This window comes from Rattus rattus, chromosome X (genome assembly GCF_011064425.1).
Source record: "Rattus rattus isolate New Zealand chromosome X, Rrattus_CSIRO_v1, whole genome shotgun sequence".
Classification (NCBI taxonomy): domain Eukaryota; kingdom Metazoa; phylum Chordata; class Mammalia; order Rodentia; family Muridae; genus Rattus; species Rattus rattus.
In genome coordinates, this window is record NC_046172.1 from 57,190,330 (window position 1) to 57,262,251 (window position 71,922).

Below are 71,922 nucleotides of genomic sequence, written 5' to 3' on the forward strand. Positions count from 1 at the left end.
TAGTCATTGTCCTATAGTCTGGGGCAACCACAGTAAACTAGACAGTCAACACGTTTGCCCTAATTACACATCCATTCTGGTGAGGACAATAGAGAAGAAACAAATACGCAAGAAGACAAGGAAGGACTAAGTGGATCACCGTTACAGAGACTAATAGGAGAAATGTATTTTACCTATGATGTTGAGTGAAGGCCTGTATAGGGAGACGATATTTAAACTAGGAGCTGTAAGCTAACCAAATGTCACCAAAGAGACGGAGTGAAGAAAACTGAAGAAAGCACCTTTGAAACAAAGAGAATAGCTACTGCAAAGGCCTTTGTGCTAAGGACTGAAATAGATGCCAGGACAGGAGAAGCATGGATGAAAGGGAATCATGGAACCCATATGGTCAGAAGGAAGTGGGTACCTCACATCTTGGAAAGAGGCTTGTCTAATTCAAAGCCCAGGAAGAACGCACAAGTTGGAAGTTACAGAGAAGGAGAGTCTGATAAACATTTTGAAAGCCACTCTGGTGATTGCTAGGAGATCAGATTGTAGCAGGGCATAGGAAATAGGGGCAGAGATAAGGAGGCCCACACAGTTGTTCCCACTGCACAAGCAAGGGAGGCATGGATGGATGACCTCTATGGAGGAATAGGACCTGCTGTTCATCTGAAGGTGGGGGAATGAGAAGAAGGAAAGAGTCTACAATAACCCTGAGGCCTTTGTTCCGGCACCTAAGTCCGTTGTGCTGTTTCCGAAGATGGGAAGCCGTGGGGGTCCACCAGGATTTAGGGTGAGACAACACATCTCTCCCTGAAGCATTGAAATCAAGGCATCAAAGTAAATGATTAGTTAATGAGCCTGGAGATCAAACAGGCTTGGGAGGGTAATGGACACTTGGGGATGCAAGATTCTCAGTGACATTCGAGATCCTGAGACTGCCCGAGCTCACTAAGGGAGAGAACCTAGCACACGTGTTTAAGGGGATGCCATAGGTGTTGCAGAGTAAGGAACTGAGTGGCTGGGAGGTTGGAGGAAAATAGTGCATTGTCACAGGAGTGCGGAAGGAATTGGACAACTTTGGGGAGGTTGGCTGGGAGGTGATGTGAGCTAGTTTGTAGCGTGTAGATGGAGCTAGCTCATATAGAGCACCGCCCCCTGATGGGAGCTGGAGTAGGAGCTAAAGGGCTTAACTTAGGTTAACTCCTTTAATCCTCACACCAATGCTACCAAGGTTAGTGCTATTATCAGGCCCACTTTACAGATTAGGACATGGAGTCTCAAAGATCTTAAGTGGCTTTCGAGGTTACCCAGTTGGTTCAGAGTAGGGTGAAAGGTCAGTCTTCTTTCGGAAGCCCTGCCCAGGCCACTCCCATGGCGAGCTTCTCACAGTAGCTGCTCTTAGAAAGGCCGGCTGCATTTAGCAGTCTGGCAGTTGTTGGAGCTCTGACAGGATCTGCTTTAGTTGAAGGGTGAAGAGCAAAGGCAGAATACAGTGGCTGATACATTAACAGGAGGCAAGAAGTGGAGACAGTGGAGACAGCTTTTCCTTATCAAGGAAAGTAAAGAAAATGGCTGTCGGTAGAGAGAAGCACACATCGAAAGAAAGACATGTCTGAGAAAGGGTCTTTTTGTGTAGCCTACACTGGCCTGGAGTTCGAAATCCTTCTGTCTCATTCTTCTAAATACTGGGATCATAAGCCTGTACCAATCCACCACTCTCTTCCCTTCTCTGTCCCCTACTCTTTCTCCTTATCCCCTCATTGTCCTGTCTCTTCTCTTCTCTTCTCTTCTCTTCTCTTCTCTTCTCTTCTCTTCTCTTCTCTTCTCTTCTCTTCTCTTCTCTTCTCTCCTCTCCTCTTTTTTGTTTTTGTTCTTTCCTCTTTTTTGCCCCTTTACTTATCTTCAAAGGGAAGATAACAAATGTTTTTTTTTTTAAATGGGACAAAGTCAACAAGGAAAAGGAACTATGGGAAACAGCCTGGACAAAACGCATGGGTTTTCTGTTCAGATCAAAGAGGATAACCACTGACCAAAGACCCACCCCAGCCAAAGTTCACCTTGACAAACCAATTTTATTGAAACTCCTTCCGAGGACATGGGCAACATATAGGCATAGCCTGCATCCCCAAAAGAGCATCCCCAAGCAATTGTTAACAGCTTTATGTCCTCAGAGAAGGGCTAGACCTCAAGTGGCTTGGTGAGCCCTCAGATGTTAGTGGGCCTGATCTTCTGAGGGGTGGCTGCTATATAATCACAGCTACTCTGATTTCAAGATGTGCATTATTGCCTTGTCATGCCTGGAGGGCAGCTCCATAACAGAGGGTGATATGGGTAGGCTGTGTAGTTGGAAGATCTCGCAGGAAACAGGAGAGAAGCCTAATCTTCCATCAGCTTAGGGTCAGGAAGAACTGGTGGGACAGAAGATAGTAGGGTTGCAGAGTTTGTGGGGATAATCAGAAGCATCCCAAGGTACTTGAGGTCTTTTGCTGAGACCAGATTAACAGCAGAGAGAGGCAGGGTCTGAGGAAGGACCAAATGGATGAGACTCACTTCCCTCCAATCGGCCATTGTGTGGCAGACTCCCTGAGGTTCACGTCCCTCCAACTGGTCCTTGTGTGGCAGGCACCACAGCCTTAACCATTCTTCCCTCATCTTCTTCTTGGCCTGGAGTAGTTTTTGCAGTCCACTTGAATGCCTCTAAGCCTTCTTTTGGGAATTCTGTCATATTTATCTTTGTTCCTCCTCCATGCCAATTTGTGCTGGCCATGCTGCCAAATTTCAAGTTTCTTCTCTTTTCTGCTCTCCAGTTTTCACATTTGAACCACACATTGGTGAGAGCTGATGGCTTCTAATGCTTCTTTCAGCCTTAGTGCTCATTAATGATCTGACCCTTCTCAGATGCTCTTGACATTAGCGCCTGTTGCCTGACCTTCAAAGCCTCAGGATAAAGTGTGTGGAGGGGGAGGGGGTGACTTTTAACCCATATGTCATCCTCTGCAGCCTTAGCCTCTTCAGCTGATGAGGATAGCCACATCTGTGGAGCCCTTTCGGGGATGTATCATGTGAATCTGGGCTCTGCAGATAAGGACACTGAGGCTTGGAGAGGCTGGGTACTCTGCCCAGTGCGTATAAGAGGTAGAGTTTGGATTCTAATATAGCTCTGCCCGGAAGTTCTATGCTAGGCTGCTCCTCACTAATGGTGCCACTAGCTGACCGTCCATGAGAATCACCAGTGGAAAATCTGACTCAATTGCTCTGGAGTATGGCTTTATCCTTACTCTAAAGTTGGGGGAGTGAGAGCGAGAGAGAGAGAGAGCATGGGGGATTGGGGGGAACAGGACCTAGGGCTTGTACCTGCTAGCTGAGCCCTCTACTGCTGCACTATGTCTCCAGCTCCTTGTGGTTTTTGTCAAGACACCTTTCTAGATTTTATGAGGCAGATAGGACGGGGGCCCACTGGCCTAGGGATGGAAAGCTCAGTTCTGAGGCAAATGCCGACCCGAGCAGTCTACTTCATTCTCACAGGCTTGGGGAGGGCATGGTAGTGAAGCTGAAACTGGGAAGGCATGGGGGAAAGCACCACAGGGGGGTGTTCAGCATTGTTTCTTTGTCCATAGGCATTGGTACCCTGGGGCTGGCAGGGATCACTCCACTTAGCTCGCGTTTACTTCTTTGCTACTGTTAGCTATAGATGGCCCAAATGGTTTGACTCATTATCAGGTAGGGAGTATGTCTTCCCTATGGGGTTGATGCTCAGTTCGAAGCCCCCAGACAGAGGCTTGCTGACTTTCTTCTTAGGTTAGTATGTGGAATAGCTATCCACACACAACTGCTTTGCTGTCGAATGAGTATGCATGCATTCATCTCTTTACTGAACTTGCCCCAACAAGGAGCCCAATCACCGACAGCATCTACACTTAGCTGGGCCAGCTTTTCTGCCCTGGAATCAGGTTCTGGCCCCAGTCTGGCTTCTTCTTTGCTTACCAGCCCTAGTATCTGAGGCCACAGCCTGCTTTGTACTCCAACCCCCAAATCATGATATGATAGAGTCAAGCAACCTTATCCAATTGGGGCATTCCTGTGCCCTTGAGCACTGGTTTCCACATGCCTGTGTACCAGGGTGGGTGCCTCTGAGGTGCTGAAGGCCAGGACCGGGAAGAAGGTTGCGCATTACTGGGTGGGCCAGGTGGTTGTGGAGGAAGTCTCTGTCCAGCTGCATATCATAATGCTTGATTGTTCCTGGCTAGGGAGTTGGGCATGCTGCTTGTGTACATATGTGCATGTACGCATGCACATAGAAGACGGGGATCCCTGGGCAGGCAGTGGGTTCTCTCTTTTTCCTTCTTCTCTAACTGCTGTGGGAGTGGGGGCGGCCATGAGCCTGGGGCTGTTAGGCTGCTCACAGCTGGTCCCGATTTGCGGACAATGGGAACTCGATTCAGCTCACAGTGCAGCCCAGCCCCAGCTCCGTCTGGGACTGCTTGAAGGCTTGCACAGGAATGTGGGGTGGAAAGGCTCTGAGGGCTCACTGCTGTAGAAGATGCTGCTGCAAGAAACAGCCTTGCCAGAGAAGAGAGTGAAGCGTGGGGGAGGCCTGCCTGCTGACCTCACCGAGCTGGGGAGGGTGGGGGTGGCTCAGCAGTGACCTTCAGTTTGTATCTTGGAGCCTATGTGGCCTTGCCACTGGGGGAGGGGTGTTGGCTGACATCCACACAGGGGCAAAGACTCAGTCAGTCAAGGCCCATGGAGTCTCTGGAAGATCTGGGACTGTTAGCCAACCCTTTCAACAGTAGGCCTTCTCCTTTCTATTCCTGTAGCACACTACTCTCTGACCTCAATTTCTGGGTTTGCCTGAATTCCTGTGATTCTAGACCACTGAAGACCCCCAAGGGGTCTTCCCTTGGAGGGGACCTTCCTCCAATTCCTCTTCCCTGGCAGGCACAGGAGCACCTGGATTGCCCAAGGGGCATTTGTGTATATATGAGGACCACACGAGGGAATGGTGATGGAAGATGTACAAATACTGTGAATTGAGCACCTTCTATACGCCATGCAGCACTAAGCACTTTACACAGTAACAGACACTCCATGGGGCAGCCAGTCACTCGCCCCGCTTTGTACAGCATGAAACTAAGGATTTGAAAGGAGAATTGGCTGGTCAAGGTCACATGACCAGTGAGTGATTCAGAGTCGAAATCTGAATCCAGAACAGTCTAGATCAGTAGTTCTCAACCTGTGGGTGATAATTCTTTCCGGAGTCAAATGATGCTTTCACTGGGGTCACCGAAGATGATCAGAAAAGATATGTACATTGTGATTCATAACAGTAAAAAAAAAAAAAACTACAGTTATGAAGTAGAACTGCAATAATGCTATGGTTGGGGTCACCACAACATGAGGAACTGTATTAAAAGGTCACAGCAGTAGAAGGTTGAGAACCACTGGTCTAGATGATGATTTCTGCAACAAAGCTTTCTTGGAGGTGCCTTGGGCTGGAGAGCTTGAGAAAAGGCTCTGAGATGAAGTTCCTGGATCCGCCTTCTATGCCTGAGCCCGAGTGTAAATGACAGCTACAAGGCCCAGCTTGGACTCCCATCTCAGGAGGAGCTGGAGGTCTTTCCGGGGATAGTGAGCCTGACCTGGGATAGTTAGGGAAAGTAAAGCTGGATTCTCTTTACAGACAAAGAGGGGTAGTGCAGGCATCCCATGTGTAGGTCTCCTCATCTACCCAGGGGCTGGCTGAGTGTTCTGAAAAGCGAGCTTGGCATTGAACTGGGCTCCATTGGAAGATGGGAGTTACTAAGAAACAAGAATTCGGAGAGAAAGAGAGCTGAGTTAGTTCATTAGGGCGACTGGGGACCTTTGTGGTGATGTAGAGGCTCCCTACCCCTGGGCAGCTTTGTCTGTTGCCCAAGCAATGGTCCATGAAAGCAGCCTAGGCTGGTGGTGGTGCAGGGCGGGAGGGTGGTGCAGGCCAACTGTGGCAGGAGGGGAGGGAGGCCAGCATCCCACCCCAGCTCTGAAAACTGCATAGAGGTGGCTGCCTAGCCAGGCTGGACCCCAGAGGGGCAGTATGCTAGGATGATGGCTGCTCTGAGCCTACTCTATTCTCTAGTCAGTTTTGTTAAGAGGAGCTGGAGATTCCCCGTGACAAATGTTAGAAACTGAGGTCCCGAGAGCTGATTAGCCAAGGCCTCGAACTCCTGAGTAGCCAGGCAGAATTTGAATCCTAGCTGAATTGGGTACCGGAAGAAAGCTCAGCTTCTGAGCGGATGTCTGGGGCCAAACTGGCGGGTCGGGGCTGACCGGGCAGAGTGGGTACAGGCTGCTGGGAGGGAGAGCTGTGTGTGTTTGTCTGTCTTTTGTAGGCGTGTGTGTGCCTGCGCGCTTCTGTGTGCGTCTCTCCCGGTGGCTGTTCTGCTTCCTCAGCAAGCCCTTCCCTCCCCCCTCCACTTCGTTTTTTCTTTCTTCTTCGCCTTATTCCTCATTGTCGTCTTCTTTTTAATGAGACTTAATTAGCATCGAGTTCCTCCTCCCGCTCCCTCTCCGCCCAGTCTCCGCCCCTGCCCTCCCCTCGTTCTCTGCCCTCCCCTCCCTCCTCTTCCCTCCTCCCGAGGTACAGGCCAAGCGATCTGACGAATGCACTTGAGAACAAAGCGCCAGGCTAATTCGGGGCCTGCTCAGGAAGCCGGGGCTGAGCTGAGATAATGGATCTGAAATAGCCCGGCACAATTATGTTTCCTCAGCCTGTGGCCAGGCGGGTGCAGGCTCAGGCACTAGGGCGGATGACAGGGCGCCTGGCGCAGGGCACCAGATGTGGTGATGAGGGCCACGCTTCAGCACCCAAAGCCATCCTTTGCTGGCTTTCTTTGGAGCTTCTCCCTTCTGGGAAGCCTCCAGTCTGTAGCAGGGAGACTCCAAGGGTCACTGAGGCTCACACACTCAACCACAGTCACCAGAGAAGTTAATGGAAAAGCTGAGACCAGAATCCCAGAAGCCAGGCTCACTGATCTCACTTCCTCTTGCTTGGCTTTGCTGTTCCATGGAAGGTATGGAACAGGGCTCAGTACGGCCTCTCTAGGAAAACAGAGCCTCCCAGGATGGCCAGAGAAGGGACAACTGGGGCTCTTCCGGCATGCCAATCATGACAGGACATTGGCACTGTGCCCCTCAGAGGGATGGTTTAGATGTCACTTAGGTATCCTCTGCATGTGTTTCCTGAATCCCATCCGGAGCGTGATGCCAGACGGAGGACAGATGAGTGAGAACCTGGCTTTGGAGGAAGAGGGATCCCGTGTCATAGGGATCTGCCCCCTCTCGCCTCTCTGTCCGGCCAGCCATCGTGCCTTCTTCTTGATGACAGACACGGCTTGGGGGCTGACGATGAGAAGAACCATGCACTTTTAATGCTCCAAGGTGACTGTCAAGGCCTCTTCCCAGACCCAGAACTGGAGGCTTATTTGTAAACATGTGCTCATTTTGCTTCATTTTGCATCTACCCAATAGCCAGGCTCAGTACAAGGCTCACTTGGAAAAACTGAGGGGTACATACATGTGGTGAACCTCTGTGGCGACAGTTAAGGCCAAGTAGCCCTGACGGGATGACGAGGATGAGAATCTAGGAAAGCTTCTTCGAGAAGGTCACATTTGAGTTAGCTGTGGAAGCAGCAAAGGGCTCTTCCAGCGAAAGAGGAACTAGAGAAGGCAGAGGGTGTAGTGAGAAAGCTCTAAGGTGATGCGCACTTTGTCTCCTGGGGCTAGAAGGAAGCAGTGGTGAAGGATCCACTGGGCAGGCAGGCCGGACTTGCACACAGACTTGTCTGGACGTGGGTGGGCAGTCAGCCCTGTAAGGGTCACCTCCTGATTCTTCCCTCTCAGCCCTCAGCTCTAACCATATGACACAACCTGAACCTCAGTCCTGGACTGCTGTTCTCCAAACAGAAGTCAGGGCTTTCTGCTGGCCTTTCTTTCCACTGTGAGCTTCATTTCTCCTCCTGTTGCTTAAGCCTGCTGCCCCCGGGTCTGACTCCTCTCTATGCGTATGTACTCAGATGAGCCTGTCACAGCGGCTTGCATTTCTTTAGTTCTTTCCTACCTCTGGGGCTGTTTGGGGCTTCATATACCATTCTTAATACCGTATCACCTTTCTTAAATCAGGATCTCAGATAAGAGCCATTCTGATCATGGATTCTGATGATTAATACATGTCTCCCAGAGCCACCGTGGGAACAGGTCTATGTTGTGAACTACAGAGGGATATCTGGCCAAGAATGTGAGTGGGGGCTGGTAGTCTAGCTAGCATTCTGCTTCTTAGCCTTGTGCAGGTATAGACTACCTCTGTCTACTGAGGGAGCCCTCTACTAATGGCACCATGGTGCTGAGTGGGTGAATGGGGTCCCTGCCCTTCCTCCTCCAGGGTCAGGAGGAAGGAACTTGAAATGACGAATCTCTACAAGGCCTTTCCAACTGAGAAACGTAGGTCTGTGAGCTGCAACACATATCTGGTGAGTGGAGCCAGCGCGGGGACAGAGGCTGTTCCGGGCTATGCAAAGGGACTGCATGTGAGGATTAGTGAGAGGAAATGAAAATTGGGGATGGCCCTCAGGGGAATTGACTACAGATGATGTCAGAGAGGAGGCTGCCTCCTGGAGAGTAAGGGACCCAAATAGCTGCTGGGGGAGGGAGGCTATCTGCATTGTCCTATGCAGACTAGTCAGCCCACCTGGCTCTTCGACCCCTAACCGCCTGCTTACTCTCTTTGCACCAGGGAGCGGAGGAGGCACATTCTGGGGTTTGCTAAGGGCCTTTCCATGGGAAGGCATAAGAAGGAAGCCCCAGGATGGGTTCTGACTCACAGCATCCTTCTGAGCTTGCAAAAACTCAGCTCAGGGGAAAAGGAGACAGACTCTGGAAGATAGAAGTTGACTAAGTCCACGTTTGAGCCTCATTCTCTTCATCTTTAAAGCCCAGGCCTCTCCAGGTCCAGTGAACTTGTAATCAGAAACAGGAGCTCAGGGCCAGGTAGGTGTGACTGGAAACGGCCCAACAACTCAAAGCCTTCTGTGTAGAATGATCACTTCTATTTCCAAGACTAAGAAAGGCAAAGCCACACACAGCTAATAAGTGGCAGAGTGGCCAATCATAGCCTTGGGAGTGTAGAAGGGATGGAGGATGTTGAGAGAAGAGGAAAATGTGAGCGTATACGCGAACGTACATGCACATGTGGGGAATGCATGGAGTGTCCGTGCCAGCTTGGTAAAGAAAAGGAGATTGGTAGTGGTGGAGGGGAGAGGGGAGCCAGAAGTAGTTGTGGGGTGAAGAGGGAGGATGACAAGTATGTGGTATGGCTCCAGATGGTGCTCCAGAGAAGGTGGTGCTCCAGAGAAGGTGGTGCTTCAGAGAAGGGCGGTCTCCATTTAGAAAGATTTTTCCCTTGAGTTAGAAAATAGCCCTTTCTTCTTTCACAGGGAGGCTGGGCTTTCTCTCCAAGGCTCTGTCTGCCCTTGCCTGCTCCACTATGGGGGCCCTGCCTTCTCATAGGTCCCCAGCTGGAGCCCCCAGCCCCACTCCCTAATTCCGGCGAAGCAGGCAGCGTGCCCGCATGCCCAATTGATTCTCTCAGCACACACAGGTAATTCATCTCAGCTTCCTTTCCAGGCCCCCACCCCAGATGTGCAGCCGTCTCAGCAGCCAGAGGCCAGCTCACCCCACCCAGATCGCTGGCCAGCTGCAGCCCCCTGTTTCCCAGGGAAGAGAACTAATAAAGGACAGTCTCTGAGCCACAGCCTCTCCAGTTCAATCTTGCCACAGCCGCCCCATAAAACTGAGGGGAGAGATATAAAGGAAACAAGTGTGAGTGAAGATGGAGTTTCCATCCGAGGAGGGGAGTGGAGATGTGGGGCCGGCAGACAGCATGCAAGAGTGATTGGCCTCTGGGGCCCAGACAAAGGCAGAATATCCCAATTTGCAACCACTTAGGTCTCTGTGGTAGCTTCTCTAGAAGGAACAGGATATAATAGGTGGGAAACAGGGTGGCTAATGTGGTGGTTAGGGAGCAAAGCACGAAGATTGTGAATTTAGGGCCAGCCTAGGCTACATCGACAGACCCCCCATTTTAGCAAAAACAAGGAGAGGAGGAGGAGTGAAGGGAGGAAGGGACGGAAGGAAGGAAGGCAGGGAAAAGAGGTAGGGAGGAAGGAGGGAGGAAGCAGCCAAGCTGGGGCTGAGTGTGGTGGTGTACACTTTAAATCCCAGCACTGGGGAAGCAGAGACAGAGTCTCAGTGAGTTTGAGCTTAATACATGGTGAGACACTGTCGAAAGAAAGAGAGAGAGAGAGAGAGAGAGAGAGAGAGAGAGAGAGAGAGAGAGAGAGAGAGAAAGAGGGAGAGAGGGAAGGAAACAAGCTGGGTATAATCGTTCATACCTGTAACCACAGAATTTAAAAGGCAAAAATAGGAAGATCACCACAAGTTCAAGGTCAGCCTAGACTACATACCAGGGCCAGGGCTATCTACCTAGCAAAATCTTGTTTCAAAAATAAAGCAAATCATAAAAAAAAAAACCCTAGATATGGTGGTTCACACCTGTAATCCCAGCACTTTGGAGGCAGGACTCATCCATCAGCTAGCCACAAGTTCAAGGCCAGCTTGGGCAGTGGAAGACTAGCCACAGGAACATACATCTTGTCTCATAAATAAAAATAGAGGTGTGGGCACTTGAGGTTGGGCGAGCTTGAGGGCATCCTTTCTGGCTTTCCTGTCCCTTTCCTGATTCCTCGAAAGCCAGAAGGTGAACACGAGTCTGGCATTGAGCCTAGCTCAGCTACCAGCCTGCTGAGTGGCCTTGCTTAAGCTCCCTACTCTTCTACTTATTTCCTCTGCTCTGCAATAGGCTCCAAGTAGGCTGGCCACCAGCCTGCTACTGTATGACCAGGGATCAGTGTGTGTTGCTGAGAGGACTCTATTGGGAAATACTTGGGAAGTGCTCTTGTTCATTACCCATTAGGCAGAATCCTCAGGAGAAGCTTGGGTTCCCCAAGGTAACTGCCTGGGGTGAACATGAAGTCTGAGTTCTTCTGGTGCGTGCTCTTGTCTATTCTGCCCAGGGAAAAAGTAAGTAACTATTAGGTCATAACATTTTTTTTCTTAGCCCTGGCGGATACAGCCCTGAGCAAAACACAGGCATGCCTGTCGTCCTGGTACTGACAAGTACCAGAGAAGAAAAGAGCTTCCCTGCCAGACATCAGGGCCTGGATGAGGGCAGGGAGGTGAGGCCTGTGGTTCTGGCCACACCAGTTGCTCTACTCCCAGGCACTGATCTCTGAGGGAGTGCCAAAGTCCTTCTTCTATGAAGCCCTGGGGCCAGCACTCGGGTGCTTAGAGTTGGGCCCAAAATTGAAGGGGAGGGTAGAATGACCAATCTCTACATCTGGGTCCTGAGGACAAACCTGTCCACACCCCGGCCTGCTCGCATGGAATATTCTGCTCTCTCCACATAGCCTGTGCTGGCCTTGATGCAGGTAACACAGCCTTGCCTCACACAGGCTGCCTGATCCGTGTGGGCCTCTTTTGCCAAAGGCATGTAGGAAGAAGGGGTGTGAATCAGGGGCTGGGTGTCCCAACCGAAACCTCCTGCCCGCCATGAGCTTCCTAGTGACATCAGTGGGCATGGCATCCGTCATATGCCTGGACTGCCTGGGAGAAAGTATTTTGGAGAAAGCCAAGCTGTCTGCACTTCCCACTCCTTGGTAGGTGTGAGACACTGAGTTCCTATACTAGGGTGCAGTCATGGCTGTGGAGGGGACAGTCCACAGCACTTGGCCTTGGCCTCCTTTTTTTAAAAAAAAGATTTTATTTATTTATTTATTATATGTACGTAGGTAAGGACACTATCACTGTCTTTAGACACACCAGAAGAGGGCATCAGATCCCATTACAGATGGTTGTGAGTCACCATGTGGTTGATGGGATTTGAACTCAGGACCTCTGGAAGATCAGTCAGTGCTCTTAACCGCTGAGCCGTCTCTCCAGCCCCCTGGCCTCCTTTGAGTCATCATTAATGCTCCCAGGACAATCAGGGAAAGAGAACTCAATGAAGGTACAAGATCCTGGGGTTGAGAGCCAGGAAGGCTCAGCCATGGAGGGAGCCAGAGTGTGAGAGCCACAAGGAGTGAGGAAGGACCTAGAATGGAAGGAGCAGGCCAGGCTATGCAGGCAGAACTCAGTGGGGTGGACCTCAGGCAGCTAGGAGGGGCAAGATGAACACTATTAAAGTTCTTGACTTCCTTAGCCAACAAGAGTCCTTGGGACGTTTCCTAGTCATGTGCTGTGTCAGAGATAGTGGCCTGAGAAAGTGAGCCCTCAGTAGCTTGTCTCCATCTAGGCAGACTGACTATGGAGTGACCAGGCAGATCTTGCCCAGGAGCCACACACATACAACTCCCCTCACCAGTTCCGTGATAGAACTAAGGGTCTGACCTATACAACGTTCCCATTTTCTAGGTTGAGAAACTGAGGCCACAAAAAGATGGTAGCCACATACTTTTCTTTTACATGGACAGGTAGAAGTCGTTCTGGTGGAGCTGAGGCTGGCAGGACACTGCATATCCTGCTGGTTCTTCCCCATTCAATCTCCCACTCCTTTGAAGGGCCAAAAGAAATCTCTCTCCGCTGGCTCTATCACAAAGACAAAGCCATGTGGATGCTGCAGCCATCTCTCAGATGAGGGATTTGCCACTCACAGGGTCCGGGAAGTGGGGGGCGGGGGGCTTGTCTCCAGCCATGAAGTAGATAGGAGGCACTGCAGATGGAATTTCTGTTGTTCTCCAAAGCTGCTACTTCTGGCTGGATTTCTCGCTCCTCTCTTCTCTTCTCCTCCTCAGATTTTGAGGGGAAGAAAGGAAATGATGAACATGATACTCTGTAGAAAATTAGAAAAGTATTACCAAGAAAATTGACCCTATCCTTCCGCAAGCAGGGGAATACTGGTAATGTTTTGTTAAATCTCTTCTCAGCTCCCCCTCATATCTCTCTCTCTCTCTCTCTCTCTCTCTCTCTCTCTCTCTCTCTCTCTCTTGCTCTCTCTCTCGCTCTCTCTCGCTCTCTCTCTCGCTCTCTCTCGCTCTCACTCTCCCTCTCTCATTCTCCCCCTCTCTTTGTCTCTCTGTCTTTGTTTCTCGATCCACACATACTCCTGTCTTAGACATGAGATCATAGTATTCATTCTGTTGTTTCAAACTGTGACAGAAAGAAAGAAAGAAAGAAAGAAAGAAAGGAAGAAAGAAAGAAAGAAAGAAAGAAAACACCTAGCATGGAATATATTTCTATAAGAACACTTAAGGTCTCTAGAATAATACTGCCAATTGTAGAATAGTGTGGCTCATCGTCTAGAAGTTCCCATCCTGTGTGGATGAAACTCTAGAGCCATTGCGCGGTAGTTCTTGCCTGCCCCCACCACACATTCTCCCGAATTTGCATTCAGTTCTCTGTTTCTATGCATCGGACTTCCTGCCACTTTGTATAACTGGGCCTGCAGATTTTGTCCTTAGACTGTCAGTTCACGTAGCATAATGAACTCAAGGTCCATTCATATTGTACCCTCTGACAGGCCCTCCTTCTCTTTCAAAACCAATATCCTCTTCACTCTGTGCACACACCTTTTCCTAACCACTGGTCCTTGTTTGGTACCCAGCTTTCAGCTGTCACGGTGGCGCACAGCGCACTTGGCTTTAGGTTTGTCTCACCAAGATCCCCACTGGAATTTCTTTGACTGCTTACCTAGAAGTAAGACGATAGGATTATCTGGTAGTGTTACGATCGGTTTTCTGAGGATCCTCCCTACTAATTGGTGGTGTTATTGACTTTGCCCCAACAGTGGAGCGGGCCTCTCTTTTCTTCATCTCTCCCACTTCTTGCTCTCCTCAGAGGTATGAGCCGACATCTCATAGTGGTTCTGACTCACCATCTGACTTGCTGAAGAGTGGCATTGGGCACCTTCTCCCGCATGTGTGAACCATCTGTCTGTCTTGTGCCCTGAATTTCCCATGTGTCATTGTGCTATAAGCACTCCTCCATGCCATTCAGTATGCTTCTCCCCACTTCACCCTGAGGACAAGCATCTGAACTGCGAAAGTCTTAAAGCCCTACGCGGTCCAGTTGGGGCTTAGCACAGTAGCAGCACACAAGCAGCAGGTGGAGGAGGGTGTGAAAAGCAACTTGTGGTGGACCCTGGATCAGAGAAGCTTACAGGAGAGACTTGGGTAGAAGATGGTCTTAGTTTTAAGTTGAGAAACTTTCAAGTAGTTTTTATATCCATGCTGCCGGGCATTGGGAGGTCCATTTAACTGTGAGCCTTGGCTTAGTTAGGCTTACTGTTGCTGTGATAAATACCATGACCAAAGCAGCTTGGGGAGAAAGGGGACTATTTGGCTTATATGTCTCCATCACAGTTTACCATCCAAAGCACTTAGAGCAGGAACTCAAACAAGGCAGGAACCTGGAGGCAGGAGCTGAAGCAGAATCCGTGGGGGATGCTGCTTACTCGCTTATTCCTAATGGTTTTCTCAGCCTGCTTTCTTCTAGAACCCTGGACCACCAGTGGCCTGGGCCCTCCAAAATCAATCACTAATTAAGAAAATGCCCCGAGGTCTTGCCTATGGCTGGATCTTATAGAGGCGTTTTCTCATTTGAGGCTCCCTCCTCTCTCATGACCCTAGCTCATTTCAAGTTAACATAAAACTAGGCAGCAGGCTCCCCTTCTAGAAGTGGAGATAATGGGGAATCTCTCTCACCAGTTCGCCCCTTTGTGTGGTCTCACTCAGCTAATTCATGCCAGGACTTGACCACACCTGTGAACGCCAGGGCATCTTACAGTGCTTTAAAGGGGCTATGAAGTCCTCCTCTGTCCCTGGTCTCAATCTCTTCAGAATTATAGAGTATTGGAGTGGATGGCACTTTTCCATTTGGATTTTCCCAGCTCTTAAGGAATAGAGGTTTTGGAAAGAAGGTGTGTGTGATGGACTGAACATTTTTATACACCTCCCAAAATCCCAGTGTAGAAACCTGAATTCCCAGTGTGACGGCCTTAGGAGGTGGGGCCTTTAGAAGGTACGAACTTGATTGACTTGAGAAGCACTTAGGGGGTCAGTAAAGCACATAATTAACTAAGGAGGGAAGGCCCACCCTGGATATTAGTGCTGCCATCCCTTGGGTGAAGGTCCAGGTGAAATACAAGGAGAAGGAGGAGAGTACTCCCGGCTCCGCCTTTGCTTTCTGTCTACAGTTACGTGGACTGTTCTGTTTTGTAATGCCCCTTTTACCACAATGAACGGAAACTTCTAGACCCCTGCGACAAAATAAATCCTATCCCCTTCCTAAATTGCTTCTTCTGGTGTTTTGTCACAGCAATAAAAAGTCTGACTAACTCAGAAAATTGGGAATGGTTTGTGGGAGGGATTTCGGGAAGTTAGGAGGCATAGAGAAGAGAAGAGCTAGAATGCTATCCGCAGAATCCAATGGGTGATTCTGGTAGGAGTTCAGAAGAGTGGAATGTTGATGAAACCTAGACTGTAAAGAGTGAGCAGGACTCTATCAGCAATTCAATTAGCAGCCGTGCAGCTTACATTTTGGTAAGGAGCTTGTGTACATTTTGTCCCTGTCCTGATTCCTTGCATAGTTTCAGTTTCAAGACCAGATTTCTTGCCATTTCCAGGCTGCCATTCTTTGAACAGCCCACTTAACTCTGAGACCTGCCTTCCTAGCTAGAAAGTGGAGACCACAGGGAAATCCTTGAATTTAAAGGTAACAAACTCATTAATATACTGCAGGAAATATTAATGCAGCCCAGCATCCAGACTGTGGTGTGCCAATCAATTGTTAGCTGCTTTTATCTGGGTTTAGTTATAATCAGAAGCAAAACAAACAAACAAACAAAAACAAAAAATATAAAGAAGAAAGATGGGGAAGTGTACAGTTTGGTCAGAAAAAAAAGCTAAGGAAAGTTTTGAGTGTTGAAGGAATTTTAGGAACTGGCCTGACCCACCCATCATAGGCTTAAGAGTATAAAAAGGTAAACACATTTAAATGACTTCTTAGGGAAGATAGTATAAGGCTCTCTGTTATCTCTGGGCCTCTTAGAAGTTTCCTGAGCTCAGCCATTCAGGTTCTCAGAGACCACTGCAGCTGTTGTCCTAAGGGGCCACCTACCTTTCATACTGGTTACCGACGCCGACATCATCCATATGTTGCTAGGTTTGCAGACATATGAAATGGAAGAGACACAGAGGTCATGGAGGCTTGCACCCAGATTTTAGGGAAAAGCTTGGAAAGCCGAGTAGTGCTTAATAGGGTCAGGATTTTTGCAGGCAGGTCCTGAGAAGGTGACGTGTGAAGCTGTTCCTGTGAAGCTGAAAATGCTATAGATAGCCCAGGCAGGGCGAGCTACACAGTGCTATGCAGCCTCTATTCCCATGGAGATGCTGGGAATGTGCAATGTTCGCTGAGGATAGAGCTGCAGGTAACAGCGGAGCCAGCCCAAGAGAGAGCCCATTTGGGCTGAAGATGGCAAGGCTGGAGGATTGGGATGCCCAGACCTCTAAAGCTCTAAAGCTCACATCTGGCTACTGTGGTGTGCCCCAGATGCTGGATACGGAGCTACAGAATTTGATGTTTGCCTTGCCAATTTCAGGTTTCTTTGGTCTAATCTTGTCTTTCTGTTCCCCCATCCTTCTCTTTTGAAATGGGAGTGTTTACTTTATGCTGCTGTATCTTGGAAGTATGAAACTTATTTTTAAAATCATATAAGTGTTCTCAGCTAAATGTTTGCCTTGGGATACTTTGAACTTTTGAGCAATGCTAGAACTGTTAAGGCCATGTAGCTCCTTGGAGAGGGACTCAATACATTTTGCATTGTGAGAGAGCAATAAGCCTTTTGGGGACTAGGGGTGGAGTGCTACTGTTTAAGGAGATGTGTTTGAGTGTCACATTGAATTAGGTTGGACTTAGGATAGTTAATCATAATTGTTGACTTGATTGAATTATGGAAAGCCAAACAGTTTTAATGTAAAATTTTGTTTACAAATCATTATATATACGTATATAAACATACACACACACACTTATAATTAATTGAGAATAATTAGCTATTAAATACTCAGCTGTATGTGACACATTGATATCAAAGCTCTGGAAGGTCAAGGAACATTGTGGGAGATGGGGCAGAAAGAATGTAGGAGCAGATGGAACGAGAGCTGGGAAAGGCAGTCTTTTTGCTGTGGCACTGCACTCAGCTACATAAGACCTGCACAAGATGTAGCCAGATCGTCCAACATTCCACCAGGCAGCACTAATCGAATTTGGGTTACCAAAAAGCAAAACCAAACCAACAACAAAACAACAGAAGCAACAACAGCAAAGCAGAGAGGATATGAAGGGGCGATGCAAGTCGTGGGTCCCTGGAGGAGTAGGGAGGATTTTGAGGTACACATTTTCAAGGTACATTGCTTGCCTTTATGAATTGTCAAAAAAGAAATAAAACTATTTTACTAACAGGGAAAAAAAGTCCATAGAGCTTGATCTTCACCACACAGAGAGAAAAAGGAGCACCGGCAAACCAAGAAGCAGGTTCTTATCAACCACTCATGTGACAGCACTGTGACCTTGGACTTTCCCACTGACCAGCCAGAGCCATGAGGAGCTAGTTTATGTGTGCTCTTGGAACCATCAGATTCTGGAGTTCTTTGCTAGAAGCCCCCATGGACTGAGGTAGCAGGCGTTTTGGCACCATCACCTTTTCTTTTGACCTCCCTTCTTGGTGATAGCAAGAGTGTCCCTTTAGGGGACATATCTCCCTGGGCTGGAGATTCACATATGACTTCCTTCTGCTCTAGGCTGACCTGCACTGACACACAGCATCCTGTACTGGGACAGGCTTAGGACACACCCATCAACACTCTAGGGTAATGTGAGAATTTCTTCCTGGTATTTGTTGGGAGAGTCCCGGGGAAGAGGGGAGATCCTTGTAAATTGGGGTTGAGAAAAACTGGCCTCAACCTGCTCAGAACCAGCTACCCAGTTTATAAAGACAGAGAAAACATCTAATAATGTAGGATTCCTGCTACCTCATGTTATATAAGCACGCCTGAGCTTAGAGAAAGACAACTTACTTAAGGCGATATAGTTGACTAGTAAGCCAGAGCCAGAGCCTCCATAGATTAGGTCATACTCCTTGGCTTCACCTTCCAGGAGATACCTTCTATTGTGATCCTACACACCAAGATCAGTCTTGAAGATGGCTTCTCCTCTGCCCAGCAGAAGGCCCTTGGAAAATGGTGAACCCAGCCCCTTCCACTGTCCAAGTGGACACAGAGGTCAAGAACAGAGTATGTGAGCCCTTCCTTACCCAGGCCCAGGAAGGAAATGAGGATGCTGCTGCTGTCACCTTGCTGGAGAAGCACAGAGCCCTAAGACTGATGGGACACAAGAGAGACAGGAGCACGGGCTTACTGTCAGGTCCTAAGCATGCAGACTCTCAGCGTGTCAGGACAGAAAGGCACCATTAGAACAGACTCAAGTGCAGGTCAGAAGGTGATGTGTAAGTGTACCGAACCATAGCCTAGAAGGAGCGCACTACAGAAGCACTGACAGCTACATTACCACCCCGCTACTGTAGTCCCAGCTCAAGGTCCCACCAGGAAGTGTGGGGTTGCCTGGTTGCCTCCCCCTGCCCACATGTCAGCCTTCTGGGGAACTTTGTTTCCAGTTTAGTTTCTTTTTAAAAATTATATTAATGCAGTGTGTGTGTGTGTGTGTGTGTGTGTGTGTGTGTGTGTGTGTACATGTGCATACACAGGTATCCATGTACTATGATGTGTATGGTGTGCATGTGGAAGTCCAAGGACAACTTGTGAGAGTCAATCCTTGCCACCATGTACGTCCCAGGGATCAGACTCTTACCTGCTATGCCATCTCACCAGTTTAAGATTCCAGGTTCTTCAGTTTCTTTCCTCTCCCTCCACACTGCTGCTCTGTACAGGTTGTTCGAGTGTGTGTAGTGTTGTAGAGTGGTAGCTGCCAGGACATGGGGTGGGGGAGGGGCTGACAAGGGCCAAACAGCTGGCAGAGTCATGTCCCAGGACCCTGACAGCTAGGGCCATCTACCTGCAAATACTAAGATAGTTTTGCCTCCAGGAGTGGTGGCATGGAGTCCTTTTCGGCACAGCCCCTAGTTGCATGGAACATAGGCCGCTGTCCTTTGGCCACCTGATGCTCTAGGAGAGGACATTGTCTGTCTATGTGCTGCCTGGCTCTGTCCCTTCTGATTCGAAGTCGGAGTAGTAGAATCCGCCGGCCTTAGCACCTCGCCCTGGCAGTGAGGAACCCAGCTGTCTGGGTTCACAGGCCCATCTTGTTTTGTTTGAGGTACCAAGAGAAGGTCCTGGGCTTTGAGCAGGCTAGGCAGGTCCTCTAGCACCAAGCCACCCCCTTCCAGCTTGCCCTTCTGGCCATAATGAGAGGCAGAGGAGACTACAGCTAATTGACTAAGTACATGCGCGCCAGGAAGTTGGCTAGGCACTTCCTTCCGCTTTTATTATTCTCAACTCCACCAGACAGGTGGGATTGCCTCTCTTGCAGGTGAGTATACATCATAGCCGAGAGAGAGAGAGAGAGAGAGAGAGAGAGAGAGAGAGAGAGAGAGAGAGAGAGAGAGAATACCTGGGGTCAGGTCCCTGGAGAGCCCATAGCTGTCCAGAGCCCCACATGTCACTGGCTTTTCTAAGCTCAGGCCTAGCAGGCTACATGTAGTAAAGGGGACTAGGAGGGGCAGGCTGGAGGATCCCACAAGCTGCCCCTGCACCAGGCCCCAGAAAACTCCATGCTTGGCCACCTGCCAGCGGGTGTGGCTCTGGAGAGTCTCCTTGGATAGAGAAATTCATTAGCCTATGTGAAGTCTCAAACCGATTAGTGATTTATCCTCGGCTCACGCAGCAGGTGGTTTAGGGTTATTATCTGACTTAACCCAAAGGCCACCCTGGCCTGGCCCTCCCTCCTTTTCCCCTTCCTCTTTCTGTCTTCCACACTCAGCCCTGCTTAGCCAGCCCGCTCCTAGACCTTTCCTCTAATCCCCACAGCCTGGGCCATTTCTCAGGAGGGAACTGGCAGGGTTGGCAGTCGTGGGGAATGGAGGTGGCGGGGCACTGTGATTACCTCCTAAACCACAGGATCATTTGAAAATCCAAGCTTTGTTCCATTTCAGGGACCAAAGAAGGCTTCATTTCCACTTTGGGGCAGGATAAAAGGAAAAGAGAGTGAGGTGCCACAGCAGGAGGCATAGAAGACTGATATAAAGAAGAACTTCCAGGATGAGCAAGCTTGGGTTCCTGGGCTGGGATAAACACACAGCTCAGCTGTGGGAAAGGGTTTAGGTGGAAATGACACAGGCTGGGCCTGCAGCCAGTGGGAACTTCCCCACGGAAGATGCCGCTTAGAAGTGTTAGTGAACCCTCAGGACTCTTAAAGAAGGGGGGGTGGGTAATGAAGAATTCTCTTTAACGTCATCTGGAGCTCTCCCAAGGGAAGTCCATTTCTCTGCCTGTTGAGGAAGGGCCTAACTCTGCCTACCTCAGGTTCCATGTCTGGTGTCTTCTGGACAGAGACCACGGCAGCCATGAGTTTCCACCTCAAGCCAGCTGCCTGTCCCCTGGGCTAATGTCCTCAACTTTCATTAGCAGGAAACTGGCTGGGCGGTTACTGCCCGAATCCCAGGAGCCCTGTGCCCCACATGCTAGGTTCTGGGTCTAGGGATATTGGTGGAAATGTCACCCAGCCCAACCCTTATGCTATTGTACTTCCCAATTCCCCACAGGGCTTTCAGTTCCCAGACTTCAGGAGACTCCAGAGTTCACCTGGCTTCCTGCCTCGGTAGCAAGTTCCAGCTTCAGGAAGTCCTTCTTGGTATCTGGCTTTGAATCTTTTAGCTGTAACCAGATTATTTTCTACCTACTCTATCCAAATGGTGAGGGGGCAGGTTTCTCATGTATGATATCATCAAGCGTAGAGTTCAGATGCATGTGTTGCACAGGCTAGACTAGATAGTGAAGAGGCTCAGAAACTTCTGGAGTGAGAGCCCAGGCAGCTGACCTGGATGTTCTTGGGGTCACTGACCCAGAGGCGTGGATGGAGGCACCGAAAGTGAGGTGAAAAGGTGCGGTATAGCCTGCTTGTTCATAGCTAGTGAGTATGAGTAGGGCTTATCCTAGAGCCCTGGCCACTTGCTTCCTGGTCTAGCATGCTAGCACTGACAGTTTCTCCAGCTACCAGCAGCTCTGCCTGTTATTCACCCAGAGCTAGACCCTGCTGGAGGCGGGTGGGGGAGGGGCTGCTGATAGGAATGTGACTGACGTGGTGAGGGGGCCTACTCTTCAGAGAGGCTCCAGGCCTAGCCGCCCTTTCCAGGCCTTGCCTCCTCCCCCACTTGGGCTAGAGCTGAGGGATGAGGTGCTTCCAAGCCAGCTGGATTGGGTAATTAAAATCTCTCTTCTACCCCTGGTGGATGACCTCCGAGGTTCGTTCCAGCCTTATGATTCTATGATTCCAGCTGGGGGTATCCAATTAACCCTTGTCATGCTTGGCTGGTCTTCGTGGGCTGTGGAGTGGGAAGGAGTTGGGACTGGGAGGTCCCAGGGAAGCCCGTTCTCAGCACACATATCAAGATACTCTGTTCCTCCCCCCCTTCTCTGCCTTCCCACCATGCCAGGGTGGTGGCCCTGAGTTTCAGTGCCAAGATAAAAAAGACACTTGTAAGCCAATGAGCCTTTGGGGCACTCTGCCTCTTTAGTCCATGCAATAGTGAATGACAGGCCATCACTGGATGTGATAGTGTAGAATCTTCGGTGCCATGGCGTCCAGGCCTAGGAAGGCCTTGGGAATCTCTCTGTCTCTATGTCTCTCTTCCTCCTTTTCTATTTCAGTCTCTCTGTGTGTTGTGTCTCTATCTCTATGTTTCTCAGTGTCTTTGTGTTTCTCTCTGTCTCCTCCCTTCTCCTCCCTTCTCCTCCCCCCCCCCCAGGATGCCTCGGAAACAAAATGGAGGTGACAGTGGATCACCAACAGAAAAAGTACCATAAGTTTGGACATCTTGAACCCACGTGTTCTCAGGGACCCAATGCAGGGCAAGGCCCTCTTTCTGATGGCTCTGGGAGGTGTCACATTTGGATGAGTTTGGACTCCAGTCAGAATGGTGGTGGAGCTACACATGTGGCCATTGTCAGAGCCCACGTGGGCCTTAGAGACTGCCATAAACAGTCACCTTATGGGCCACTTAAAACCTCCAAAGTGTTTTCTTTGGCTCGCACGGTGCCTACATGATGAAGAAATTAGCTCTCATCATTTAAAATTCAGGAGATTTTTACATAAACATCCAGATTTATAACTTCTAAAAAACTCTGAAGATCTAGTAATCCCCGTGCTCTCATTCACAGGCAACAGACAGCTGGGGCTGAGTGGCAGCTGTCCTGGGTGGGGGTCAGGGGGGCTCACATACTCTTGCCTTCTTGTAGTCCCACCTTCCTGAGTTTGCGCTTCCTGGGACAACTGGAGAAATGCAGGCCAGGAAGAAAGGAGGGCCCTTACCCAGGTCAGCCACCCACCTGGGTGGGGGCCTTGTGAGGATTGGAGCTAGGCGATCTGTGGGTGGCTGCCCTTTATGCTTGTCCCCAAGCTCTGCTTCAGGCTCAAGCCTTCTGCCACCACTGGTCCCCCTCTGCTCTGCGGGCTTTGTCTGGCGCCTTGGGTTGTGGCCCTTGCGGAGCTGCGGGTTGGGCTCTGTAGCGCGGGCACCCGCATTCTCAACAAGAGATGCCTCAAGGGTGGAGGCCGGGCCTCCGGGGTTGCGTGTCCATCGGTGTGGCCGCGGCGGGCCTCGGCCTTGGGCTGCGCTGCAGCGAGACGCTGGCGGGCGGCAGGGTAAACACGGCCCACAGCGGGGCGCGCGGAATTCTGCTGACGGCGCTCTCCTCAGGCCTGGGCGGGGCGGCGCAAGCCGGCGGCGGAGGCCCTAAGGCCAGGGCAGTGTCCCCTCCGTGCCCGCGACCCCCAGCGGACTGTGGCGCCTCCCCAGCCGCGAAAGACTCGGGGCGGGGCTGCTGGTGGCTGAACTCCGCAGCGATCTTCCTCCTCCCGCCCCCCCCACCCGCCTGGGACCCTCGGACTCCCTATGTGTAGCTCCTCTTCAGCTTAGAGTCCAGAGCCAGCTCCTAGGGGTCCAGGCCCCTGTCTCCTGTCTCTGCCTGAAACTCCAAGGCAGAGGCTGGGACGGAGGGAAACAGCTCAGGAGTCCTGGAAGCCAAGTGCTACATAGTCAGAAACCCTCTGCTTCCAGAAAACACACTGTCCCTTGCAAGTCTCCATTCCCCTGTCACCTAGTCTGAGTCTTTGTCCAGTTGTGGGGCAGAAGATTTCTCAGTGAAATTGAATCCTAAGGTTAGGATTCCTGGGGTGTGGCAGGCCAGGGAGGTACAGGGTAGCATGATATGATGTCCCTAGACAGAGAGAGAAGGCATACACTTGTGAGTGTCTTATGTGGGCAGTAAGCTAGAAGGACATAATGGATCCATTGGTAAAATGACTGGACTGGAGAAGACCTGAAATGTCAGGAGAAGCTGTGGGTTCAAATGTGGAAGAAGGGGACACACATGGTGCTAAGTGGCAGGAGGCCTGGAGGTTCCCTATAGAAGAGTCTGAGGCAGATCTGTGGGAGCGGTTTTTGAGTTAGGAGGACAGAGGGCTATTCATTCAAACTGAGATTTAAGGAATCTTCAGGGAGATGGCCCCTGGAAACAGCTGTCCAGTGAACACCTCTCACCTGTTCCCAACTCATCCCAGGTAAACCAGGAAGTTAGGTTACTCAACCTACCCTTATTGCACAGCTCCCAGGGACGGTATGCTCATTGGCTCACTCAACCTCACTAACAGTTGTTATAGTGCACTAGCCACATACTTTATAGCAAGCAAAACTTGGTTAAAGTTGTTTTAATGTCAAACATGGGTGCCAGTTTACCCAAGACTGTTATTTAATCTTAGGTTTTTCATCCTAGTCTCAGAGATATTTGGATATATTTGCTTAAGTTTCACTGGCCTGCACTGGTAAAGGTGGCTTAAGGGAAGAGAGATCTTGGTCCCCTTTAGCTCAAGGCTATCAGGGCTTCACTATGGACTGCCACCTGTTCCGTTTTTTTTTGTGCCCCCCCACCCAATCTGAGGGCAAGACCAGATGCTGGGGGGGTTGAGGGTGGGAGGCAGAAGCTGAGGGAGGGGACTGAAAGGGGGTGTCTCTAGGGTTACACTGGGTTCCTGGGCTCCAGATGGTAGGTCTGGGGAGGGCTGGCCCAACATCTGAGAACTAGCTGGGGGCTGGGCTCCAAGAGCCCCACACTGCTGGGCAGCGCCTCTGCCTTGCCTCCGGTGTGCTGGGGTGTGAGGAAGCTGCTGCAGAGCAAACAAACAGAGCCTGTGAGGACAGGAAGCAATTAAGGACCACCCGGCCCAGGCTGCTGAGGAGCTGAGGAGGCAGGCCGAGGCCAGGCCAGCCAGTCACAGCGGCCAGCTAGGTGTGGCCTGGGGCAAGGCCAGGGAAGGCCATGGGAGGCTGACAAAAAAGCTGTAAGCTACAGAGACTCTGGGAGAAATCTTTTCCACTTCGAAGCAATTCCAGAGAAAGAGCAACCTTGCTGGGTCAGGGGTGGGGTGCAGGGAGCGGGAGCTTGTCAGAAGGCCTTAGTCCTAGGCCTAACTGCTTGTTTTGTCCATAAGTTTTGCTTAGAGGTGTCCTTTCTGTCCTGCGAGCTTCAGTCTGTTGATCCTTATAATAAGGTGCTTACAAGAAACATTCTTTAAGAGTCTTTCCAGGCTTGACCATCCAAGAGCTTGGGGTTACTGAGAGCTAAAGATGTTTTCACTAAGTTCGACTGGGTGTCAGTTGTATGTGGTACAGGTAGGAAGCAGATTTGAGGAGTTAAAGCTATGAGTTCTTTCCTTGAGAACTAGTATTCCCCTCTAACTATACTGTGGCTTGAGTATTTACCTAGGCTGGAAAGTTCACTGAAGTGGGATTTCTTTCCATGCCCTGTGAAGTCAACATTGCTATCCTCATGCAATGGATGAGAAAAGTAAGACTGGAGTGTTAAGTGACATGCTCCACTCTACCTGCTTAGCAAGCAGAGAAAGAGCGCTGCCTGGACCAGACCCCCTCTCAAGTCTGTGCTTGGAACCACAACTCTGCTTCTCTTGCAGATGAGATGCCAAAAATGTTCCTAAAGGACCTTTGCAATTGTCCCCATTGCCCAGAGAAGATGGACCATTCTCACACAGGATGTGCTTGGGGTACAGCCACACTCCCCTCTTCTCCACTGTTTACCTGGCTCCATCAGAAAATCAGCAACTCTTCAGTAGTTCCTGGAAATGCTCCATCTTGTTAGCTGCCTGGATGCAGGCAGGCAGGAGCCCTTGACTCTCACCATTTCTTCAGGCCCCAAAGGGTTAACTGGATGCCTGTTTCACCCCAGACACAGTGCTAGGATTTCCAGGCATCTTCCCATTCCTCTACAGTTACTTGGTGAGATCACCTTCAATTATGCTAGTAGAGGAGCCTCCGCACATTCTGATCCCTTGTTTTTCAAGGCCCCAACATAGGGCTGCAGGAACATTGGGAGCCTGTGCTTAACCTGTCCCCCATCAAAGGACTCTATCCAGGAATAGACTGGGCCCAGCCAGCCTTTCCTTTGGATTCTGGAACCACCAAGGCCTGGATCAAGCCTCTCCTAGCACCCTCCTCCTTCCAGTTCTGGCACCAACCTGACTTGCCTGGAGCTAGGCCCAGAGTTGAGCAACCCCTTTTGGATTCCCAGTCTCACATATCCATGTACCACTGAGGCCACAGCTCCTAGGTACTGGGCAAGTCTTTTGCCCAGATTCCCTTGTTTACGGCACACTCCCAGGCAGCTAGGTGGATCGTGTCATTACGGTCTTAATTTCCATACTCCAGATAAGGAAACAAAGAGGTTGCACGGGGGCCTGCAGTGACCGGTTGCTCCAGTCCATACACCTGCTGTGTGCAGAGATGGGACAAAGCCTGTGTGCCTGGCCACATTGTTTGCTGCTTCTGCTGCCTGATGAAGGTAGTGACGGTATGCCATCCTTAAGGAATATGGCCTTGACAGAGGTACAGGAGAAAGTCATTGGAGGCCTATCGCCTATTTGTCCAGGACAAAAATCCACCTGGCAGGAGGATGGTAGAAGGAATGACCTCAGAGGGACAGAGAAGCAAGATCTCTGTTAGGAAGCCTGGGATACCCTGACTTAAGAACCGTGCAAAGCCAGGAAGGCATGGGCATCTTGATGTGTGAGCAAAGCTGCAAGTTCCCCCTGGTGCTGCCTTGTAGAGGAGGAGCATGAGCCCTGAAAGGGGGCGCTGTGCTAACCTGCCTGCCCAGGGAGTAGATTCCTTCCTGACTGGCACTTCGCACCTCCTGAGGCTAGCTTGGATTGGAGGGTCGCCTGGGAGAAGGAAGGGTTCTGTTTGACCCCCAGTCCCACCTCAATCCCCTGCTTTGGAGCTCCCAACCAGGGACATGGGAAATGTGTGAACCTGTATGAGTAGGGATGTGGTAAAGGCCCGACAGCAAGGGCTCCCAGTGGCTATGCTGGGAATGGAGAGGGCTCAAGGAGAAATAGAGTCTTGCTATAGACACTAAGGATTATGTGATATTGCCTACAAGGAACATATTTTAAAGTAAGAGAAGTAATCTGAAAAGGACCAAAGGTCTCACATTGGTGGGGGAGTGAGTCTCAGTTGAGACCCTGAGGACCCTTTGCCCCTGTGCCCTGTGAACAAGGCTGAAGAGGCCTGCTTCTGACTGACTGTTCCCAGGCTCGTAGCCTTAGCTGGCCAATCCCTGGGCAGGAGGTGGCCAAACTCAGCTGCCCCAGGCTCCTCAATGCTGCCCTTATCCCATCAGCCCCCTGGGGCCAGGCTGAGCCCATACAAAAGAGAGCGTTCCTTGTGGGCCTTTGCGGGGGCCCTGGGAATCGGTGACAAGCTGAATGGGATAATAAGTTAATTAAAGCTGTCTCATATGTGAGGGATCCCAGGGCAGAGGAAAAAGGCCTGGCCAGGCAGCCACACGGGCACCTCTACTCCGGAGCCACAGACTCTCTGAAGAAACTTAGACAAGTGTCTCTCTTTCATAGACCTCAGTTTCCCCATCTATACAAGAAGGGGACTAGCACCAGAAATAGTCTCTTAGGGCCATGCCAGCACTAACGTTCCAGGAGTCTCTAATTAAAACTGTCCCCTGTGTATTAATCTTCTTGTCAAGTTTTAATTAATGGCTGATGGAGCCTGAGCAGACACCAGCTGCCACTCCCCTGCTGGGAGGCAGGGGACACCCACAGGATGCTTGACCTGATAATCACTGCTAAGTGGCCTCTAGCTCCACATGGCCTCTCTCCACCCAGGCCTCCTCTGTGGCTCTTCCACTAGACTGTGCTACCTAAAGCTCGGGCGTCACTTGGGACTATATCGTGGTGGCAGAAGGAGAGCAGCCTTCAGCTCTGTTAGTCACTAGTGCTGCTGCGATCTTGGTGTACAGCGGTACCTGCCTGAGCTCTGGTCCCCTCCCCTCAGTCAAATGGGAATAGCTTTGGTCACAAGTAACTTAAAACAGTTTATGTGGTGAGGATAGGTTATACCACAGAAGAAGCCCTTTAAAAAGTGTGCTTCAGTAGTTGGTTTGTTCTGCATCAAAGACTCGAATGGACATCTCCACATTTTTTTTTTGTTCCGTTGTCCTCTCACCTCTTGACATTGGCCTTCAGGACTGTACCTTCAGATTGATAAAGTGGCCGCAGCAGCTCTAAGCATGAGACTTTAGTTAAATAAAATCCTATGACATGGGAAAAGTAACTACTCTGAATTGTGTTACTTTTTAAAAACAACAAAAAAAATAAACCCTTCTGAAGACCTCAGTGACACTCTCTCCAAGTCCCTTACTGTACAGAATGTTATCCCATGCCAAGCTGAGCCAACCACATGGAGAAGTTGCAATTATGACTGACTTAGACTAGAGCTCTCAGCCATGCTCAAACAAACAGACAAACGCACCACCAGTGCACAGATTACATGCCCAGACCAATTTAATCTCTGGAGGAGGGATCCAGTAACGACTATTTTGTAAAAGCTCTCCAATGAAGTCAGGTTTATCAGTCACTAACTGATACTAGGACAGGTATAGCCCTACAGCCCAGCCACCCCTTGCTCACTGCTCAGAGTGGGTGAGCAAAATGGAAGTCTGATAGAAAAAAAGGCGATGATGAATGGTTTGCGAGCAGCCCAGAAACCATGCTCACTCCTGGTATCCTCACTTCCAGCAGCAGCAGAAGCAGCAGGACTGGAGCCACGTACCAACAGTATCAGATACTTCCCCGAAAGTGATCTTGCCTTTAATCTAAAGAACCCCGGATGCCCTCATTTTAAACACAGCCACTTGGCCATCCTCTTAGATGCTTCTTAAAATAATGACTCCTGGGGCTGGGGGGTGTATATCAGTGGTGCTTGCCTGCTGTTCAAAAACCTGGTTTTATCCCCAGTAACACCTACATCACGATAATTCCTGGGTCCACTTTTACACACACACACACACACACACACGCCTCTGTTATTTCTTCTGACTTCTGCAGTTTATCCATAGTGACACTTTGGGCTGACTGTTCACAAGTACCTCTCATGGGCTTGAAAGTGCATGGTAAGGCCCTTTTCCTGAGCTAATTGCCAGCCTCCCAGTGAGCATACACGGCATTCTTGTTAGTACACCGAGGAGAGGTAGCGGGAAAGTCATTGCAACTCTCTTGGTGTTGGCTCTGCAAACAAGGGCAGTGATGCTTACCTCATCTGTAATTACAAATGGTCTAGGAGAGAGCAGGAAAATTGGAGAAAAAAAAAGAATGTGTATCGTTAACATGATCGGGGCCATGACAAGGACCCATCCGATGTCTCAGACCCATGGGAATGGCAAAGCCTTCTTCAAGTGAGGCTCAGAGAAATGGCAAAATCTTTCTCAGGTTTGAGTGTGAATGTTGATAGGGTGTGAAGAAAATGCCCGGTCTCCTCATTCTTCTGAAATGTTTACCCCTGAAGACTGTTCTCCTATAGGGATTGCTCCTACTCAGATTAGCTAAACTGGCCTCTTCTTCAGCTGTATACAATCACTCACCTCACTGTACTGGCTTCTTATACAGTATGCCCATGCTTCAAGGCTACTGGGCTTCTCCATCCCCAACAAATGGTTTTCTATATAGATACCCATTTCTTCCTCACGCCATAGTTAAGTAAGTCCCTGGAGCTTTGCAGGTTGCAAAAGGAGGGTTAAAGTGAAAATGTCTGTGCTCTGGCACACTGGAGGTCAGAGTTGTGCTCTGTTGAAGGGTCACACTGAACTATCCCTTTCTGCTCTCCAACCCCTAACCCCCACCTTAGGTAATTTGTGAGGTGTCAAATGCATGGATGGATCCTGTCATTTTTGCAGTGATCATATTGAAAGCAGGAAGATACACTTTGAATTATTCACCACCTTAGCAAACCACCTTGCTTTTCCTATGTGTTTGGCAAGAGGTGGGGATGGAGTAGGGGTTAGAAGGCAGGATGGTGTGTGGCCAGGATGGTGTCATAGTGAGTGGAAGTAAAAGTTGTCATGGGCTTTTGTTCAAGGCCTGAGAATCTTCCCTGGGTCTGGGTGCACTCAGGTCCACATGTTGGACTTTCAGCGCCTGAGGTCATATCCTGAACCAGATACCTCCTTAGTGCCAGGCTATGAATGCCTTATGACTTATGAGGTCTATGGATCAGCCCCTCCAGCAGGGATCTCCCATTCTCTCCGCTCCACATCCAGCTCCAGGTCAAGCACAGTTCTCCTTTCAGTCAGCAAGCCTGAGAGCATCCATCTGTGGCACTGGAATGAGAAGAGGGAACCAGACCCAGAGCCAGAGAAGGACCAAAAGAGAAGCTCATCCGTCAGCTGAGCCTGGGCTGGGGCTGAGAAAGAGCACGGGTGTCAGACCACCCAGGATACACTGGACAGGCTGCTCCTGTTTGTTCTGGCTGAGCCTGTCTGAAAAGCACAGCATCCAAGACTGGTAGTATGGGATTGTGGACCCAGTCCTCAGGGCACCATCAGTGCCTTGTGGAACCTTGAGCTTGTTCCTGCCTCTGTCTGGATCTTGGGCTCCTTGTGTGGATCACGAAGAGGTTGGAGTTGGACGCCAGAAGCATGGGTATCTCTGGATGAAGTGCCCTTAGAGACCGCATGTCTCTAGCTCCCACCTAGGCCTTGAGTCCTCTCCACCACTTCTGTCTGCCCCCTGTCAGGTGATTAGCTAAGCTCTATGTCCAGTGATGGGAAACTCCCTACCCTTGGCTTATCCTGCCCTATCTCTTTGTAGCTGTCAGTTATAAGTTTCTTCTCAATAAGTGTCCCTGTGGCCACATGTGCCGTGGGTTCTGTGACAGCCTTTTGGAAGTCTGGATCCGAATTTCACTCAAGTATGAATCCCAACTTTCTATTTCTCCAGGCCAAACAGCCCCTGAGCATTCAAAGAATCTGCTCTGTGATCCGTTAGGTGTGGGGCCCATGTATACACAGTCTTCCGGGTGGGGTCTTGGCACAATTGCAGAGGGCCCACACAACCTCTTGAGCTTTCCAGACACAATAATTTCTGAACTTGACCATGGAGTCTCAATACCAGTGGGGTCTCTTCTAATCTGCGAGCTGGGCGGAGATGCTGTTTCATTCCTGTTTGGGGCTTCTATAACCAGACAAGGGCTTTGCTCAGAGTTGACTTCAGACCTGAGGCAGCTTGGAGGCGAGGGTAAGTACGTGTGCATTGTGCACATGCGCATGCACTCTGAAAGTGAAGTGAAGTGGATGAGTGGCTTGGGCCATGGAAGGCCTTAAATCATCTTTATACATCCAGGCATACCCCACCCCCACCCTGCCCTTGATTCAGCCTACGTCTGGCACACTGAGGGTCTGGTGGTACTGGTATTCATCAGTGCCCAAGGCTCAGAGAAGTTGGTACTTATATATGCAGCCTCTCAGGGCCCCTGGGAGCCTTGTGCATCCTTTCCAGCTCTGTATGAACTTGCCAGTCTTCTTTATATCCTTGCTGTAGTCAGAGGCGGGAGGGGGTGCCTGTGTCCCATCTGTTGGTAAGGGTGACCTGGGGATCTATCTGAGGCTCTAGGAAGTGACTGTGTCCCATCAGTCGACAGGGGTGTTTCTGGCTGGCTGAATGGATGGAGGGCGGCTGCTGGGTACTGTCAGTTGATGGGGGTATTCCCAGCTGTCTGCCTGGGGAGGAGAGGCAGCTGCCCTGGCAAGCAGCTGGGCTGTGCTGGCCATGCCCGATCTGATGTGGTTCGTCCTCTTGCCATTCAGCTGTCACCAGCCCCAATCACCAAAGGGAAGGCAGCCTTGGCAGAGCTCAAGGTCATGGGAAGGACACTTCAATTATTCCAATGTCCTCTGTCTGGGTCCCAGCAGAGAGGACAGCCCTTGGCTTCAGGACTGGCTGAGAGGAATATGTGACTGGGCAAGAGAGGGCAGATGAAGAGGAGAGGGAGGGCCCTACAGGGAGTCTGCTGGCCATATTGAGCAAAGGGAGGCAGCAGAGGCACCCAGTTACACACGCACAGATAGACACTTTCAGAGCCAACAGGCATGGGTGTTGGAGCTGTCACGTGGTGTAGGAGGCAGGCAGACCTGGGTTATTGTCTGGCTCTGCAACTTCCTGGTTGCCAGATTCCTTTCTCACCTGTGGAATGGGGATGCTGGAAAGAGCCCTGGAGCGGGTCACTGGTGAAAGCCCAGGAAGTACAAGACCCCCTTCTCCCCTTCCACTCCTTCTGAGTTCCTCAAACAGAGCCGAAGGGAATTGCCATTCAGAGGTCAATACTAGGCTTGTCCTGGTCTCTGTCTTCTTCACGGGGAAGCCTGGTTGTCAAAGAAAGAAAGGGGCCAGAGTATTTAATAGTGAGTGTTTGGCCAGTTCTGGAAGTTACCTGTGGATTCTCCACCTATGGGATCCATCTAGGAGCCCAGCTGAGAACTAACAGTCATAGTAACTTCAGTACCCAAGACTTGCTTCATTCTTTCCAGAGAAGCGAGGTGGAGTGTTGCCACAAATAAAGAGAATGAGACCGTTGGCCAGTGGCCTCTCCCTGGTGGGAGAGCTGTAAAATTGACACGTGATTCAAAGCTACCTGACCCGTACCAGTGTTTGCCCAGTCTTTTATATTATCTTCCCATTTTCTGATCCTACCTACCATCTTCAGCTGAGAACAAGCGGGCTGGCTCCTTAGGTTGCCAAAACAGTTCCTGTGTTTTTCCTGCTGTTTTTCCTTCCCCACTCCCTCAGCCTGGAATGTCACCCGCCCTACCCCTGCTTTCTATCCTTGCTCACCTCCGGGCCTGTGGAAATCCTCCTTAGTCTTCGGGGCCTTGAAGTGACACTCTTCTGATTCCTGGAAGTGAGGGCACTTCCTGTACACTCCCGACCTGTGTACCAGATGGTGTGCCCATAAAACACAGTTTGGAAATAGAACACAAAACCAGAGCGGATGAGCAGGCATTCTCCCACCCTCTGCCCACTACCTCAGTCTCTTTCCCAAGGAGGTCTCAGGCCTGTAGGCGCCCACCCTTCCGTCCACGTTTCTTTTTTTCCTCCCCCCTCCTTTGTTGCCATAGTGGCATTTATCTATGACTGTGACCTTGAGGACAAGACTGGCTTTTTTTTTCTTTTTTTTTTGCTGTTCTTTTTTTGAGCTGGGGACCGAAACAGGGCCTGCGCTTCCTAGCAGCGCTCTGCCATGAGCTAAATCCCCAACCCTTTTGTCTTTTTGAGTCAAACAGTTCTAGTTGCTTTATTATTAGCCAGCTTATAGCCACCTATCCTAGAGACGGTGAATATATGTAGCAAGGAAACACTAAATTGATATACTAGTCTTACGAAGAAAAGTACACTAATTCTTAATTATTCAAAAATTGCATTCCACATTTCAAAGTTAAAAAAAAATTTTTTTAGTGATGTCAGCAACATTAAGGTGCCCCTGTGCTGTTTTTATTAGTGTGGGCCCACTCACCTCCAACTGTGTGACTCAGCTACCCTACCCCCTTGAGCTACCTATACTCCTTTCCCTGTCTCAATGGATGACGTTGTCACAACCCACAGAATTCTGGGATCATCCTTCTGCCTCTATCACATTCTATGGCCCCTTTTCAACCATTGCTGTCTCATGGGCCAACCTCATCAGCCATTACTGGTGAGTGCCTCTTTCTCTTTCTCCCTGCTAGAGCCATTTCCCCGACACTAGTACATTTTCTATAAGGTAGGTGGAAAGATTTCCCCAGGACAAACTAGACCGTGTATGAGCGCTGTGCTTACTGTCCTCAGTAGGAGTTTCTAAGCGATTAGAGTAAAGCCCACAGTTCCATAGGCTCACTCCTTGCTCCCCTTCCTGCGCGTTTCTTTTTCCTGCTGGACAGAATGTGCTAGGTCATCTTCTGCATACGAGGCTAACCTAGACTTTTGCTTGTGCCTGAAACACTTTTGTCCATAGTTGTCACCTTTGGGGAATAAGGAAATAGCTTGTATAGACATCTAGTGCTCAGAGTCCAGGAAAGCTGCTCCACTAGCTCCTGGGTGAAGTAGAAGGAGCTCTGAAGTATTTATCCACACTGCCACACTGGAGAGTCATGCTTTAAAGCAAGGGCCCCGAGCCCCTGAGCCTGGACACAAGAAACATCCTAGGTGGTTGAGAAGCCCACCAACAATTAGACTCCATCTGGGGCCAATTAGAACAGAGCCTGTAGAGCTGGGGCCTGGGAACCAGCACATGTATAATCTCACCGGGTAATTAGCTTGTGAAGCCAGGCCTAGGGACCTCCTATTTGGGGAAGTCTGTTAGGACAGACCCTGCAGATAGCCAAACTACTCAGGATTATTGGCGTCAGATATCTGACCTTTATCAGGTCCCAGGGGCTGCCAGTCCTCTCGGTAAGCCTGAAAGTTGTACATGGGTTGGGAGGACACCTCCAAGCCCTGACAGACTGACAGAGCCCTCTGCTTCCCTTCCTCCCCTTCCCCCTGCCCATCTCTGAAGGGGATGGGGATTGATACAGGGAAGGGGAGGGGTCTGGGCAACACAGCTGGGATTCCAATCACCTCCAACCACAAAAATCCATATCAAGCTATCTCTGCTGCTCCTCCCCACTCCAGGCTGAGCTGGAGAGAAACTTCCTGAAAGTAGCCCAGAGGCCCTGAGGTGATTCAGGGAGAGGGCTCAACTTGTGGATGGTAGGAGGAAAGGGAGTCCAGGTTAGCCCTGGCTTAGGTCAGGGAACTCATGGTCCTCCCATTGGCTCTCATCTAACTCAGAGTCTGAACAGGCCTTCTGCATAAGTAAAAGAAGGTGTTTGGTTGATGTGGGGGAGGGCATTCTTCATCATGGTACAAACTTTACCTCCTTTGGAATGGTGACTCCTCAGGAACAGATCCAGCCTGCTTCCTCCTTCATTCAGACAAGTTTAAACTGAGTATCCATCCAGACTGGGAGCCCAGAGAGCCCCTGACAGCTTCACTTCTGACTAGTCAGGCAAGCTATGCTTACAGACTGGGACATTCCACTCAAAGGTGTGTGGCCACTGTGACACGGGACACACCTGTGCTCCCAGCTATTCTCCAGATGTGGTGGAGGAAAAAGATCCTGAAGTTGAGGCCAGCTTGGGCTACAGGGTGAGATCCAACTTGAAAAAGGAATGGAGGCTGTGCCCATGTTAGCTAGCATGTGCTAAGCCCTGGGTTTAATTCTAAGCATGATCCCACCCCTAAAGAAATGTGTTTGGACTTCTGAAGGCCAAATGGCTTGAGAAAGCAGTACCAGGCATTGATGGACTCTTTGGCCAGTGAGGGTTTGCACATCCAAGGGCTGTTGGGATTGAATACTGAAGAAACCACAGTTCAGCTAGGATCTGCCGAGAAGCCTACCAGGGAAGTGTATGGGCCAAAGCAGATGTGGATCTGGGCAGATTGCAGGTGTTCGCACTGGCTGTTGCCTGAAGGATTGCGCAGAAGAGGCAGATGCAGGATGGAGTTTTGGAGTAGATTTCCAGCTGTGTCTTCACACCTGGTGGAGGCTACCTGCCTCAAGACAATTGCCGAACGAGAAGGCAAGTTTTCCTGCTTTGCTGAGGGGCAAGCGGTGGTGTTGGGAAATAGTGTAGAGGGCAAGCGGTGGTGTTGGGAAATAGTGTATAGAATCAGACCTTGAAGCATTGGGGAGAAACTCCAGATGGCTGAATAGAGTAATTGGCAGGCCTGCCTCCCTATGCCGTCTGACAAGCTGCATGGGCCCTCGTAGGGAAAACACTCAGGAGAGCAGGCCAGGAATGGAGCTGAGGTCAGAGAGGGCCAGGACTAAAGAAAAACACTGACTTTCCTTTGAAGGTTATGGGAGCTAGAGGCATGTTGGTGTTCTGCAGCTTAGGATGGAATGATACCACCACATATCAACTGTGAGTTGTAAAGATCATCCATGAAAAAATGCATTTAGTACCCTTAGCCTACAAACACACCATTTAGCAACCCAACTCACTGTACATACCCCTGTGTCTGCCCTCATGATGGCGTAGCTGACTGGGGGCTTCTGATTGCTATTCTTGCCTGTTTTCATGAGTGAGTATCGTACTGCTGATAATTGTCCCAGGAACTGAACACAATTCGAAATTCTATGTAGCATTTTCACTGAATGCAAGTTTACTTTGCGGCATCGTAAACTCAACTACCATAAACCGAGTTGTACGAAGTTGAGGAATGTCTGTGCTTGAAGCAGGATAGATGAGACATCTAGATTGAATCAGTCTACCTACACACCATTTTACATATGAATATTCATTTAAGAGTGTTCGATTTCTCATGGTTGGATGCTTTTTGGAGCATGGCTGGCTCTAACAGCAGAAGATGAGGGACATTTGAAGGTTGGTCCTTCATTCGTGAGATGAGTCACGGTAGAATAATCAGCTTGGACTTGAAGATAAGGACGATGGAGTCTCTTTCAGAAGCTCATAAAATCGTTTTTCTTACTTACTCATGGTGCACTAATGGGTCTGGATGGCCAAGCCCCTGCTAAGAATCAAGCACTCTGGTAACTAGCCTCGTCTCCTTACACAGTGTCACCCCTTTGACTCTGTAAAACTTCCCTCCATCAAGTCAATCCACTGCTTCAAGCTCTCTTATATGTATGCGTGTATGTGTGCACTCGCATATGCCTGTATATATACACGTATGTGCATGTATGTATATGCTTTAGTTTTTTAATAGGTTTTTACGATGTAGTACAGGATAGCCTTGAACTTGCAATCTCCTTGATTTAGCCTCTGAATGCTGGCATTACAGGTATAAGCCCCAAATGCCTACCTCAGCTTTTCTTTAGAACCTCAGGTGTTTGGTTACACACTTCTCTCTCTTCCTAGGCAAATGCAACCCCCTTCCCCCATAAACCTAGCCTAAGGCCTAATCCCCATTGCAGCCTCAGTTTTACAGTCTCCCACCAAGGGAGTCATCAGTTGCTTCTCTTTTGGACTCTGGCAGCTCCTGGTACTTCCCCATCTCAGCCCTTAGTAACGTGAGCAGAGGTTTTCTGGTTACTGGTTTGGTTTTTTGATGGACGGAAGTGTTGAGCAGTGCCAGGTCAGTTCTTATAAATGGTGAAGGCAAGGAAGGAGAAGGATGCATCGGGGTGATGTCCACCATAGGGGTTGCCCTTTCCTGCGGCGAACTTTGGGGAATGGGCTTCTTTTGGGAGGTGGCGAGAGGAGACTCCCGTTTAGGCTTCACTAGAGCTGGAGCCATCCTGGGGGCTCATTGTAGAGGAAATATGGAGTAGGCTGTCAATGTGGCCCGGAGCTCAGAGGGAGGCAGTTTGGCACTGGAACGACTGTCGAGAGGAGGGGTTAAAGCTGTGGGAATGAAATTTGAAACTTGATGTTTTTTTGATTCTTAGTAAACAGCCAGCCAAGAACCAGTATATTTTTGGAACACTGGGCCAGGGCCATTGACAGGAAGAGGTATAGGGAGACGGTGGGAGGTGGCGCCCTTCCCCAGTAGGGTACAAGGGGATCCCTCTTCTGGAACTGCCCCAGCTGTCACACACCTCCACAGGGGAGAGAGGGCCTGGCTAGGGGCCTGCCTTAGGAAGGAGGAATGATTAGAATGAAGGCATTGCTGGCCCCAGTCCTCCTCCTGCCAGATGTTGCAGTGTTCCCTGGGTCTTCTCCCCTGGCCAGAGCCTGTAGACCCTGATTTGCTGTGTGCCTCCCATTCCTGTGGAATCCTTTTCTCCAGCTTCTTCTCTGCTTTAGGCCAGCCTCCCTAAGTCAGGGCTCTGGCCCTTTCGGAGCGCGGCCCAGAAACCCGGACAAACCTTTTGCTTTCTGGTCCGGGGATGTGCTTTCCTCCCTAGCACACCCAGCCCAGGCCCTGAGCCATGTCATAGGCTAGACAACAAGAGAAGCTGTAGAGTATCTGACCCAGGAGCAGGCTACTGGGGAGGCAGGTCCAGGCTCCTGCTCCTACTGCTAGCCATGGGGCATCCCAGTGATGTACAAGGGGTAAAACAAACAAACAAACAAACAAACAAACAAACAAACAAACAGAGGTTAGTGGGACAGCAGACGGAAATGCCAGGGATAGGATTGCTGAGAGGCTAGATTGGGTGGCATGAGCAGGATAACAAGATCTTACCTAGTTCAGTGACATGAATAACATGTCAATTGGGATCTTTTTTCTCTCTCTCTCTCTCTCTCTCTCTCTCTCTCTCTCTCTCTCTCTCTCTCTCTCTCTCTCTCTCTCTGTGTGAGTGTGTGTAGCCCAGGTTGGACTTGAACTCATGATCGTCCTATCTCTCCCTCCCTAGTGCTGGGATCATAGTTCTGCACTGTCACACTCAGCTGGGTTTTGCCATTATTGTTTGGTTTTAATGGGGGTGGGGGCTTTTCTTGTTTGGTTGGTTTCTGAGACAAAGGGTCCTACTACAAACCCAGGCTCATTTGGAAATCGTGATCCTTGTGACTCTACCTACCTCCTTGGCGCAGCCTCAGTGGTTTCCTATTAAGTTGTCAGTTGAAATCCCATTGGCAACAGGCCAGGTGTTCTTCTGCCTGGCCTCAGAACTCCCTACTGAAAAGGCCAGGCTTCTAGGAACCACAGGCCTGACATCAAGTCCTAGTACCAGCACTTTCTGTGTGACCCAGGATAGATGAATTTCCCCAAGAAAGCCTTTGTTTGTCTATGCGTAGGGTGGAATGACGATAACATTTTCTTGCCTAGGTAGTCAGGAGGGTTAGATGAAGGAGCACATGGGGTGTGCTCTGTGAGAGCCAAGGGCTATAATTATATGTATACGGGCTATATTTATCGGCAGGGCTAAGATGGAGAAGAAGTTCTCTGCTTCTTTGCCATCTGAGGGCACTTTCCCTGTTCCCTTCTACTCAATCCTGCGGGATTCCTTGAAGACATAGCCTTCTGAAGGTCAGGCTTAGGACACTGGTTTCTTGTTGCGGTGGAGGCCCCTCAGAAGGCTGCTTGACTCTTCTGAGCTGCAGGAGTGTGTCCTTGGTGGACAACAGGCAAAGGAAAGGGTATTTCTCCCAGTTTCTCCCTCCCTCCCTGGATGATGGAATCGAAGAGGTCTACACAGAGGTGAGGCCCAACAGCAGCACCTTCCCAGATGTGGTGGGGGCAGGGGCGGGGAGACTGAAGAAATGTGGCCATGTGGAGGGCAGGGCCGGGCTGGCCTGCCCTGTGATCAAAAGGAAAACGGGTGGGGCGGGCAAGGGCTGGGGGCACAGTTCCCTCACATTGCTGACGGTTAGTCCTTTCTTCTTGGTTGCCTGGATGCTTGGTAGCTCCGAGCCCTGTGTTCACTGGCTTCATCGTTTACTGCAGGGGCTGTGCCTGCAGCCACCATTCAAGCAGAATATGAATGGGGAGCAAGCTACTTACATAGTTCTCTATGGAGTGGGTTGAGAGACACATGCCAAACTGAGTGCTACCTTACTCTGCTGTTGCAATGTACCCATGGGGGTACTGGCAACCTGCTACTGCCCAGGCACTAAGTCCCAGGCACTTCGATTGCCTGACTCCCGCTTGCCTCCTTGTGTGCTGGTGGGTGGGTCTCAGCCTACTGGCAGAGGGCAGCCATTCCTGTGTGGTAGCAGTAGTGACTGGGAGCCTGTGTGCTCTCCTGGGTTGGAGCGGGTGGTTAAGATTATGTCTACAGACCTGGGGCAGAGGAAGATGGGCATAGGAAGAACTGTTTTGCTCTGGGGAAGAAGAAAGATCTTGGTGTTCCTGGGTTAACTCCAGAAGCCCAGGGGCTCCAGCTACCCATGTCACCAGGAAATGTGCATTCTAAACAATGCCCAGGCCAGCCCATCCTGATTCCTACCTACCACCCCTGGTGGGAACCCTGGGAGATGCCTCTGACCATTGTTCCCAGAGACAGCTCACTGGGGTCAGACCTGGGCCATACCAGGGTCCTCAACCTCCACACCCTGGGAGGAGGCCCATGATGTCCCAGAGAAAGTTCTTCCAGGCTTTGTTTCGGATTGGTCAGGAAGTCACTCCGGACATGATGGTTTGGGTGGGGGTTGGGGTAGAGGAGCATGGGGGTAGTCAGTTTTCCTTTGGATTTCCTTAGGGGAGAGCTATTGATGAGGTAAGCTGAGGTAAGGAGCAGATACTTGGCTCAGCTTCTAGTTAGGAGAACTTAGGGCACAATTTTCTTTGCTGCACAATAGAGATAGCTATTCCTACCTTCTGGTGATGGGGAGAATGTTTTTTCCAAGCTACTTTTGACAGCTTTTCTGGTGCATAGCTGGGGTATTATTTTTGTTTGTTTGTTTGTTTTATTTCTGTGATAGGTCCTGCTATGTAGCTCATGCTGCTTCTATTTCTTCCTTAGCCTCCTTAGGGCTCAGATTACAAATATGTGCCATTGTCTTTGACTTTATTTATTGTTACATTATATCTATCTATCTATCTATCTATCTATCTATCTATCTATCTATTTATCTATTTTGGTCATACCTTTTAGCCTAAACTTTCTTGGAACTCAGTCCAGTGAAGCTTAACACACAGTATAAATGTTAGTTCTAGATTTGCTCTCTTTTCCAGGCTAAGACTGCTTGTCTCAGAAGCCTTAGACACTCCTGTCTTTTTAACTGGCCACAGACACCATTCTTCAGTCATGGTGCTGGTAGCATCCCCATCTGACAAATAGGGAAATAGGTACACAGTAAAGAAGGTGATATGAACAGCTTTGTGTTCTGCTGTGATTCGTGCCCTGTCTGATTAGTAGAAATGTATGTCTGACACTAGATTGTGACTTTGAGCAGTCTATGCTTTTCTATGAGTCGCACGTTATTCAGTTGCTCAATGGGAATGTTTAACTCAACTCTCCCAGGCTTAATGTCCATCCAGGGGCACTGGACATACCAACCATGACCTGTTGTCCCTACTTCTCTATATGGGACCAATGGACAGTGGACCTGTGGATGCCATGAGGCATCCATCCCTGCCATTCCTTGGCATTCCTTGCCAGCATCTGAAAGCTCAGCCTTTCTGGGCTCCTTCCAGGAAATGAAGCTGAATGCACATGAGAAAGACTTTGTTAAAGAGATAACACTAGGTCAGTTCACATTTTTTAAAAACAATACTAAAGTCATTCCTTTAAACTATGATTAGCAGTAAATGACTTTTGACACAATGTGAAACTGATTGTGACCAATGGGATACCAGTCCTTAGGGAGAACTTCTGTATTTCTGATCACTTTTCTGATAATGTATGAATCCATGGAAATACAAGCGATGATTGGTATTGTTCTATTATCATTGTTTTTATTCTGAAAGGCATGCAGTATAAAGGTTAAGACTGAAGGCTCAGGAGGTAAACTTCTTGGGTAAGAAGATCGCTTAGGGGCTGGAGAGATGGCTCAGCGGTTAAGAGCACTGTCTTCTCTTCCAGAGGTCCTGAGTTCAAATCCCAGCAACCACATGGTGGCTCACAAGCATCTGTAATGAGATCTGATGCCCTCTTCTGGTGTGTCTGAAGACAGCAATAGTGTACTTACATATAATAAATAAATCTTAAAAAAAAAAAAAAAGAAGATCGCTTAGGCCATTTCCCAGCTATATATAATATTGGGTATGAATATTGGGTATGTTACTTGACTGTTTAATGCCTTGGTTTACCCACCTATCAAATTGAGATAATACTAGTAATAGTGTATACATATGTATATATAGTATATAATAGTATACGCACATATCAGTTGTTTGAGGATCAAATGAGATAATTGAATTCAAGTGTTTAGCACAGTATCTAGTTCAAAGGTCAATAGCTAAACCCTGCAAGCCAAGAAGGCTTGTTACTTGTTGCCAAAGGCCGCGCTTTATTGAACACAGCCATATGTTTGTTTACCTATCATCCATGATTGTTTGTGATACCTCAGCCCAGTCAAATAGTTACAACAGAATCCTAGAGGCACAAAATCTAAACTCCTCACTGTCTGGTCCCTGGAGTGGGGAATCTGTGACCAACTCTTGTGTTTAGGCAATATTATTTTATTTTATTATTCTAATTGTTGTTTTCATTGTAAACATTGAAATCCAAGCCCAAGGCCATACAACCAGGATGGTACAGAACTGGGACCACACTTAGCTTAGAAAACTTGCAAGGACACATCATCAACTACAAAGTCATCCATGTTTGGAGTCCTCGGGCTCATGACTCCCTAGACAGAGGATGCCAGCTGCCAAGCCAAGAAGAGCCTCTTCTCTCCAGTGCCAGTGTGATGTCAAGTCAGTGGGCATAGGACAATACTTTCACCTCGGCATCTATTCAGCATCCTTTTCTTGAGTCTACTGACCTGCTAGGCTGGGCTGGTTGCCTGCCGTGCTAGGTGATTGATGTTTCTGCTCCACCCTCAGGACTCTGTTATCAGCATGCTGGGCTTGCCCTTATTCTTGTAAAGGACTAGTCTGTGGCCATTTACGTCTCCTCTGCTATATTCTCCTGTGTGAGAGTGACTCTGACACCATTATATTGGTCTCCTTTATCCTTAATCTTCTCAGAGTGCCTAGCTATCTTTTTCCATCTGGTCTTCATACTAAGCAGAAAAGTCAGACCTTAAGTGATGAAGTGCATGGGAAATCTTATAGAAGTTCCCTAGGGTCCCTGGAACCCAGAGATGTGGCTGAGTTCCTCAAAGCCTGTGGAAGCTGGCAACATATGTCATTAGTAGTAGTATGCACAAGCATGGTGTTCTCTAGGGTTTTTCCTCTCGGCTCAAAACGGTCTGGGATTCTTGAGAGCCAGTTTTAATTGTCTCAGTAGTAGTCAGCTGCTTCACCTCTGTTTTCTGTGTCAAATAACATGTCATTAAATACCTGTCCTGTGGTCCATAGTCTCACTGATATCCAGGGGTATCACGACCAGGACACATTCTACCTTAAATGCATGCATATGTGTGTGGCCTTACATGTATTGCTGTTAGAATAAACTCATTACTTTGACATAGGATTTGGCGTATGGTACACACACACACACACACACACACACACACACACACACACACACACACACACATTAGTTTGGGTACTATAAAAGTAAGGTCTTCTGGAGAGACTTGAAGAGTTGGGAAACTACAGGGTGACAACCTGGAAGGGAAACTAAAAGCAGGGTCGTGAGGCCACGTGTCTGTATGGAGAGCTGTCAGAAGCTCCAAGGGTAGGGAGACTTACTGCTGTTATGAGCCTCATCTCTTGGCAGCACAATTAATGAAATGAGGTGGGCAAAGGACAGTATATCTGGAGACTAAGAAAACAGTCCCTAGCAGTGAAAGTTTGAGAAAGGCTCTCTCCAAGTCACTATGCCTGTCACCTCAAAGGCAAGCTGGAGAGGAGCCTGAGAAGGATAAATGGTGGGCGGGGTTTCTGAGAGCAGAGGCTGCAAGCAGAGAGGGAGGTTTGAGCAAATAAGAGGATGAGGCACTGAGAGGGGATCAAAGTAAGAGGAAGGTAGTAGCCTGAAGAAAGCCACCCTCTGCCATTTCAACGACATCTCTTCAGCCAGGCATGGCACCTCTTGGTGAATCACAGGGCGAGTCCTAGACTTGGGGATGTGGGGTGGGACCAGAACCCCAGAGTGATCTGGGGCACCTGGGAATGTGGAGAGATTCTCCTTTGCTGAGGAGATAGGACCCCTCCATGTTCTCCATCCCACTTCTAGCTACTCAGACATCCTCCTCATAGGCTTCAGCCTCAGAGCCCATCTAGGCTTGCTGTGGCCTAAGTTACTCCTAAAGCCCAACCAAAATGGGTCTGTAAAACACGTGTACTGTGTGGCTTAGAAGCTGGCTGCCCTTACTACTATAGGCCCGGAGTCCTACCCCACAACCCTGCACTCTGTAGAATAGACCTATGCTCATCAGCAGGATTCCTTCCTGGACCATAGTTAAAAAGGCCCTTTATATTTCTGCATGTAGGATCTTTGCCCTCACCTTCTTTATTTCCTGCCTGAAAACCTACCATTGCCTGTGGTCCCATGACCCATTGCAGGGACCATGACAGTATACCTTTCATTAGTGATACAAATGATCATAAAAATGTCAAGAACAATAGAATTGTTAAAACCAAAAGAAAACCCCAAACTAAGCAATAGCATCGATGATGATGAGAGCAATGGAGGTCCCAGTGAGGGGGACAGGAGAGGTGGGATGGGGGTGATGTTGATTGTGACGCTTAATCTCATTGAGTCATTTGGATTGAGAAGTGACAATGAGACTAAGACCCATGTCAGAGTGTGTCTGTGAGAGCGTTTTAATCGAAGGCTGAAGGAGAAGAGAGATCATGAGTGTGGATGGAACCACCCCCTAAGCTGGGAGCCCAGATGAAATAAATGGGTCAGGAAAGCTCATTGGCTCAGGCATTCTCTCTTTGCTCACTGGCCACCACAATGCAAGGAGCTCTGCTCCACCACACCTTCCCCACCTTGATGGACTGACTCTCCCAAAGCTCTGACCCAAAAGAAATCCTTCCTCCCTTAAGTAGATTCCTCGGGGATTTTTGGCTCAGCCACTAAAAGTCTAGCACAATGGTGCGCTGCTGCCATCAATGAATTTGGTGATGATAATCGAGGTAGTGATGATGAGGATGAGCATTGTCGTAGAGGCAGAAATGGTGTTGAGGAGGAGATGGAGGATGCCAAGGATAACTGGGTTGACAATGATAGCAATGATGGTGAGGGTGGGAATAGTGCAGCAGATACAGGGCCGGTGGTGATGGATGGGAGGTGTGGTACTTTGAAAGAAGTCATAATGATGGTGATTGATGAAGGTGTTAGTGTTGAGGCTAATGATGGAGGCATTATGTGATAATGGCAGTGGGGTTGATGGTGATAATGGTGATATTGATGATTGGGATGGCAATAAAAGTGGTAATGGATTTACATCGAAACAAATTGTGAAGTTTTGCATTAAACTTTACAGGGTATGTAAGTTCATTAAGTTGTATAGACGTGGGATCTGTTACTTTTGCTATGTGGGATCTATTTATTTATTTGAAAGTTGCAGCTGTCAAGAATTTAATGAGCATACTCACTGAGTCTGTCTAATACCTGCTACCTTACTTTTATTCCAATATGTTTCTTATGATAACCGTGATTTTAGTGCCACTCTACTTTTTACTGTTATTACTCTGGGACATTTTTTATTAATAGACTAACTCCCTTAAAAGGCACGGCAACTGTTAATTTTGGGGAGAAAAGGCTAGGAATCCTAGTTTCATTTGTTGTTGGGAGACTCTTACGATGGCATTTTTCTATTCTCACTAAAACCCAAACAAAAGAATTAGGGAGTCTATAGCCAATCTCACCCAAGTCAAACACACTGGGCCTGGTTGGTGCTTGGATGGAAGAAAACTATTAGGGATCCAAGATCAAGGAGGATGCCGCTGGACATTTAGGTGGGCAGGCTGTGCAGAGTCTGCTCCTTGAGCAGGCTCCAATCAAGAGATGATGGTGCTATTTGTTCTGTGGCAGGAGGAGGAGCAGTTTCTGAGCCTGATTCACAGTTTCCTGAAGCAGGAGTTCTATGCTCAGGCAGAGGCAAGAAGATAGGAAGAAACACCAGCAACGGGAAGAGCCAAGCCGTGTGGTGGTTCAGAGAAATGCTGGAGTTCTTGCCTGGATTCCTTGTGGTTCTGAGTGGGAGGTGACCCAGGATGTGGGCCTCTGTGGCGCTGCCTGTAGCCCTGCATCTGCCAAAAGGCCGCCCTTCAGGGACATTTCTTCCATCCCCAGGCAGGCTGCGGTGAGAAGGGAGGGAGAGAGGAGGAACGCAGGAGGGGACACTGCTCTCAATTCCCTCAGAGGAATCTGGTTTCTCCCACAAATGAACAGAGTTCTCCCCTCCCCCGACAGCTCCCCTTCCCTTACACTCATCTCAGTTTCATGGTTTCTGAAGGCCACTCGCTGAAGCTATGTCGGGGGCATGCTCCCTTTAGCAAGTGGATGGGTACCAAGGCAACTGGTCATATGGCAAGGGAAGGGGCTAACAGATCTTCCCCAAATCACATGGGTATTGGGAGCAGAAACGGGGTCAACTATTAACTTCTATTCACTGTGTGAATTCAGAGCTAGTAATACCATTTTCTGAACCTCCATGTCCCCTTCAGTACAATGAGGGTCTGTCACACTGAGAAAACTCAAGGATTGGGAGAAACAAACAACACAGAGCAGACATCCAGTCCAGTGCTTGGCACTTTGTACATGCTAAAGAAGCATCTATCTCTTTTCGCTTTCAGAAGACAGTTGACGTGGCCTAATGCCCTGAGTGGTCTTCCACTAGGTTCAAGGTTTCTTCTTATGTCATCTGAGACCTAATATAAACATACAAACAAGAAAAGAAAATCCACATTTGAGCATCAAATAGTACTGGCAACCCTTCTAATCTCGATACTGGATCTGGAGTCCATGGGCAATTGCTGGTATGACTGTGGTAATTGTTTTAGCTCTCTGGGCCTCGGTTTCCTCACCAGGATATAGGGATAATAATGTCTTCTCTGCTAGCCTTGCAGGATTGTTGTGGGACTCAAATGAGCTCATACTTCAGGAAGTACAAAGTGGCCGGCTCTGTGTGGGTGGTATGAACTCAGTCTGGGAGGGAGGGGGAGAGGAAGAGGTTTGGGCCCTGGAGACTGGGTTGGCTCCCGACTCAGAGGGTCTGCCTCCTGGGGCATACATAGCAAGAGCAAAGCATTGTGACGGTCAGAGATAGCTGGGGACGTGAAACTGAAGCTTGGCTCTAAGGTTTCCCCATGTTCAGCTTGGGTGGAGTGGGCCGGGGGGAGTTCATTTAGGTCCCTTCACATAAGCCACATGTAAATACATCAATTATGAGGTTTGAGTCAACTGCCTGGGGACTGCTTGAACAAGATGGTAACCCCTACAGGGCAGGGACCTCCCTTTGATCTTCCCACATTTTGGTCCTACTGAGGTCAGAAGTTGAGTTGACCAGTATCTGAAGTTGGGAATCCCGCCCTGCTTGCCACAGGAAGCTATAGGCCATACCTGTCTTGGTAACCTGAAGGCAGAGGTGGGGGTTTTGCTGAGTTGGGAGTTTTGACAGCAATAAGCCTGTAAGGTCCCCCTTTGTTTGCAGGATGTGAACCCTGCACATAAAGCTGGACAGCCCAGTCAGTAGGCTTTTCTGACATAGGCTCTTCTTTCTTGTTCTCCTAACGATTGTAGTCATAGTGCTCACTGTGACCAGAGTGCCTGAGAGAAGGAAGGACTTTTGTTTGTTTGGCTCATGGCTCCAGAAGGTGCAGCCTATCATGGCGGGGAAAGCATGGTGGTGGAAGTGGTTCAGTTTGTGGCACCAGGAGCATGAGGCAACAGCTCTTCACAGCAAGCAAGCCAGAAAGCACAAAACACAGTTATCTGCTGCCACCCACCAGGCTCCGCCTCGTAAAGGCTCCACAGCCTATAACGTAGCACCACAGCCTTGTTCCAAACATTCAGGATTTCATCAGCCTGTAGGTGATATTTGGAGTTCTAACCATAGCACTCGCCGGTGGTTTAGCCCATGAGAATGGCACTCCCTGAGTTCTTATAGTGGTCTTCCTCCTGACCAAATTCTAATTATCCACCCTCACATGCCTGGCACTCCACCCTAGCCTTGCACTCATCTTCAAATCTCATTTCAGTCCTTGTCCTATGCCTGGCTCCAGAGTCTGCTATCTGCCTCCCTTCCAGATCCTTGTCTGTCATTTCCTGAGGGAAGAGCCTGGAGGAGCCTGGAGATCCCCCTCCCAGCCTTTCTTTCCCCTCCACCCTACTTCCTGCCTTTCCACCACAGCCTCTCTTCTTACCTCATGACTCAGCTTCTATCTCAGGCCCCTGCTGGGGAGGCATTCCTATGATCCCCCTCCCAGCCACCAGCCGCCTGAACTCTGGACGCCCCCTCACCCCAACAAGTCAGTTTGGGCCCTGCCTGGCCCCCACCCACTAAGCTCAGTCACATCAGCCCCTCCCTGTGGGGTGTCCCACAGCAGCCAGCTGCTGCCTGCAGTTCATTGGTGGGGACCACATACCAGCCACCCCTGGAGCTGAGTTCAAACGTGGACCTCCTAGCATGTGTTTGATCAGCTGAGGCCAAATCCACAGCCTTCTAGGAAATGGCCTCTACTAGCTCAGCTGTTCTCTGGAGCCAGCTAGGGACATATGGCCAAATAGCCAAGGTATAAAATGAGGCAATCTCTCTCTGTCTGTCTGTCTCTCCTCTCCATCAGTCTCTGTCTCCTTCTGTCTTTCTCTCTCTCTTGCTGGCTGTGTGCATGCATGAGTGCTTGTGTGTGTGTGTGTGTGTGTGTGTGTGTGTGTGTGTGTGTGTGCACATGCGCTGTATATGACAAAAGTGACAAAAGCGTGTGTTGTATATCTGTTCGAATTGCAGTGTGACCACGGTTTTGTGGGTCTGTTGCGTGTAGGAGGTGAGTCGGTGGTGGTCTGAGATCTGCTGTTATGTCCTCTGTGGTGGAAGTACTGTGGTAGAGACATGTTGCAAGTGTGACACAGGTGTGCTCATGGATTCTAATGTCACAGCTCTGGTGTATGGTGGAGACATTCTATAAGCCACTAGATGTCTTTTTGGAGACTGTGACCTTTATGGCTCAAGATCCAAGAATCCTCAGGCCTTTTAGCTCAAATGCTGCATTTTCCAATCTCAGGTGACTCGGAACCACATTCTTGTTTATGTTTATGGGATCCTCACCCTGTCCCTAGCCTGCAGGTCCTCAGTGCTTGTGCTTTAATCCAAGCCATTGGCTAACCAGAATAAGAAGAAAAGGAAAGGCCGCAGGAAGAGGAGAAAGACACAAGAGGGGAGGAAAAAGGAGAGGTTGACTCAGTGGAAGAAGGGAGTGTTGAGTGGGAGGAGAAGGGAGGAGAGACGCTGAGATAGTTGCTGGCTACCTCAGGCCTGGGGATCCACTTTTCTAGGTGCTAGAGGTGCAGTACATACAAGTGAGACAGAAAAGGTCCATCCAGTTCAGCAGGGCATGGGAGGCCTCAGACTGAGGAAGCAGGAAACCCATGCAGAGGCCGTAATGTTAAAGCTGATGCCCACTCAGAGCTGCCTCTAGGTTTCTAACACGAGTACTATCCATTGACTCTCTTGGTGGCCTATGCTCAAGCCTAGGGTGTTAACTTTGAATGATTCCTTTACCCTACATTCAATCAACTTGGCAGACACACCCTTGGCAAACAGTCCTGCCTGGACTTGGCCTGGCATGTGCCAAGACCTGGGATTCAGTCCATTCACAGGCCAGCAGCCACATTCCTGTTCTACTGTGTGTGTCCCTGTCTCAGCTCCACCCTCCATCTGTCACTGATACAGGACTGGCCTTTAGGCATCCTTTACGGACACATCCAATAGCCAACCCCCAACTCTCTTCCCACCCCCACACACCTCTCATCCGACGGAGCTCTTGACATTACACTCGTTCGTCTAAAAACATTATTCTGCACAGGGTCATAGGGAGCTTCAGCACTAGGGGAGCTAGCAGCCGAGCAGCAGGGCATCCAAAATATTCCATCCTATAACACATTACAAGTACTGTCTTTAGTGTGGAAAGGAATCTAAGAGGAATGCTGGAGTTGAGGTGAGACTCAGAATTACCCAAGTGTGGTTTGGGCCTCTCAGAGGAAGCAATATTTGAGCAAGGACTTTAAGGATGCAAGGAAGTGGACTTACAAGTGTCTAGGGAAGTGTGTTCAGGGCAAAGAAAACAGCCAGTTCAAAGGCTAGGAGGCAGGAGGAAGCGTGGGGAGACTTGAGAACAAGCTGCTGACCAATTGCAAGGCAAAAAAGCCTTAAGATATTGCATGGAGCCCTTTATACTCACGCTATAGTTCTAGATCCTGCTCAGCCCCCGAATCCAACAGCAGCACCTTTCTTCCCTACCTCCCTTCATTCCTCGGGGTGCACACATGTGTGCGCACATGCGCATGCGTGCATGTGTGTGTATGTGCTTCTGTGTGTGTTTGTGTGTGTCTCTGTGTCTCTCTCTGTGTGTATGTGTGTGATTTTGAGGCAGTCTCACTATGCACCCTAGACTCATATAGAACTTTCTGTGTGGTGCAGCCTGTGTTCAAACTCTTAATCCTCCTGCCTCATCCCTCTGAGTGCTGGGAATACAGGCATGTGATCCATACTCGTCAGTATCTTATTCTTGTTGTAGAGTATCAGTAGTCTACAGAGGCCTGTTTCACACACTCCCACAAGCCTGTGCAGTAGGTATGTGTGTCCCCATTACACAAAAGCAAAAAAAGGTAGCTGCCCACTTACGGCACTGCAACAATGCCAATGTGTATCATTTTGTTTTATCTATCCTAAGAGCTTTGTGTACATTAAGTTGCTTGATCCTCTAGCCCATGCTATGAGCTAGACAGTGTTATAAACCTCTGTCTTCTCGTATTGAAATTAAGGTATATAGAGGTTAGCTCACTTGTCCAAGGTCACACACTACGGTAAAAGGCAAAGCCAGAGTTCAAAGTAGCAGTGTGGCTCCAGATATGTGGTCTTCATTCTGATGCTGAGTAAAACTAAAACTCCATACAACTGAGAGTGAGAGTCTAGCTATTGGCCCAAGGTAACACACACACACACACACACACACACACACACACACACACACACAATGTTTAGTAAAGTTCATCCTTTCTTTCACAACAAACCTGGTTACAACCTAGTGACTCCACCAAATGCGCCCACACTCCTGACCTTCCTGCTCCCCTCTCTTAACACCCCAAGCTGACACAGGCACCGAAGGCCTATTGTTCACTGTGGGACTTGATTCTTAATTTAGAACATTGTGTTTTTCCTTCTTTCCTCCTCCACCTATAGGTCTCCTCTCCACGTAGAAACGTGGGGATCACACTGGGCATGCCTGGAATGGCAGAGGCCAGGAAAAGGGGTTGAACTGCAGCCAAGTGGGTGGCATTCTTCCCCCAAGGACAGCAGGAACGATCTGAGGGAGGAGCATTGTGGGCCAGCCTGGAAAATCTTTGTGCAGCCTTCCTGGCAAGGCATACATGTCTGTGAGGGTTCTGCATGCGAGAGAGAGAGAGAGAGAGAGAGAGAGAGAGAGAGAGAGGTGTGCTAGAGGGTGTGTGCATTTAGGGTTCTAAGCAGGGCTATCGTCCACTGGCCCTCCACTAATACTTTTGGCCTCAGCCTGCCCTGCGTGCCTGAGAAACACCTGTCAGCATCATTTTAAACCCATGTCAGGGCTTACCTGGCCCTTCTGATTCCAACTCAGCCTTCTTGGTCTTCCCTATGTAGCCCTCCCAGCCTTTATCTTAAGGCTTCAGTCCACGTTGGGGGGCGAGCAGAGTGTACAGGGAAGAAAGAAAGTCCATATTCGCCAGGATCTTGGGTCCCGGCCTGATGGAACTGCAGGCATAGGCTGGCACCTTCTGAATGGGAAGGTTTGTGATGTGGAAAGAGCTCCTGTGTTTCCCCAGGACACAGATGGGAACCGTCTGTTAGGGAGCAGTCAGGAAAAGAGAACACCCCAAATCTTTCAACAGATGGACTGGTACTCAGGGGCTTTAATCCAGATAGTGCAGACTCTGCAGTCATGGTGCCTAGCTCTGCAGCCTGACTCTGCTGGATATGTGCTGTGTGGCTCAAGCAAGTCACTTAACCTCTGTACCTTGGTGACATCATCTGAAAAGAGTGGAGCTTTATTGTAGTAGAATTGAGAGCCGGGCTTGGGTGGAGGTTAAATGAACCAATAGATGTATGTGTTGGGAGTGGGCTGGCCTCTAGGAAGTTTTGCACAGACGCCAGTTACACTGTTTATGCAAGGTGGGGGCTGTGGTGTGCAGGGGGAATTTCTAAATATATGGGATCTTCTGTGTCCTTTCCACTCTCTGGATTGTCACCTGCTCCCAGCATCTTGCAGGGATGGTGCCCTGGCTACATTGACAAGATGTCAGCAGGAACGAAGAGTGGGCATGACCTTGCCAGCTCTGCATCAAAATCCCCCACCATCTATTGCTCAGGGCATCTGATCGCTCAGCTTCCAGACACATCAGCACAGCCGGAAGTACATCAAAGCCTCAACCCATTCCAGGCATGGCCCCAAGCCCGTCATCTCAGCTCCCTGGATCATCCTGACACACCTGCACAGGTGATGATTCACGGAAGGCTCACCAGCCATTAGTTCATTCGGAAGGCATGACAATCCTGGGAAAATGAGACTTTTTTAACTCTTATTTTTTTCACCGGTGTACAAAAGTTGAGTCTCAGAGAGGTTAAGCAACATGGCTAGAACCACACAGCTAGTGCACAATAGATCCAGGACATAAATTCACATCTTTCTGACTTCAGGTCCACACTCATAGCTATGGTAACTGTGGTGTTTGAGGATCTGAGAACATGTTTGATTCCCTGAGAGGAACTCAAGCCCTCAGAGAACTCTGCATCCACTTTTCAGGGAGAGGGGATCCAGCAGTGCTTGGCACCAGGCTAAGTGGTCGATTGGGCTCTCAGTGAACATGTAGGAGATGACTAACTAGCAGACCATAGGCCCAAGTCAACCAGAGTGCATTTAGCTCAGAATGTTTTCAAGAACCTACAGATTAGCCACTATGACAGCATCTTAAGGCGATTTTATAGAAAAATCCTGAGTCCCTGCTCCTCTCAAAAAGACCCAGGAGCTCTGGCAGCCTTAGGCCTGCATTCCAACGTTGCAACAGTCTTGCAAATGGGCATGGCTTGTCCACTTCACCACAGGCCCCATTGCTCCCCGTGGCCACCCCAGCTGTCATTCCTTAACCCACGTGTACCATTCGAGTCGCTCACCCTGGTCACTCACTTATGTCACTTGCTTGCCTTGGAAAAGCCATTGAACTAGCTCCATGGGGGAGACTATGACTCCAGGGGAAGCTCTGGGGGTAAAGATAGCTGTCTAGATTATCTCCAACATGCCCCTCTGTCTGCCCGTACAGTCCTGTCCACCTAGGTGAGCAGGACACAGGCCAGGAAATCAAACAGTCCATAAATTGTCCATAAATATAAAGAGCTCTGGGTTAGGACAGGGCATTTCTTTTGGTCAAACCTAAGTCAGGAGATGCTCACCGGAGAAGGTCGAATTTATGCCTGAGAAAGAAAGGGAATTGAGTTGGTAGAGATGAGGGAGAGAGGAAGAGAGGACGCGCATAAAGGCAGCAGGCGGGACCCCTGAGCAGTTTAGCATGACAGGCTACAGGGATGATGGAGGAGAGTTGGGGAAAGGGCTGCGAGCTAAGATTGCTGACTCCAGTTTCTAAAGCTCTGACTGGAGCTCTGTGAAGGACCAGTTCCATTCATTGCCATCATGGGATGTATATGAAGCAAAGATCGGTGAGTTAGCTCTCAGAGGATTGGATGTGGCTCAGAGGTTAGAATTCCTGCTCAAAGCCATAGTGAGTTAGAATTTCCTGACACTGCTCGACCCTGACACTAGGGACAGGACTTGGGCCCTAACCTTCTCTGTCTTCAATCCTGTGCATCCACCTCCTGAATAGCTTTCTGCCTTGGTCACTTTTACATCACTGTGACAAAAGACCTAATAGAAATGACACACTATGAGAGATTTATTTTGGCACGGGGCTTCAGGAGTCTCAGCTCACACTTAACTAACCCCATGTTCTTGAGCGGAACATGTATGGTAGTTGGAGTAGGTAACAGAAAATGGTTCGTTCCCATCATGAAACACTGGGCAACAGATAATGGGACCAGCACCAAGAGAGACTATACCCTTCAATGGCTTCTCCTAGTGTCCTACTTCCAGCTAGTCTCCCACTCCTGAAGGCCTCACAGCTTCTCAAAACAGCACAACTGGCTAGTGAGCAAGTGTCCCAGTGTGAGCTTCTAGGGGACACTCCAGATCCAAGCCAGATCCCCTCTATCACCACAGCTTTGTCCTAATTTGTACACTGCACCTTTTACCTAGACCATAAGAGTCTCCTAGCACCAGATTTGTATTTTGCCCTCTGTCCAGTCTACTCACCTTCCAGCTGCAGCCAGAGTGAACTTCCAGAAGCCGGAGCGATAGTGCATCTCCTGACCCTTGTTCATACCGGCCTGGCTGGGAGCCAGCTTGCCCGTCTGCCTGAATTGTCTTTCCCATGTCAGGCTACCTTCTTAGGCCCTCACTTCAGTCCTCATTTCATGCCTGGGACAGGTGCCTTCCCCCAGACTCTGCTACATTGTGTGCCCTGTACTGAAGTAACGCCTTGATCTCTGTTACATGCCTGAGACTTTCCCCAGACAGGGGGTCAATGTACATCTGGATCACAGTGGTTCTGCACAAGGAGTCTGGGTTCACGTCCTGCCTTTGGATCCTGTACTGCTATGAAGTATGCAACGAGTCTCAGTTTCATTCTGTGAAATGTGGACTCTGAGAGCCTCGACTTCCCTGGGGGCTTTTGTGAGAAAGAAAGGAGTCCATGGAATGCACTTAGAGCAACCCCTGGCTTGTAGTAAGTGCTCAATAAATGTAGCTAGGCTTATATACGTCTACATTGCCAGGACTAGCAAGGAGATGGTGCTTTGTGGCTGTATGGTTGGGGGCAGACCTGGAGCATCCTAGTTCAGGAGATGGTGAGCTTCTTGGAAGAGGGTCTAGCTGGAAGATGAGTCCAACTAACTGGCTGTGAAAGCCAGGGCTAGACTCCCAGTGGCCCCCAGAGGGCCGTCACTGGAAGCACTGCAAATTCAGAGCTAATGGCTGCTGCATGTGTCAGCTCCTATCTGGTCTGGTCCTTCCCCATAAATGTGGTTCTAATAGTCAGCTGACACCTCATTAGCCTAAGTCCAGGTCCAATTGTGCTGTTGCAGTGAGCAAGCAAGCCTCTGAGGGGCCAGAGTCTTGGTAGGGCTGGGCCTTCCCCAGGGCCAGAGGGCCCACAACATGATACCGGCTCAGGGCCCAGTCAATGTGTTTCCAATCAGCAATTAGTCTTTAATTAATGGGGCTGTGAAATGACTGCTTTCCCATCTGAATGGCAGCATGGGCAGGGAGCCGGCAGGAATGGCCATCTGGGGAGTGTTAAGCTGGAGTTACAAGAGGAGACATAAAGAAAGGAACCAAACACCCCAATTTGGGACTAAACCATGGCCCTGGGCAAGCTGCATGGCGCCCAGCCCAGTGCCAAATGAAAGCCAGGCCCAGGCTCCTGGTGGCACCTGCTCTTGACTGAGCTCTGGTGTACCCACTGAGTCTGGAGATGGCCCCTCTTGGGGCCTCAGTTTCTCCAGGTGTCCCATGAACCAAGCAAGTCTTCCAGCATTGGTGCTCGGAGGGGCTTGTACACATGGCTTGGTAGGAAAGCTGGCCTGGTGAGCAGATGCTCCCTAATGTCCCAGCTGGCCTCATTTGTAAAATGCTGATAATCATTTCTACCTCTTAGACGTGTTGGGGTGGAAAAGAGTTGTGTAAACTGTCAAGTAGTGCATTGAGCTAAGAAGTCTTGCCATAAGATGGTTCCAGGTTCCCATACTCAATCTCTGTTTCTGACAGCGGTGGTGGCAGCCACCATGTGTGCTGAGCAGCAGGGAGTGCGTTCATGCATATCTCTTTGGGAGTCTTCCCAAGACCCCTCTGGCATTGCTATCGTACGCATGGCTTCTAGCTAGCAGTTGGAGGATCTAGGGGCCTGAGCACTCTAGTGCTAATTGGGACAGTGCTCTTAACCAGCACCCAAGGTCCAGCTTCTCTTGATGTCACAAGACTCCATCATGGACAGCAGTCTGAAAGCCTCTCCTGATGTTTAGGGTCACAGGCAGAAGAAATCCATACATGGCTGAGCCACTACTAGTGGGCATATTCAATCTTCTCATGGTGTTGATGGAAAGACCAAGTCTCAGAGAGGTCAATGGCATGTTCAAGTCCATATAGCATGTGTCCATTGGTCCTGAGCTTGAGGCCAAGGCTACTTACTCTGAGACCCAGAGAGTTGCTATTAAACCCAGCCCTCTTATGAAGTCCCTTCTTTCTACTGAACCTATTTTTATTATGTTTCTAATCTACAGGCACTTCTATCCCTTCTATCCCATCAAACCTGACCAGGCCGAGTCCTCTGCTGCTTCCCTGAGAGGCTGCCTCAACTTTCCTCCTTTGTGGCATCCAGGTGAACCTTCCAAAGGCACACTTTAGTTTTTACCACAACTCCACACTTCTGCTGAATTAAATATGAATTCCTCAGTCTGCCATCCAGGGCCATCTACATGAAGCTCCCAGCTATGTCTCCAGCTTTAACACCATCTTCCCGCTTATAAATCTTTTGCTAGTAAGTTTTAGCCTGAGTGGACACAGCAGAGATAGATTTCTAGCTCTTAGAGTTTTCACTGAGTTGCTGTATGTAAAATTCTTGGACTTGGAACAGTCCTGGGCACAGAGCATGCGTCCTGTTAATGTTGGTTTGACAAATTACAAAACCTATGCAGACACACTTTATCTATCCATCACTATGCCCACCTCCAAAGTGCTCCCTGACCACAGGGCTCATCTTAGCCCACCCCACCCTCTTTGCAACACCTTCATCCTTTAACTACTTCATCTTACCCTGTCTATGAGCCTCTGCTAATGTCCTCTGCCTTGGAACCCATCAGCACCTTAGCACATCCTCTCTCATAGTTGCCCACTTACATTCAGTGCTAAGAGTGGAGGCCAGAGACCAGTGTGTGTTAGGCAAGTCCTTTGTCACTGAACCACATCTCCAGTTCACAGATGTCCTTGAGTAACCTAGAAGTTCCTTGAAGGCAGGCAGCATCAGAGAGACAAAAAAACATAGGAATCAGCATCAGGCTGACTTGAGCCTAAGTCTCAGACCTGCAACTTTCCAGCTGTGCACCACTGGACAAGTGACAAAACCTCCCCAAGTCTCAATTTTCTCAACAGTAAAGTAATTCTTACTTGGCAGGAGATTAGAAGGTTGGCCCAAGAGAACAGAGACTGGCACAGTAAGTACTCTCACCCCCTACGTTTTTGTGTTAAAGACTCAGAAAGGAGACTGAGTGGCTGAGGGCTGGCCTACCTCTGGCCTGAGAAATATCCCACAGATGACTTCACTAAATCTGGTGACCTGTCACTCTGATGGCCATGTCTTTCCCAAGCTCTCACCTGGACCAACCTCTAGCACCTATACATAAAACCAGAGCTGAGTATAACAAAAACCCACCATGTTTGTTTTTATTTATTTCTTCTTCTTTATTGTTTTTTTTTTTTTGAGACCAAATCTCATATGGTAGCCCAGGCTGACTTAAAATGCACTATGTAACAAAACATTGCCAAAAACTCAGGGCAATCCCTTTAGCTTAGCCTCCTGAATGCTGAGATTACAAGCAAGAGGCATCATATAGACTTCTTGTTTTTCTTAAAATATAATTCACCATTCACTGGGGAAGGGTGGCAGCCCTTGAGTAAGTACCTTCTAGTAGTGTCTTTATAGACGCTTCCTTAGCAATCTCACATGGATTCAGCTTACCATACCCTTCCCCACCTGCTGCTTCAGTCCACCTGTGGGCCAGCTACGCACTTGCTCCGTGTTTCAGCCACAGTAAGGTGCATTGGTAGTCTTATCTCCCAAGGATTGCTACTAAGACAAATTTAGAAGAGTGATGGTTGCATAGGAAGGTGACAGATATGACTGTAATTCTTGTACTGTCAATGACTGGCTGGGATTCTGTGGGCCAGTCTCTTCTCCTCCGGGACCTTCAGATTTCCAATTTCTACAATAGCACACTCTAAGTTTCCATTATCCCTCACCTGAGTGAGTACATTGACTCCTCATTGATTTTCCTGCCTCTGTCTTTAGCCCCTACAATGTACATCTGCCACAGAAGCCACTGGGACCCTGCTAAAACATACCGTACACCACATCATGACTCTTCTCAAAACCATCTCTTGCTTCTCATAAACCACTGTAAATGCCAAAGGCACGGATGGCAATGACCTACAATACACTGTATTGTGAGTTTCCAAACAGGGCTGCTTCTAAAGAGTTTAAAATGCTGGTGTCTAACTCTCAAGCCCATAGGTTGTTTGATTGGTCTTAGATGTAGCCTGGGTGTGTCAATTTTTAAAAGCTTTAATCTCCATTTCAGATGACTGGATTTAGAATTACCTAGGAGACACACCTTTGGATGTGTTTGTATGTTTTCAAAGAGGTTTAACTGACGGGGAAAGAGCTATCCTGAATGTGGGTGACCCCACCCCATTGACTGGGGATTCCAAACCCAATTGAACATTAATCTCTCTCTCTCTCTCTCTCTCTCTCTCTCTCTCTCTCTCTCTCTCCTCCCTCCCAGTCCTTCTGGGACTCTGCTTCCTGTCTGAGGACAACAATGTGACCAGAATTTCATGCTGTTACTTCTATGATTTCAGTGCCATGACAGACTATATCTCCTCAAACCTTTCCTTAAGTCACCTTTGTCATGCATTTGTTCACAGCAATGAGAAAAGTCACTAATACAGAAACTTGATACTAAGTAGATGTATCAAATACCATCTTTGATAAACTTGATTTATGGTTTGAAGGCCTATGAAAGTAGTTTGTAAGAAGAATGTGGAGGAGTTTGGATCTGTGGACTAGAGAATCTCCAAAGTGTCGTAAGAAGAGCTCTGTGAGCCACTCCTTGGAGGTCAGCATACCAAGAGACAAGTAGACAGTGCAGACCATACCCATGAAGTTTCAGAAGGGAGCAAGGATTCTATCAGGAAGTGGGATGGAAGCCATTAATATTATAATCTAGAAAAGAATCTGAGTGTGTTCTGTGCATGTCCTATGAGTTTGAGTGAGTCTGAGTTTAAAAATAATAAAGCAATGTATTTTGTGGAGGAAATTTCCAATAGAGGATCCATGCTGTGACTTGGTTAGGGCTCACTTCACTTACTCAGATTTACAATGAAAGAGAGCAGAAAGGCACGAAAGATGTGCAGTTTGGTGAGGAAAAGAGATTGGGGCAGATGAAAGTTGACAAAGCAAGTACCAAGAAATCAGCTATAATTGATAAAGACATTAGCACCATTAAATAGAAGCCCCTCAAACTATACTGGGAGAATAAGGAAGGTGCCCCCAAGGGTACAATCCTACCCATCAAAGGCACTAGCTTGTAAAAATGACTATTCCTTTGACTGGGGAGTCTGAACTGAGAATTCTGCACAAGAGTTCCCTGATCAAGAAGAGTAGGGAAGCACTTTCCCAGTTTTGGTGGCAAACGCACCCAGACACCATTGCAGCTGTATTCCAAGGGCGCCAGGCTACATTTCAAGCAGGCAGCAGAACTTGGCCTCATCTATATGGTAGATTCAGGGGTGGAAAGTTCTGGTTAAAAGTGATAGGTTTGCAGACTTGTGATGCTTAGTTTTCATTGTAACTTGACCAGACTTGGAATCACCTAAGAGATATACCTGTGAGTGTATTTCAAGAGAAGTTTGAAATGGCTGACTTCTACTACCCCTCCGCTTCTGCTTGTGTGGCCTGCTCACTCTCTCTTCCTCTAACCTCTCCCATTACTCAGTTTCACCTTTTTCTCTTGCTGCTCTTCGAACACATAAGGGACACCAGCACTGCCTGAGTGCTTTTGCGTTTACTGTCCCCAGTGCTTGGGATGCTTTTTCTCTTGCCATTAATATGTCTACTGCCCTCATTTCATTCAGTGCCTGCTCAGATGTGACCTTCTCAAAGAAGGGTTCCTAATAATCCAAGCTAAGTAGTTCTGCCTGTCAAGTCCATTGCTCTCGGAGAATTATTCATTCATTTTCCTTATAGTGCTTTAAGTGCCAGTCATATTATTTATTCATTTAGGTGATTATTTGCAACTCTCCACTAGGAGTTCAGCTTCATGAGGGAAGGGACTTTGTTTTTTCCCGTCCCTGTATCCTCAATATATACAATAGTGTCTGGCATATAATAGACATTTAATAAAGCTAAGTTAAATAGACAGGCAGACAGATGCAATGGAAGAGGAGCCCCAGAATTAGGCCATATAGATTTTGAATATATATATATATATATATATATGTGTGTGTGTGTGTGTGTGTGTGTGTGTGTGTGTGTTTTTTTTTCAGCAAAATGTAAATGTGCAAAGAAGCATGGAAGTGTGGCTTATACACAGGGGGTAAAAGCAATCTATAGAAAGTGTCCCCAAGGAAGCTCAGATGTTGGTCTTACCAGACAAGTAGGTTTGTAATATGACTGAATAAATAACACAATAACTAAATAGCTATGGGAAAATTTCCAACCTATCACTAAATAAGGACTATAAGATGACAGATTACATAAAATAACCAAACAGAAATTCTTGAAGTATAAAGGACAAAGGTGAAATGATGAGCATACTGCAGGAGGCTGAGAATTGGATGAGTTGGTAGTATGCTTGCCTAGAAGGCCTGAAGCTTTAAGTTTGATGCTTAGTCCCACATAAACTAAATATGGTGGTGCATGGATATAATCCTAACACTTCAAAAGCAAAGGCCAAAAGATCAGGAATTCAAGCTAAATAGTCAGTTCAAGGTTAGCCTGAGCTACATGGCAATCTGCGTCAAGAAAACGGAAAACTATTTTAGGAAGTGAATGGCATGCTTGATCTGGTTATGCAAAAGGAATAAGTGGTATTATCTATTGAGAAGAACAGAAATATAAAACAATGGAGAAAAGCAAAGAGCCTCAGACACTCATGGGTAACCAATTAGTGTGCGGGATGATAGGTGGGACCCAGAATATCATAAAGGATATCTGAAAAATACTGGCCGAAAACACCCCAGATTTAATTAAGAACAATAATCTACACATTTCAAAAGTTCATGAATTCAAAGTTGGATAAACACAAAGATCTGCTTATTCTGACACATTATAGTAAAGTAGTTATAGTAAACCTGAAGAAAGAACCCTGAGGGCAGCAGGAGAGAAGTGATTCATTATATTAAAAGAACTCTTAATAAGATCGGTAGTTAATGTCTAATTAGAAAGAAAAGAGGCCAGAGAAGAGCACAAGTATATATTTAAAGCACTGTAAGAAATAGGCTTTCAACTAGAATTCTATACCCAGCCAAATGATCCCTTAAAACTAAGGAAAGGGCAAAATATTCCAATATAAACAAAAAATAGAAAGAATCCATGATCATCTGTCTTGCCTTAAAGGAAATGTTAAAGACAATAGTTCAGATGTGAATGAAAAGAGACTAGATAGGAACTTGGATCCATGTGGATAAAGAACTCCAATATCATCCCAGTGTTTTTCTCTCATCATACTTAAAAGACAACTTAAAGTAGAAATAAAAAAACCTGTGTTTATGGGCTTTCAGTACATACAAATATTTTATAGTGGGAAAAGTACAAAGGTAATGGGAGGTGTTGTTCAGCACTAGAACATGGCTTATCATTCATGAGGCCCTGTGCTCTACCCCAGCACTACCACAACAAGAGCACAAAGAAATGCGGAACAAAGTGAGGTATATATAGTGCATACTATTGAAACTATATTAATCCCCAGGAAACCAATAAAATAACGAAATTTAAAGGATAGTAAAAAGAAACAGCGAGAGACAAAAATGGTATTTTAGAAAATACACATTTAAGAAAATAGTGATGGAGAAAGAGAAATAAATGAGTATGCAGAGCAAAGTGGCAGATAGAAGTCCTATCTTAGTAGGAATTATATGAAAGGTTGCACACTCTCTCATCCAGTTATTCTGTGTGCACAAGCACACTTTTATTTGTGGAATGATGGGGACCAGATGTAGGGTGTTGTTCATGCTGGATAAGTGCTTTCCCTTTGAGTTAATATTCCCATTTAAACTTTTTTTTTTAATTTTAAGACTGGGTCTTAGTAAGTCACTAAAGTTGGCCTCAAACTTGTACAGACTGCTGACTAGCTAGAATTATATACATGCACAATTATGCCCAGCAAGACTCATTTTAGATTCCAGCGTCACTAAGTTGAAAGTGAGAGCTAAGAGAAAGATCCATGCAAACAGAACTAAGAGAGAGCTGAAGTGGCTTGGCAAGTGTAACGCAAATAGACTTTAAAGTGAAACTTCCTCTAATAAAAAAGAGAAATACTGTATAATGCTAAAAGGGTCAATATTTCAAGATGACATAGCAACTATAAACATAGATGTGTCTAACAACAGAGCCCCCTAATCATGAATCATCTTCAACAGGTAAGAGGGAAAATATAATAACCGAATACTTTAGTACATTACTCTCTATAACAAATAAAATCAAATGAAAATTAACATACTTGTACTTGAACTAGTTGGGTACCATGGTGAGCACTTCTCATCTAAACACTTAGGAGGCCAAGGCAGGAAGGTCACAAAACTGAAGCTAGGTTGGCTTACATGCCGAGATCCTGCTCCCCAAAATGTACTAGACTTGACAGAAATGATAGAACACTGCCTGTCAAGAGCCACCACACATTCTTCTCAAGTGCAGATGAAATATTCTCTAGTTAGATTTATTCTAGGCCATAAAACACATGAATAAGGAATTTTAAATGACTGAAACAATGGAAAGTGTTTACTACAAACACAATGGAATGAAAGTAGAGATTCATAACAGAAATGTGATAATTTCACAAGTGTGTGCAAATTTAAGACCTACAGGGTCAATGAGATCCCAAGGGTGCTTGGAAAGTTGTTTGTGAGGAGTGAAAACAAGGGTCCAGGAGCCCCAAACAATGCATCGCTTTAGCGTTTGCAGCTGGAAAGGCCAGTGCTCAAAACTGAAAAGGCTTAAATCAGGAATCTAACTCTTCAGGGTAAGGAAACTGCAGAAAGGAGAGAAGCAAAGCACAGGAGAACAGAAGGCATGGAATTCCAAACGATGGGTGGCAATAAATGAGATAAGGAAATAAAAAAATATAAATGATATGACAGAAGCTAAAACTTGGTACTTTGGAAAAGATCAAGACCATATCCTAACTTTTATTTAGACTGAACAAGCAAGGATGAAATGCCTCAAATGACTGACAGCAGGAATGATAAAGAATACAGTACTACTAGCATGATGAAAATGAAAACAAGCCCATGGTAATAGTACCAACAATTCCATGCCAAGAAAGGACATGACAAATTGGACAGATTTCTGTAAGGACACTAAGTACTGAAACTGACTTCGAAGACTCAAGAAGGCCACACACAAAAAGAGCAATTAGAATTAGTAACTTACTTAACAAGATGGACAGTCACAGAGTGAATATATTTTATATTTATTCCCTTTGCAGTGAGAACCTAAAAATGGATCTGAGAAGTCAGTTCCACTCACTGGATGTAGCAGCACATCCTTGGACTTGCCGACAGGGGAGGCGGAGGCAGAAAGGTCACTTGTGTCTGAAAGGTTGGGTCCAACCTGGAAAACAGAGAGACTGCCCTTCACAATCAAAACAACAGTTGTTAGTGGAGCTGTGGGCACAAATGAGGAAAGAAAACAATTCTCTATACAATAGTGTCAAAAAGGATGTAACGCTTAGAATATATGTGCAGGGTGCAGGGTGAAGCACAAGAAAACCTTGAATGGAATTAAATAAGACTTAACTAGAAAGCCAGGAACACAATGCTGGTGAGATAGCAATACTCACGAAACTGTTTCATAAATTAAACTCAATCCCTAGGAAAACCGGAGCTACAGTCTCTCTCTAGAAAGTGGCTAGGTGATTTTTCACATTCATATGGAAATGCAATAAAGAGGGATATTCAAAGCAATAAAAAATTATAAAACAATTTGGTTCTTTGAAACTTTTTGATTTCAAAACTTACACAAAGCTATGTAACTCGGCCTGTGTGGTACTGGCGTGAAGGTGGAGAGAAGCATCGATGAGGATGGAATCTAGGAATAAACTCATATATGGATAAAATTTGTCATAAGAGTGATAAGACTACCCAATGGGAAGGGAGTAGCCTTTAATCACATAGTATGACTAATGGATACACCAATAGGAACGGGGAGGGAATTTGGGTCTCTACCTCACACTATGAAGCAAAAGCAGGCATATCTTAAGTTTAAAGCTACAGTCAGAGATAACTAACTTGAAATCATCAAGGACCTGAGATTTGAAAGACAAAATTAAAAATTCTTATTCTTAGAAGAAATATTATATTATATTATATTATATGGTATTATTGTTTTGATCTCACATTAGACAATGGTTTCTTAGGTATGACACCAAACAAAAAGAGAAAAATGAATTGAACTTTCAAATAAAGATGCCCTTGACTCCCAAGCCCTGGAATTACAGGCACATGCCCCTAGATACCACTTGTTGGCTTAATTTTTAAATGAGTAAATGACTCAACAGCCATTTATCTAAAGAAGCTGCATGAATGGCCAGTAAGTACACAGAAAGTGCTTAGTATCGTTAATTGTCAAGTAGAAGCCAAACGATGAGCTAGCAGTTACACCCACACCTTCCTTCCAAGGGTAAGATAATAACACATGGTGAACAGAGTACCGAACCATCATGTTTTCCGAATGGGAGTGAAAACGGTGCATACTCTTTGGAAAATGAAGCTGCTATTTCCCAAGATGCTAAACATAAATTATCATATAATCAAAGAACTTGATTCCTTGTGAATATACCCAAGGGAAGTAGAAATGTGTTCATGCAAAGACTTGTACATGCATGTTTGCAGAAGGATTATTCATAATGTCCCCAAATGGAAATAGCCTTTGTGCCCATCAACTGATGGAAGGATAAAGGTTCAATGTGCATGCATGATGAAATACCATTTAATCAAAAATAATCAATTTAGCTAGACCTTGAAAACATTATACTGAGTGAAGGAAGTCAGTCAAGAGACCACAGATTGTATCGCTCCATTTATGGGAAATGTTCAAAATGGAAAAAGCTACGGAGATGAAAATCAGATTAGTGATTTCCAGGTATTTGGGGAGAAATAGAGTGGAACTGCTAAGTGATAGAGTGAGTCTCTTCCTGGAGTAGTAAAATTATTCTTAGAATTGGATAGTGACCATATTTGTGCAGCACTGGGAATACACTAAGTGTACATTTACAGGCTGAGTTTCTTGGGTAAGTGCCATTTCTCAACAAACATCAAATAAGAAATGAAAAGCACACAAAGAGTTTATACCTATCCTTTACTTAGTGTTCTCTGATCTTACAAACCATAGTGACATAGCAACTCCAGGAAGTTGAGATTGTTGCAGCGTGCAAACCATAGTTGGATGCCATTTTTATCACACATAGATTTGCATAAACACAACCACAATCAAGACACGAAACTTTCCTCTGCCAGAAAAATCTTCCTCGTGGTACTTCCTTGGGGTCACAACTCCCTTCACCCACTGTCCATAAATCCATGGCAACCACTAATCTACTCCCCAACTCTGCAATTGTGTCATTTCGAGGATGTATATAAATGAAATAATATGGCATGTGACCTTTGAAATTGGTTTTTACTGTGGAGCATAGTTCCCTGGAGATGCATTCATGCATGAGTCTAGAGTTTGTTTCTTTTCATTGATGAGCATCATCCCATAGTATGAGTGGACCAGTTTATTCCACCACTTACCTGTTTAGGGTCATTTTGACGGTTTTCAGTCTTGGGCTATTGCAAATAATTCTGTTATGAATAAGAAATCATGCACAGGTTTTGTGTGTGGATAATTTTTCATTTCTCTGGGATAAATGCCCAGGAGTGTAATTGATGGGTTGCATGGTAAGTACATGTTTAGTTTCTAGAGAAACCACCATATTATTTCCCAGAGTAGCTGTAACATTATATATTTTCATACCAGCAATATATAAGATTTAGTTTACCTTCATTCTTGCCAGCATTGTGTCTTTGGAGGGATTGGTTCATTTTGGCTATTAAGTATGTGGGCATATGGCGAGTTGTTTGTATTATTCTTTTATTAGCATGGTCATGTTCATGAGATGTTTTAGTGGCGGTCTCCATTTTCTTTCTGATACTGTCTTCTCTTATCTAATGAGCCTGGATAGAGGCTTATCAATTTTGCTGATCTTATAAAAAGAGAAAAGAACTTTTGGTTTTGTTGATTTGCTCTATTGATTTTGCAATCATCTCCACTCACTTCATAAATCAATGAAATTGATTTCTGCTTTAATTTTATTTCTGTTATTTTGTTTTCTTTTGAGTAAGGTATGGATGGTTGTCGTTTGATTTTTCCCATCTAATACAGACATTCAGTGTTATAAAATGTCTTACGAGCACTACTTTGGCTAAATCTTACATTTTGATAAGCTTTCTATCATCTTTATTTGTTTTAAAATATTTTGTAATGCCTCTGAGAGTTTTCTCTTTGCCTTATGGGTTAAGAACACCATTTGATTTCCGAGTATTTTGGTGTGGAGCTCATCATCTTCTTGCTTCTGCCTCTCAAAAACTAGGCTTCCAGGCATGTGCCATGGTGCCTGGCACTCTGGTATTTGTTTCCAGTTTAATTCCTTTCTGGTCTGAGAACAGACAATGTGTCGTTTCTATTATTTTAAGTCTATTGCAGTGGAGCCCAGAGAATGATCTGATTTGTGATTGTCCATGTGAGCTGGAGAAGAATAGATATTCCACTGTGGCTAAAGCAGTCCTATCAAAGTCTATTATAGCAGTTGGCTGATGTTGTTATGCAACTGTTCATAATGATTTGCTTCCTGGTAAATGCATCCATTTAGGATGAGGGAGTATTGAAATCGTAAGCATTTATCCCTGGATTTCTATCAGATTTCACCTTCCATAGTTGGCACTCTGTTGTTTGGTATAGGCACGTTAAGATTTGTTTTGTCTTCTTGGAGAATTGTCCCTCCATTGTGATTTACATCTGGTTTGTCCCAACCAAAACTTGGGTTGAAATGTAATTCTCAAAGGTACGTCATTGAGAAGGGATGAGTTCTTTGAAAAGTAATTCCATCACAGAGGCTTCATTTAGAGAGTGAAGATGAATATAATCATCACGAAGAGGGCTAGTTATTTTGAGAGCAGATAATTTTAAAATGAGCTTGACACCTCCCCTTACTTTCTCCTACAGATGCACTTCTACTGTGAATCGCTCATGAGAGGGTATCTCATATGCTTCTAGAGCCATGAGCTAACTAAATGAGGTTTCTTTATGGATTTCTCACTCTGAGGTATTCCTCAAGATAGAGTCATATTACTTACTGCTCATCCTTACTCTCCACGTGCCTCCTGGACATCAAGTGTGCACTCGTGCTGATGGCTCACAAGCATGTGCACTCAGACTATCCAACTTTGTAGGCCTGGGAGACGACAAACAAGCTCGATCATTTAAGAGCAAGCATATGGGAGGTTCTTGGGACCCAGCTCGTCTCTGAGGAATCTAAAGAAGGTGTAATAGCTTGAGATCAAATAAGGATCACTTGGACGTGTTCCCCTAGATTTGATTTTCAGCACTGCAAAAATTCTTTGGAAGAATAGGCACATATGAATGAATACCAAATTTTAATAGTTATTTTAAGGAAACTCAGATCGTTACAGAAGTACAGAGGAAGACAATTCAATGAGATCATTCACAAATGAAGAAATTAAAGAATTAAAATGTCTCTGGAGCTGACTCGTACAACGGGTGGAATAAGAACAACAGTATTCTCAGAATGACAAGAGTGAACTTGATTGGATCGAAGAAGATCTGTGAACTTGAAATCTGGTCCATTGCAGTTATCAGGTCTGAAGAAAAATTAAATCCAAGTGAGACCAGTAAAATGGCTCAGCTGCTATAAGCATTGGCCACCCATCCCTGACAATCCTAGTTTAACTCTGTAGAGAGTCGCCATTAAAGAGCTGCATGCCAGAACTACAGAGTGATGGGAGACACAAGAGAGTAGGCCAAAAGTCCACGTAAGCAACATGCGAGGGCAGAGATAACAATGGAGATCGTGCCTTAGAAGGCTAAAATTAAATCAGAATCAAAAATCGTGATTTGTGGGATGCCATCAAGAAACCTAAATATATTGCGATGAGGATCTAAGAAGAGAAATAGAAGAGGGCAAGAAGTTTAATTAAAGGAATAAGGACAGAAAACTCCCCAGATCTGAAAACAGATCCACACATCCAGGTACATGAAGCTCAAAAGTCTCTGTCTGTAAGTAGGTTCAATTTAAAGGTCTCACCCAAACACTTTATAATAAAGCTGTCATAAACCAAAGATAAGATACTCGGAAGCAGCAAACAAGGTTTGTCACACACAAAAGAGCCATCATTAAGTTACCAGTGGATTTCTCAGCAGGGACTTTGAAAGCTTAGAGAGAAACACATGATATACTCAAAGTACTTAAAAAAAAAAAAGCCTACCAGCCGAGAATATTTTACCTGTCAAAACGACGTTCCTGCAGGGATGAAGGGAAGTTAAAGACTTTCCCAGACAAACAAAAAGCTGAGTTCATTGGTCATTGCACCAGCCTTACAAGAAAAGCTTAAGGTAGTTTTTCAAGCTGAAACAAAAGGATCCTAATTAGTATGATAAAAATATAAGACTCACCAGAGAAAGGTGAAGACAGAGCCAAGTTCAGAAGACTCTAATGCTGTTCTGGTAGCAAGTAAATCACTTTTAATTGTAGTGTAAAGAAAAAGTGAGTGTTCTAAATAAGTTTTAGACTGGAAGAGTTGGAAACTGTCTCAAAAAAACAAGCTGGGGAATGACTGAGGAAGACACCGAGCATCAACTTCTGGCCTCCACACATACACAAACACAGGCATGCATATCCACATGCACGTGCACATGTGCACAAACATGTACGCAAGGACCACACATATGTACATGTACACACAAGTACTATGATAATTTGCTAGTGTATCCCAAGTATGATAAGAAGTATGTTTGACAAAAAGAATTTTTTTTTCAGATGTGCCAAGTACCTGCAAGTCTAGAACTTCGGAGGCAGACATTCTCTTGAGTGTGAGTTCAAGGTCAGTCTGGGGTACCTGGAGAGTTTCAAGTAAGTCTAGGATAAATAGCAAGACTGCCTCAAATAAATACATACCCAAAGTAGCTAGATAACTAACAAAGCAACTTAAAATGTATGTGGGAGGCTATGTTGCTATCAACTTAAAAATAGACTCTTAGGTGTTATGGGCATCCCATGATAATCAGAGCAAATATCTGTAGTGTATACACAAAAGATAACAGAGAAAGGAATGAAAATAAGTTACTACATAAAATAAAAAAATACAGGAAACAATGATAAAAACCGCGGTAGTAAATCCTTACCTATCAATTTAATTTTATTTAATTGATTTAATAAAATTTAATTACTTTAGAAATCTCTAATGAAAAGACAACTAGTGGCTGAATTAATAAAAGTCAGGCTACAATTATATCCTTACAAAAAGCCCATTTAGGTTTGAAGGATACAGATATGCTGAAGATGAAATGAGAGAAAAAAGTATTCCATTCAAATGCAAACGAAACAGAGCAGACAAAACAGGCTACCCATTTTAAAAAGCACTATCAGGTATGAAAAAGGTATTTTATAATAATAAAGAGGTCAGTTTAACAGGAATATATAATAATTATAGATTTGTATGCAACCAATGTAAAAATACCTAAATATATAAATCAAATATGCAAAATTCAGAAGGGAGAAGTAGACAGTACAACAAAGGAAGGACTTTGAAATACTCTGCTTTCAATGGTGGATAAATCATCCACACAGAAAATGAGTGTAGAAGCATTGGGCTTGAACTATACTTTGGAGCAAATGGATATAACAGACATATACAGAACATTCCTCCCAACAGCAGCAGCATACATATTTTTCTGAAGCTCACATAGGACATTCTCCAGGGTAGATCATATGTTAGGCCACAAAACAAGCTTTAACAAATTTAAGAAGATTGAAATAATATCAAGTATCTTTTCCAACCACAGCGGTATGAAACTAGAAATCAATAACAGGGGGAAATGGAAAATTCATAAATATGTGAAAATTAAACACACTTTTGAACAACCAATGGGTCAAAGAAGAAATCAAAGGAGAAATAAGAAATACCTTGAGACAAACAAACATGGGAACAGAACATACCAAACATTGCAGGATGCAGCAGCAGGGCCCTAAGATATGATAAACACCAAGGAAAAATAATCCCAAATAAACAATCTAAATTTACACCTCAAGAGAATGGGGGAAAAAACAAGCTAAGCCAAAATTCAGCAGAGAATAAAAGAACAAAGACCAGAGCAGAAGCAAATAGATTTGAGGAACACAATAGAGTACAACTAAGGGTTAGTTTGCTCAAGATAAACAGAACTGACAAATTTTTAGCTAGAGATCCTAAATGAAAAGTGAAAATTCAAAATTAGAAGTGAAAAAGGAGACATTGAGCCTGAGGACACAAAAACACTAGAGATCATAAGCCACCATGATGAACAAGTACACAGAAATAAGATGGATACCATTGAACAAACGGGTAAATTCCTAGAAACATATGACCTGCCAAGACTAAGGCAGAAAGAAAGAGAAAATCTGAACAAAGTAGTGATGAGTAAGGAAGTGGGGACCGAACCCAGGGCCTTGCGCTTCCTAGGCAAGCGCTCTACCACTGAGCTAAGTCCCCAACCCCGAGTAAGGAGGCTTAATCAGTAATCAAAACTCCCAACAAAGAAAGCCCCAAGTAAGATGGCTCCACTGTTGAATTCCAACTGACATTTAAAGAAGAATTAATTCCAAGTCTCAAAGTCTCACCAAAAATTGAATGCAGGAACATTTCTGAATTCATTATATGATGCTAGCATTGCCTTGATATGAAAGGCAGACAAGGACACTGCAAAAACAAAATTCCAGACTTGTATGCCTGATGAACACAGAAGCAGAGCGTCTCATCAAGGTGCTGCCAAACCACAGTCGTCAGCACATTGTAAGTCCACACAGTGATCAGGCTGGGTTTGTTCCCAAGATGTAGGGATGCCCGACATATATAAATCAATAAACCTCCCATATTAATAAAATGAAGGAGAACCATAATTGAGTCATCTCAATAGATGGAGACAAATTATTTGAAAAAAATCCAACATCTTGTCACCATAAAACGCTCAGCAACTCAGGTATAAACGGAATGTAGCACAAACTATTAAAGGGCATATCTAAAAATCCATGAGAAACATCAAAGTCAATGGAGAAAATTGAAAGGTTTTCATTTAATGCTAGGAATAAGATAATAGATGCCCACTCTTGCCACTTCTATTCAATATAGCACTGGAAGGTCTATCCAGAGGAATTAGGCATAAACAAGAAGTAAATGTCGTCCAACATGGGAAGAAGATGTTGACTTGATTGTTTTCAGGTAATATGGTTTTATGAAGAGAAAAACCATAGAAGTCTCTACAGAATCAATTATGTTTTTATACACTAACAACACCAAAATGATCCAAAACCAAGAAGGCAATCTCACTTACAGTAGCATCAAGAAGAATAGAGACTTAGACATAAATTTAACCAAGGAAGTCAAAGAGCTATACAAAAAGGTATCAAGCAGCTCTTAACGTTACTGCATGGAGACATTAGATGCAAACATACACATTTGGGAGCTTGGGATAAGGGCAAATATGCATGCTACAGCAATGGGCCAAAGACCTAAACAGACATTCTCCCTAAGAGAGAGGTATGTGACAATGCTCTCATTCAGTGTCAGTGATTACGAGGGAACTACAATTAAAATCACACTAAGATCTTGCCTCTCACTTGCTAGGAAAACTGCTATCAAAATTCTAAAGGATAAAGTTAGTAAGAAAACAGAACCCTTGTGTACTGATGAATATGGGAACTGGAATAGCTGCTAGTGTGGAAAATCTTTGGAGGTTCTCTAGAAAATGAAAAAAAAAATAGATCTGGTAGTTTCACTTTCAGCTCTGTATCATATATTACCTTGAAGGGTATCTGCAGTCTTGGTTTATCATAGCACTGCTTACAATAGTCCTAACATGGAAATAAACTAAGTGTCCCTGATAAACAAGTGATTAAAAAAGGTGGTATGTATATGGCTATTCAGTGAAATACTATTTAGCCTTTAAAAAGAAGTTGTTCCATTTCAATGAATCCAGAGGACATTATCCTAAGTGAAGTGAGCCAAGCACAGAAAGAAAAAGAGCTGCATGATACTCCATATGTTAAAAAACAAAAATTCCAAGGTGGTATAAACAAACAATAGAAAGGTGGTAACCAAGTGCTGGACTGGACAGCGGGGGAAGTGGGGAGATGTTGATCATAAGTTAAAAGAAAATGTAAGGACAGAGAT

General features: G+C 47.0%; 1 long non-coding RNA gene across 2 annotated transcripts; it reads right to left on the bottom strand.

Annotated features, from left to right (window-relative positions):
* Positions 1–31,827: 31,827 nt before the first annotated feature.
* Positions 31,828–51,280, bottom strand: LOC116889308. 2 transcript variants are annotated; one of them, XR_004386374.1, is made up of 3 exons: positions 50,944–51,280; positions 32,491–32,585; positions 31,828–32,021 (listed from the first exon to the last, which is right to left on the bottom strand). It is a non-coding gene; the product is annotated as an uncharacterized LOC116889308 (long non-coding RNA). The 2 variants fall into 2 exon arrangements; XR_004386375.1 differs by lacking the exons at positions 31,828–32,021; positions 32,491–32,585 and adding exons at positions 45,959–46,023; positions 46,715–46,921.
* Between the last annotated feature and the right edge of the window lie 20,642 nt (positions 51,281–71,922).